The sequence below is a fragment of the Salvelinus alpinus genome, chromosome 8 (assembly GCF_045679555.1).
Source record: "Salvelinus alpinus chromosome 8, SLU_Salpinus.1, whole genome shotgun sequence".
Classification (NCBI taxonomy): Eukaryota; Metazoa; Chordata; class Actinopteri; order Salmoniformes; family Salmonidae; genus Salvelinus; species Salvelinus alpinus.
The window spans coordinates 43,190,224-43,245,317 of NC_092093.1; the positions used below are offsets into that span (position 1 = coordinate 43,190,224).

General features: G+C 43.1%; 1 protein-coding gene across 1 annotated transcript; it reads left to right on the forward strand.

Annotated features, from left to right (window-relative positions):
- Positions 1–890: 890 nt before the first annotated feature.
- LOC139583160 (rho-associated protein kinase 2-like) lies at positions 891–52,421 on the forward strand. The gene is made up of 25 exons (XM_071413959.1): positions 891–1,284; positions 7,910–8,069; positions 8,675–8,768; positions 15,534–15,613; positions 15,702–15,750; positions 15,837–15,972; positions 17,646–17,737; positions 18,247–18,493; positions 24,402–24,508; positions 25,705–25,864; positions 26,233–26,393; positions 26,671–26,855; positions 28,556–28,625; positions 28,916–29,019; positions 31,813–31,999; positions 32,186–32,279; positions 32,521–32,615; positions 35,342–35,533; positions 36,266–36,431; positions 37,695–37,762; positions 37,894–37,982; positions 38,080–38,158; positions 39,488–39,758; positions 40,157–40,427; positions 48,567–52,421. The coding sequence occupies exons 1-25, from the start codon at positions 1,242–1,244 to the stop codon at positions 48,577–48,579; spliced, it is 3,213 nt and encodes a 1,070-aa protein (XP_071270060.1). The 5' UTR covers positions 891–1,241; the 3' UTR covers positions 48,580–52,421.
- Positions 52,422–55,094: the final 2,673 nt, after the last annotated feature.

The following is a 55,094-nucleotide window of genomic DNA, read 5'->3' on the forward strand; positions in this document are numbered from 1 at the left end:
ATATCTGTATTCCCAGTCATGTGAAATCCATAGGTTAGGGCCTAATTAATTAATTTCAATTGACTGATTTCTTTACATGAACTGTAACTCAGTAAAATAAAAATTAATTGTTTCATGTTGCATTTATATTTCTGTTCAGTATATTTACACACTATGAGGTTCATCTGATGATGATAATGCCCTTTTAGTGTAAGAGCTGTTTGAAAAGACCACCCGGTTTGGTGAGAGGGAGTTTTGGCCTGCCTGGTGACATCACGCCTGCCTGGTGACAAATTAGCTGAAGGTAGACAGCATAGTGGGTCAATTTCCGCAAACAACTAAGAGCATTGAAGCGTAATGACCCAGCCCAGTCCCACCAGTCAGCCCCCAGGTGAAGCCCACTTCCTGTTGACATTAGCAGCCCTGCCCCCCCGGGGGCCACGTCAACAACTGGCCCTTTCTGCTGCCGCGCAACATCTGCTTTCTACTCCCCTTCCCCTCTGTTGATTTTTTTTTCTCTCTCACTTACTCCACTGTCATTCACACACACTCCCTACACACTGTCTCATGCGCTCATTTATTCACGCTCAGCATGTTGTTTACTGACTCACTCACCAACTCACTCACTCTCGCCCTCTCATTCATCGATGACTTAATCCAGTCACTCCCCATTTCCCTGTTTTGTCTCTCTCTCTCTCTGAGGGACAAGCTGTGTTTTTTTCCATGGTCTCATGTTTTCTAGTGGGACAGAAACACACCCCTCCCTTCTTCCCTTGCTCCCTCCCTTCCTCATGGCTGAGGCTGGAATGTCCCACACGTGGCAGCCCAAACTGCCACACCCCTCCAGCCCTGCACCCTGTGGCAGGGAGGGAGGGTGAGAGGAAGAGAGAGGCAGTAGTGTTGTTGACTTGTCTGGCCCAATTGCCTCACTACCCTATTGCCTCATTACCCTATTGTGCTGCTGTGTGGCTTTATCTATCTCCACATCAGCAACTTACTGGACCTATCTTCTCTCAGTATCACTACTCCTACTGGCTGCAGTTAGACTCTGGTTCTACTGAGTGCTGCAGTGGTCATGAGGCGGCCTAGCCTGGTCAGTCAGTGGACTGTGGTCAGTGCCTAGCGGTCACTCCAGCTGTGTGGAGGAAAGTGGTGCTTTGCATTGTGTTCAGGTTGCGGTCGAGTTGCACGTTTGAGTGAGTGACAACTCTCTGACCGCGCTGTCCCATTGGCTATGTACAGGGAGGAACGGCGTGGAGGAGATGAAGAGACATGGCCAGTGGACCTTCCACACCATCCGACAGAGTGAGTGAGTGTGTGTGTGTTCAGTCATACAGTGTGTGTGTGGGCATGCGTGCCAGTGCGCAACCATGCGTGTATCCCTGTCTATGTGTGCCTTTTGTATCTGCCTATGTAACCCAACTTCCCATTTTCCTGATTTTACACGACATACTACAGTTCATTCCCATGTATGGGGCCATGAAGCATCAGCCTCCTCTTTGCTCTCTTTGGTCTATCAGCAAAAATGTAGTGGAACAGTCGTATGGAGTGCTGATCTAGGATCAGGTCTTTCCCGCTCTCCATGTGATCGTATTTATTGTGATCTAAAAGGCAAAACTGATCCTAAATCAGCACTCCTGCTCTTGATACATACATTTATCAGAAGGCAGAGCTCGGCTGTGACTGAACTATTACTAATCAGTCATTAGACCATTGCCCTGCGTAAAGATGTACATATAGTAATGCTTTGTCAGTAGTATGTACTTGTTTGCCATTTTATTCGGCGATACAAGGAGGGATTGCATAACGTGGGCTCCTCCATCCTTCCATCCTCACTGATTTTGATATCATGTGACAGGAATCAACTGAAAGTACTTTGGCGGGATCACGTGCACACTTGCACACACACAGCGCAGGCACGCACACAACTGGTGGAAATGCTGCTTGCAGTTATCCACTGCTGCCAGGTCAGTAAAGTCACCAAGGAAATGAGGGGAAAAGGAAGGAAGAAGTTTCAGCTGGCTCTGATTAAGACCGAGACATACTGTAACTCCTTATCACAGCCCAGGGAGTCTGTAACACTAAACCGGAAAGAGTCATTACTGCACTACTGAAACCCCACTGTGTATGTGCGTGCTTGTGTGCATATGTGCGTGCGCGTGTGTGTGTCTTTCCTCCTTACCGAACCTCAGTGTGTCTCAACCTTTCCGAACCCCAGTATGTGTGCGTGTCTCATCTTTAAGTCTTCATTTACAACCCATCGTTGCAACATCCATAGCACACATCACAGTCAACAGTTCTCCTGTTGAGCTCCCCACTCTCTCTAGTTTGTGGCGCATCCCCATTCTGCACCCTTTTCCAGAGTTGTGCACTTGCACACTGTCCATTATGGGTTTAAAAGCAAATTATGGGTTTAAGCATTGGCTGGGGGGAGAAGGGTAGAGATTTGCAAGTGCACACTTCGGGAGAAGGGTAGAGATTTGGAACGCAGTCTCCCTCTCTCTAGTCTGCTCATTGGCTAGCAGATTAAAGCACCTCCCTTCCTGACCATTGCGTGACATAAAGCCATAAAGCTCTTAGATGTGGGACTCTGGGGCTGCGTCCCAAATGGCACCCTCTTCCCTACATAGTGTACTACTTTTGACCAGAGCCTTAGGGGCCCTGGTCAAAAGTACTGCACTATATAGGGAATGGGGTGCCATTTGGAACACAGCCTGGGTGCTAGCAAATCAAATCAAACTTTATTTGTCAAATGCGCCGAATACAACAAGTGTAGACTTTACCGTGAAATGCTTACTTTACAAGCCCTTAACCAACAGTGCAGTTCAAGAAGAGTTAAGAAAATATTTACCAAGTAGGCTATCACACTGCCATCCGTTTTGTCACCAAAGCCCCTTATACCACCCACCACTGCGACCTGTATGCTCTAGTCGGCTGGCCCTCGCTACATATTCGTCATTAATAAGTCTATACTAGGTAAAGCTCCGCCTTATCTCAGCTCACTGGTCACGATAACAATACCCACCCGTAGCACGCACTCCAGCAGGTATATCTCACTGGTCATCCCCAAAGCCAACACCTCCTTTGGCCACCTTTCCTTCCAGTTCTCTGCTGCCAATGACTGGAACGATTTGCAAAAATTGCTGATGCTGGAGACTTATATTTCCCTCACCAACTTTAAACATCAGCTATCTGAGCAGCTAACCGATCGCTGCAGCTGTACATAGCCCATCTGTAAAAAGCCCACCCAATCTACCTACCTCATCCCCATATTGTTTGTATTTACTTTTCTGCTCTTTTGCACACCAGTATTTCTACTTGCTCATCTATCACTCCAGTGTTCATTTGCTAAATTGTAATTACTTCGCTAATATGGCCTATTTATTGCTTTACCTCCTCACACCATTTGCACACACTGTATATAGACTTTCTTTTTTTTCTATTGTGTTATTGACTGTATGCTTGTTTATTTCACGTGTAACACTGTTTTGTTGTTTGTGTCGCACTGCTTTACTTTATCTTGGCCATCTCGCAGTTGTAAATGAGAACTTGTTCTCAACTAGCTTACCTGGTTAAATAAAGGTGAAATAAATACAATTAAAATAAAATAAAAAGTAATAATAAAAAGTAACACAATCAGAATAACAATAACGAGGCTTTGTACAGGGGGCACCGGCACCGAGTCAGTGTGCGGGGATACAGGTTGGTTGAGGTAATTTGTACATAAACAGCGAGCAGCAGCAGTGTACAAAAGGGAGGGTCAAATGTAAATTGTCCGGTGGCGATTTTATTAATTGTTCAGCAGTCTTATGTCTTGGTGGTTGAAGCTGTTGAGGAACCTTTTGGTCCTAAACTTGGCGCCCCGGTACCGCTTGCCGTGCGGTAGCAGAGAAAACGGTCTATAACTTGGGTGACTGGAGTCTTTTACAATTTTATGGGCTTTCCTCTGACATCGCCTATTGTATAGGTCCTGGATAGGACGCTTGGCCCCAGTGTACACTACCCTCTGTAGCACCTGACGGTCAAATGTCGAGCAGTTGCCATACTAGGCAGTGATGCAACCGGTCAGGATGCTCTCGATGGTGCAGCTGTAGAACCTTTTGAGGATCTGGGGACACATGCCAAATCTTTTAATTCTCATGGGGGGGGGGGGGGGGGCTTTTGTCGTGCCCTCTTCACAACTGTCTTGGTATGTTTGGACCATGATAGTTTGTTAGTGATGTGGACACCAAGGAACTTGAAATTCTCGACCCGCTCCACTACAGCCCTGTCGATGTTAACGGGGGCCTGTTCAGCTCGCCTTTTCCTGTAGTCCACGATCGGCTCCTTTGTCTTGTTCACATTGAGGGAGAGGTTGTTGTCCTGGCACCACATTGCCAGTTCTCTGACCTCCTCGCTATAGGCTGTCTTATCGTTGTCGGTGATCAGGCTGTTGTGTTGTCAGCAAACTTAATGATAGTGTTGGAATCGTGTTTGGCCACACAGTTGTGGGTGAACAGGGAATACAGGAAGGGACAAAGTACACACCCCTGAGGGGCCCCAGTGTTAAGGATCAGCATGGCAGACGTGTTGTTGCCTACTCTTACCACCTGGGGGCGGCCCGTCAGGAAGTCCAGGATCCAGTTGCAGAGGGAGGTGTTTAGTCCCAGAGTCCTTAGCTTAGTGATGAGCTTCATGGGCACTATTGTGTTGAACGCTGAGCTGTAGTCAATGAACAGCATTCTCACTTAGGTGTTCCTTTTGTCCAGGTGAGAAAGGGCAGTGTGGAGTGTGATTGAGATTGCGTCATCTGTGGATCTGTTGGGGTGGTATGCGAATTGGAGTGGGTCTAGGGTGTCCGGGGGGATGCTGTTGATGTGAGCCATGACCAGCCTTTCAAAGCACTTCATGGCTACCGACGTGAGTGCCAAGGGGCGGAAATCATTTAGGCATGTTACCTTCGCTTCCTTGAGCACAGGGACTATGGTGGTCTGTTTGAAACAGGTATTACAGACTCGGTCAAGGAGAGGGTGAAAATGTCCTTGAAGACACTTGACAGTTGGTCCGTGCATGCTTTGAGTACACGTCCTGGTAATCCGTCTGGCCCAGCGGCTTTGTGAATGTTGACAGTTTAAAGGTCTTGTTCACATCGGCTACAGAGAGCATTATCACAGTCATCCAGAACAGCTGGTGTTGCTTGCCTCGAAACAAGCACAAAAGGCATTTAGCTCGTCTGGTAGGCTCGTGTCACTGGGCAGCTCGCTTCTGGGTTTCCTTTTTGTAATCCGTAATAGTTTTCAAGCCCTGCCACATCCGACGAGCATCAGAGCCGGTGTAGTAGGATTCAATCTTAATCCTGTATTGACGCTTTGCTTGTTTGATGGTTCGTCAGAGAGCATAGCGCGATTTCTTATAAGCGTCCCGATTAGTCTCCTGCTCCTTTAAAGCGGCAGCTCTAGCCTTTAGCTCGATGCGGATGTTGCCTGTAATCCATGGCTTCTGGTTGGGATATGTACGTACAGTCACTGTGGGGACGACGTCGTGGATGCACTTATTAATGAAGCCAATGACTGAGGTGGTGTACTCCTCAATGCCATTGGATGAATCCCGGAACATATAGTAGTCTGTGCTAGCAAAACAGTCCTGCAGTGTAGCATCCGTGTCATCTGACCACTTCCGTATTGAGCGAGTCACTGGTACTTCCTGCTTTTGTTTTTGCTTGTAAGCAGGAATCAGGAGGATAGAATTATGGTCAGATTTGCCAAATGGAGGGCGAGGGAGAGCTTTATATGTATCTCTGTGTGTGGAGTAAAGGTGGTCTAGGATTTTTTTTTCTCTGGTTGCACATGTGACATGCTGGTAAAAATCTGGTAAAACGGATTTAAGTTTGCCTGCATTAAAGTCCCCGGCCACTAGGAGCGCTGCTTTTTGATGAGCATTTCCTTGTTTGCTTATGGCCTTATAGAGTTGGTTGAATGTGGTCTTAGTGCCAGCATAGGTCTGTGGTGGTAAATAGACGGCTACGAATAATATAGATGAGAACTCTCTTGGTAGATATTGTGGTCTACAGCTTATCATAAGGTACTCTACCTCAGGAGAGCAATACCTCGATACTTCTTTAATATTAGACATCGCGCACCAGCTGTTATTGACAAATAGACACACACCCCCACCCCTCGTTTTACCAGAGGTAGCATCTCTGTTCTGCCGGTGCATGGAAAATCCCGCTAGCTCTATATTGTCCGTATCGTCGTTCAGCCACGTCTCGGTGAAACATAAGATGTTACAGTTTTTGATGTCCCGTTGGTAGGATAATCTTAATCATAGGTCATCAATTTTATTTTCCAATGATTGTATATTAGCAAGAAGAACGGCTGGCAGTGGGAGTTTACTCGCTCGCCTACGAATTCTCAGAAGGCTGCCCGATCTGCGGCCCCTTTTCCCGCGTCTTTTCTTCACTCAAAAGACGTGGATCTGTGCCTGTTCCAGTGAAAGCAGGATATCCTTCTTGTCGAACTTGTTAAAGGAAAAAGTGTTTTCCTGTCCGCGGTGAGTAATCGCTGTTCTCATGTCCAGAAGTTATTTTCGGTCATAAGAGACAGTAGCAGCAACATTATAAAAACTACATTAAAAAAATAACAAAATAGCAGAATTGGTTGGGAGAATGTAAAACGTCAGCCATGTTCTTAGGCTGATGCACCCTGCCCTATGATTGCATGATTGAGGGGAGGTGGAGGGAGGGAATGGGTGGAGAGGGTATCGGTAGCCACTCTGGGGGCGGGCTGGGTTGGATAGGGGTAATGAGAGGGGATGCCCTAGAACCGCTGCACCAGGCCCCAGATCAGATTCGAGGTACGGTCGCTCCCTCCTCTCTCCACTCTCACTGTGGCCACAGCTGCCTGTCATTAGCCTACCCGCTATCAGAGAGCATGCTGGGTAAGCAGCGACGTAATTGGCCTCCGCAGAGCTAGAGCAGCATCTCTTTCTCCAGTCTCACCGCACAACTATTTGTTTCTCTTTCTTTCGTTCCCTCTCTTTTATCACTCACTCTCTGTATCCATATATCTTTCTCTCCTGTCTTTCATCCATCCATCTCTTGATCTCTCCCTACTGAGGGTCTGTCTTAAACTTGGTTATCTTTGCCTGGAGCCAGAACAGATCCTGTTGAAGAAAGAGGATTCAACAAGGCGGCTTAGTTTCCTGCAGAGCAGGCTTACTTTTTCAGCTTTCACCTCCTGGCCCTTATAATTTATTTCTGTCCGCCTGCTCTGCAGCCGGGGGCCTTTAAAAGAGCAGCAAAAGAAGGAGAGTTAGTTATATCTCTCCTGGAGTGTGTTTAGGCTGCATGTGTGAAAGGCAACAGTGTGTGTTGGGACACAAAGCGGGTACTGTAGGGGGAGAGAGGAGTGGCGGGTCTGCACCACGCCAGCTCGCTCTCTTCTACCTCCTATGCCCAGTTTCGTTTGGTGTACTACACACACACACACACACACACACACACACACACACACACACACACACACACACACACACACACACACACACACACACACACACACACACACACACACACACACACACACACACACACACACACACACACACACACACATTCTATACACACTTAGAAAATCACAAACTATACTGTGAAAATAACCACACACTGATTGAGAATCGGAGGAGCTGACGGTGAGCTCTGTGTTAGTGTATCTTGATTTACACCAATTTTAGCACGGAGCTGAGTTGGTTGATTTTAGACATATTTGAATCAACTATGTCTCCCTCTCCCTTCTCTACCCAAACCCACACTATGTCCACCCCTTTTCTGTCCTCTCTCGCTCACACACACACTCTGCTTCTTTATGACTCTGCATCTCTCTCTCTCTCTCACTCTGCCTCTCTCCCCCTCTTTGCTTCTCCCACTTCCTCCCTCTCGCTCTCCCTTCTTCAGCCGTGGCCCCAGTAGTACCAGAGCTGAGCAGTGACATAGACACCAGTAACTTTGACGAGATTAAGGATGACAAATGCGACGTGGAGACCTTTCCCACACCAAGGGCCTTTGTGGGCAACCAGCTGCCATTCGTGGGCTTCACCTACTTCAAGGAAGACCAGTAAGACTAATTGGTTTCTATCTATTCTAAGAGTTAAGTTTAGTGTCTATACAGTGTCTGTGTACATTCATGTTAGTGTTATATTTAGCTTCAGCAAGCGTGCCAATTATCTAGGAATCTGGTTTGGTTTTCTAAATTTACATTGGAATGAGTCTGCTGTATGTTTTTAAGGTTGTTTTTGTAAGACTCTCTGTACTGTGCAGACAATGTGCTTGAGGTCATGTCTGTGCCTGCAGCTATAGAGAGAGGAAATGAAAGAGGGAGAGAGTGAATCAAAAAGAGTTTTATGTTGAAACTAGTCGTACACGCTGCGTCTGTACTTTACACTGCCTCCTTGTTCCAATAGCCCTTTTCATAAAGCCACTAGGCTCATGATACAAGTCTGTTCTTATGATCATGATCATTGAATGGGAATTGTAGAGCTGGAGTCTGAGCTGGGTGGGTTCTTGGTTGGGCAGGACGTGTTATGGGGCGGGATACGGACTTGGGTACTCAGAGGGCGAGAAAGGTTGGCATGGAGGTTGGCATGGCTGGCAGGGCACCTCAGGTAAAGCCAGTTTAAAGACCTCTCCCCTCCCTCTCTCTTGCTTCTCCTTCTCTAACAGGCTGCTGAGAGTTGGGAATAAAGGGATATCTGTGGAGGACTCTAAAGACTGTAAGGATAGCTCTGAGGAAAAAGAGGACAGCATCAAAGGAGAGGTAGGTTGTTGCATTTCTGCGTACATACATGCATGCATTTGTGGGTTTGTTTGTTTTCAAAACAAAAAGGGAAGATGTGTGCTCAGAAGGGACAAGACTGACATTTGAGTACAAATTCAATATTGAAATGTTCGGTGCAACGTAGTAGCTCTCAAGACAGACCAATGGAATGGAACACTCAGATAGACAGACATAATTCTCAGACAGAGGGACTGAAAAGAACACTGAGACATACTGACTTCTCGGATGTCTCAAATACAACCAAGTTCACTCTAGCCTTTTGGGGGCCCGAAGCGAGATTTGGTTGCCCCTCCCTGCACTTTTTGCCATGGGGCGTAGAGAAAATGTTGCAATTTTCTAACACATTTCATGCAATTCTACTCATTTGGCAATGGGGCAGAGATATAAATATATATATATATTTTTTTTACAGCTAATTCCCTGTAATTCTACTCATTTTGCCATGAGGTGGAGAGACATTTTTTCAGTTTTAAAGCTAATTACCTGCAATTCTACACATTTTCTTATGCCATGTTAATGATATCTGAGTGCAAGTGACTAACAAATCAATGGGGGCCCCCTAGAGGTCAGGGCCCCTGGGCACGTGCCCTGAGTGACCGGTCGGTATTCGGTCATGATTACTACAAGTTTACATAGCTTGCGAGACTAACTTACCAATCAAAAAATAATTAGCTGACATGGCTAATTGAGTGACTGTCAGTGACTGACATAACAAAATAAAAATTCCTGATGCACAACCAACTTACAGCTTTGTGGGGCAAGCAGCCTGGAGCCCTAAGCGACCGCTTATGTCGCTTATCCCTGGAGCCGTTTCTGAGTTCACTAAACAGGTGCCTCACAAACGCAACAAAAATACAAGGCCTACCCTGATTCGATGATACTTTATGGCAAGTTATGAAGAAGAGATGCTGTTCTATAACCGTCTCTAAAATCTGCCCTAGATGTTATGTTTTAGTCATTGAGCAGATGCTCTTATCCAGAGCGACTTAAAGTAGTAAGTGCATACATGTCATACTTTTTTTTCTCTTCTCCGTACTCGTCCCCCGTGGGAATCGAATTCACAACCCTGGCGTTGCAAGCGCCATGTTCTCCCGACTGAGCCACACGGGACCATGTTGACAAACTAATCTATAAAGGACTGAGAAACAAAGTGACAATGAGTCTCAGGAAAGCCTATCATCAACGAAGCAAAAGGGAACAGCAAGGTAATATGGAAAAACATGAACAAACTCACTGGGAAAGATCATGCCGAGTCTACAACTGAAAGTCAATGGCTTCAGGACAACAGCTCAGTCATCGCACCCACCTTTAATGACTATTTCATTGACTCAGTCCTAGAGCTGGGCCAAAAGTTCACCCCAAGAGACCTGTCCATGATCCCCAGCAAAGAAAGCCATACCGTTTTTTTTTGGTCCACCAGTGAGGTAAAGGTCAAGAAAATCCTCTCCTCCCTCAAACTCTAAAGCAAAAGATGTGTTTGGTCTTGAAACTGTATTTCTAAAAAAGTACAGTGACAGCCTAACCACCCTAATTACCCAGATAGTCAAGTTATCAATGCAAGAAAGTTCATTCCCAAAAGCATGGAAGATAGCCATTTTGAACCCCTGTACATACAGTTGAAGTCGGATGTTTACATACACATTAGCCAAATACATTTAAACTCAGTTTTTCACAATTCCTGACATTTAATTCTAGTAAAAATTCCCTGTCTTAGGTCAGTTAGGATCACCACTTTATTTTAAGAATGTGAAATGTCAGAATAATAGTAGAGAGAATGATTTATTTCAGCTTTTATTTCTTTCATCACATTCCCAGTGGGTCAGAAGTTTACATACACTCAATTAGTATTTGGTAACATTGCCTTTAAATTGTTTAACTTGGGTCAAACATTTTGGGTAGCCTTCCACATGCTACCCACAATACGTTGGGTGAAATTTGGCCCACTCCTCCTCCTGTCAGATTTCTAGGCCTCCTTGCTTGCACACGCTTTTTAAATTCTGCCCACAAATTTTCTATAGGATTGAGGTCAGGGCTTTGTGATGGCCACTCCAATACCTTGACTTTGTTGTCCTTAAGCCATTTTGCCACATCTTTGGAAGTATGCTTGGGGTCATTGTTCATTTGGAAGACCCATTTGCAACCAAGCTTTAACTTCCTGACTGATGTCTTGAGATGTTTCTTCAATATATCCACATAATTTTCCATTCCTCATGAAGCCATCTATTTTGTTAAGTGCACCAGTCCCTCCTGTAGCAAAGCACCCCCACAACATGATGCTGCCACCCCCATGCTTCACGGTTGGGATGGTGTTCTTCCGCTTGCAAGCGTCACCATTTTTCCTCCAAACATAACAATGGTCATTATGGCCAAACAGTTCAATTTTTTTCAGCATCTACACAAGGTCCTTTGCTGTTGTTCTGGGATTGATTTGGACTTTTCGCACCAAAGTACGTTCATCTCTAGGAGACAGAACGCGTCTCCTTCCTGAGCGGTATGATGGCTGCGTGGTCCCATGGTGTTTATACTTGCGTACTATTGTTTGTACAGATGAACGTGGTACCTTCAGGCATTTGGAAATTGCTCCCAAGGATGAACCAGACTTGTGGAGGTCTACAATTTATTTTCTGAGGTCTTCTGATTTCTCTTGATTTTCCCATGATGTCAAGCAAAGAGGCACTGAGTTTCAATGTAGGCCTTGAAATACATCCACAGGTACACCTCCAATTGACTCAAATGTTGTCAATTAGCCTATCAGAAGCTTCTAAAGCTATGACATACTTTTCTAGAATTTTCCAAGCTGTTTAAAGGCACAGTCAACTTAGTGAATGTAAACTTCTGACCCACTGGAATTGTGACACAGTGAATTATAAGTGAAATAATCTGTCCGTAAACATTTTTGGGGAAAAATCCTTTGACATGCACACAGTAGATGTCTTGACCGACTTGCCAAAACTATAGTTTGTTAACAGGAAATTTGTGGAGTGGTTGAAAAATGAGTTTTAATGACTCCAACCGAAGTGTATGTAAACTTCCGACATCCGACTGTAAATCTGGAGACCAGCAGGAAGTGCGCAACAACCGGCCTATCAGTATACTCCCGTCATCTCAAAGGTTGTTTAAAAAGTTGTAGGAACAGCTCACTGCACACCTGAATACAGTGTCGGTCCCTCTTTACCCCATGCAGTTTGGGTTTAAGGTGAACCACTCAACAGAGGCAGCATGTTGTTAACGTCAACCGTAAAGTCCTTCTCTCAAATCTCTCCAGTTTCAACCTCTCCCAAAATGCTCTTGACTGTGGTTCAGGCTATATATCAATGATCTTCCTTCTGCATGCCAGGGAGTGGAGATCCAAATGTACGTTGACGACACGGTCATCTACATCCATGGAAAGAGTGCTGAGCAAGTGGCTGCCAAGTTGCCATCTGTTATGGAGCATGTTTCACGATGGCTCAATGACTCCTGTTTCACCCTAAATGTGGGGAAAACAGTGGCCATGTGTTTCTCTGTCAATCAAAAGCAGCAGGTCTACCCCGACATCCTCATACATGTCCAAAAAATCTAAACTGTTTCAGAATTCAATACCTTGGCATAATCCTTGAGCCCGCCCTCAACTTTAAAAAAAACCCATAAAGAAATGACCAACACAATCCAATATAGCCAAGCCAATTTCCAGTTAATCAGAAATGCTCTCTCCATCGAGGCTTCCAGAATATTCTTGTATGCTTTGGTTTTCTCCACATCTCTCCTACTGCATCACCAGCTGGTTACAAGCATGTGAGACATCCCTGAAACCAGGGGCTAAAGTACTTAAGTAAAAGTACTTTTTTGGGGAATCTGTACTTTACTATTTATATTTTTGAACTTTTAAAAGTGTTTTTGAACTTTTATTTCACTACATTCCTAAATAAAATATTGTACTTTTTACTCCATACATTTTCCCGGACACCCAAAAGTACTTATTACATTTTGAATCCTTAACAGGATGGGGAAATGGTCCAATTCACACACTTATCAAGAGAACATCCCTACTGCCTATGATCTGGCGGACTCACTAAACACAAATGTTTCATTTGTAAATTATGTCTGAGTGTTGGAGATAGCCCCTGCCTATCCATACATCTTAAAAACAATAATATGGTGCGTCTGGTTTGCTTATTAATAAGACATTTGAAGTTATTTATACTTTTACTTTTGATACTGAAGTGTATTTTAGCAATTACATGTACTTTTGATACTTAAGTACATTTCAAACTAAATAATTTTAGACTTTTACTCAAGTAATATTTTACTGGGTGACTTTCACATAACTGCACCACATATCACACTTTCACAAAAGGTGATATGCATGATGACATTGCTAAAGGTCAATCAGATTTGTGAACATAATCCCTAGCTGCGTATTGCCGCTTTCCATGTTGTCTGTTGTCTGTAGCTTGTGAGGTGTGGAAACACTTTGTTGCTTTAATGAATTTTGTCTTGCTGCTTTTTGTTCTATGTTGCTCTGTCTGTATGCTACGTCTTGCTTGTCCTATGTTGCTCTGTCTGTATGCTATGTCTTACTGGTCCTATGTTGCTCTGCGTGTGCTCACTGCTCAATGATTGTCTATATTGTAATTGTTTTTAATAACCTGCCCAGGGGCGGTTGAAAATTAGCCGGCTGGCTAAAACCGGCACTTTTACTGAAACGTTGATTAATGTGCACTGTCCCTGTAAAAATCAAATAAATAAACTCAAACACATACTTGAGTCATTTTCTGTTAAGGTATCTTTACTTTTACTCAAGTATGACAATTGGTTACTTTTTACACCACTGGGGTGTCTATCCAATAGCAATATGTTTCTATGCAATGTTTTGACTTCTGTGTTGAAACACGTCTCTATGTCCTGATTTCTGTGGGTTTACTGTATGATGTAAAATTCACCTATGTCTAGATGTTTTAAGGACTACAGATAGAAATGAGCTATTAGCTAAATCTGGTGCGACATGTTTTCTCAGTGCTGAGTCTTATTTTTTTGGTGTGCATTGTCCCTGCCAAATAAACATTATACTTTTTTTTATTAAAAGAAGAAATATAACTCCCAGATATACAAAATAGAACTTTCAGACACAAGAAATAGAACTGTCATACAAAATACAACTCTCAGAAATAACAAATGGAACTCTCAGATAAAATGAAACTCCTACAGATAGACAAAATAGAACTCTCAGGCAGACAGACAAACTAGAACTCTCAGGGCTCACCCACAAACCTAACGGAATGGTAAATAATAGCGATGGCGGTAGCACTATAGGTCCAGGGGTGTGTCAGAAATATTTTTGCAATTTTCACTGTGGGAATTATGGGCGCAGTAGCTGGTGGTGGCGCGAAAGGGCTGGGTTTTGATGAATAAATAAATTGGAGGCTTGACCCCTCACAGGCCGATCAGAACGTGCTCCATGGCTAAATATGTGGTTTCTCCAAACCATTCTCCAAACGGTCTTTTATGTATTATGTTGTTATCAACTCCAATTTGAATGTTAGTCCGTTATAGCCTAGTTTGTTAAATAGTCTACAGCAGTAATGGGCAACATTGATGTGGGTGGGGCCACAAAAATCTGAACCCATTATGAGGGGCTGCAGTGCCCTAAGAGAAATTTGGTTCCCAAATGTAATATTTTATAAACATAATGGAACCATCTAACAGATCGCATTCACACTTCTCCAAAGATAGGAGACGGCTCCTAAATTCCATTGCATGTGAACTAGACATTTTCATAAAGCCAGGATGGGGAATCATTCGAACAAGTTTTTTAAATATAAAAAAATAAAACGAAAAACAATCAATCGTTTTTTTTTTCAACAACAGTATATTTCTAAATAGCTTGGGGTCAGAAGCATGATATAATAAAACTGACGGGATAAGAAAGACACAAAGGATTGCTGTTAAACCAGCCTTAGTTATAGCCTATAGGCCTAGGGTACGGGGAGACTATGGAGGGCTTGGTTTTTAATCGTATGAAACAGAAAAGCAATTGTTACAGGAAAATAAGTTCTAAATACAAGGGTCACCAGCATCATCTCATCTCTCGTTTCATGATGGGCATATGGACACGGGTAGCCTACGTGGAACGGTTTTTACACACGTCCAAAACAGGAGCTGGCTAAAATAATGTAGGCCTTTACAATACAAAGAAAAAAAGGGGATGTCTGCTCACTGTTCTGCTGCTCCCAAACTTGATCTTTCAATAAAGCTTTGGTGATTTAAGATTTATTTCAAAGCAGTCTCACGAGTCAAATCCTTTATTGATAGACTTGGCTACTTGGTGAACGCATTGGGCAGGACATAAAAACAGAGAGGCTATTTGCTTGGTTTTTAACCAAATTAAACCAAATGGGAAAAAAACATGATTTTTTAAAATGTTTATTAATACGAGCGTTACCAGCACAAAAATCACATCTCCTCTTGTTCCATGGGCATTAGGGCTTTGTGCATCACAGCTGGATAGGTTGCGCTTCCTCTCACAAAATCCATGCCGTTACCAACCGCGTTACCGCTAAGTCCTTCTTTTCATTGTTCTTAAATGGTCACTTTTTGTCAGAAAGACAGACACAGTAGAACTATCTGACAGACAGACTAGAACTCTAATATATAATTATAATTCTGTCTGACAGACATATTGACACTTGAGTGTGCATCTGGTGAGCTCCATGTTAGTGTGTGTACTCATTAACTCTCCCCCCTCTCCTCTTTTATTCCGGTCAGCTACAAAATAAACTCCGTTGTCTGGAGGAGCAGCTCAACCATGAGATGCAGGCCAAAGACGACCTGGAGCACAAGTGCAAGTATGGCTCACCTCAGAACACACACACAAGCACACATGCCAAACACACACACACACTCACACACTCACACATGCTCCTCTCTCCCCAGGACTACCACCAGCCGTCTAGAGAATCTGGTCAAAGAGATCGACGAGGAGGTGAGACTAGCAATGTTCAATAGAGTTAATGGTCAGTAATGTTTTGACTATGCACATCACGCATGAACCCTTCCCTGTCCCTGTAGATGAACAGCAGGCAGAGAGTGGAGTCATCGCTGAGGCAGCTGGAGAGAGAGAGGGCCCTGCTGCAGCACCAGAGTGCTGAGAACCTCCGCAGGGTGGAGCTAGAGGCAGACAGGAAACGCAGCCTCGAGAATGAGCGTAAGCTAAGCCTAGTATACTGATTATAATGAGCTTGTAATGAGCTTATAATGCATTAAAAGACTTGTCATAAGCATATATGACTGGCTCTTGTTTTATTATCACTTTACAGTGATCCTGACTGTTACTTGCATTTGTGTAATTTTAACATTGCTTCACAGATACCATAACAAGGGCTTATAACAAATGTTATCTGTTAGCTTTAATGCCAGGCACCACACGCTAATAGTGATTTTTTAAAATCATATCACAATACATTTTTACCAGTTAAATGTAGACACAAATATAATACTTTTTGTATGCAATATGCAAATTAGGTGATATCACATATTATCACATATTTGCATATCACACAAATCAATTTTTCTGGATGAAGTCAGTCTAAATATTTTGGTTTCATTTTGTTTAGACACTCCAGGACTAGATTCATTCAGAAGAGATTATGGATAAATACTTTTTTCATCTTTCCATCTGTAAAATTCTCAAGCCATTTTTGTCAAATTGTTCTAAGGAAATGAATGTTATCAAGAATAAAAATGTGACAACATATTAACAATTCCCTCTGAGTAAATCTGGAGAATATATCTAAGGATAACTACACAAACTGTGGTGACTGTAGATTATTCTGAAATTGAGAAATCGATTTTAGCCTACCAATCGCCAAATGCCTTCAAAGTAAGTTACTTTATAGTCCAGTTTCTAACATTCTCTATGAAATGGGCTTGACAACAATGTGTGATTAAATGTAGTGAGCTTTTAAATGATAGATGTATGTCCATGTAAAAGTTGTTACACTTCATGAAATGTTGATTACGGTGGTATGATAAACTAAAGAATATATGCATTTACATGATGTTTGTTTACTTTTTGAAGGTACTCATTAAAGGACGTAAATACCAAAAACATCTCAAAATGGGTTAGTAAAGTTAGATGCAAAACTTACATTTTAGCATGTGGTGCCTGGCCATTAAAGATAGTTTTTGTTTTGTTTCCTTCTACTGTTCTGACCAGCAAAAGAAAGTTCTGAACCGATTCGAACCCTAAAAAAGTACCGGTTTATATTGTTATTTTCTGTTAGGTTTTTAAACTGTGAAATCAACCTTTAAAAAAAAATTACATTTAGCTAATTAAATTATTTCAACAATCAGTGCAGATAGAGCAGGCAAAGCTAGTTGTTTACATGCGTGACGGACAGACGAGATGCGACTGAAATGCTGCAGGTGGTGAGAGACGATTGAGGAGGAAGCGTGATGCGCTGGGCATCTTGTTATGACATGCGTTATATGAATTAGGTTCACATAATTATACTTAGGAGAGGCTTCTATGGAGGAACTTTGAATTTCCTTTGTGATAGCTAGCTAACAAGCTTGAGCTAGCTAGCCAACAAGCTTGTGTGTGAATTAAAAACACATCTTCAAATCAAAGTTTATTTGTCACGTGCGCCGAATACAACAGGTGTCACCTTACAGTGAAATGCTTACTTAGTGCAGCTTTTAAAGCTTTTAAAACAAACGTCACGAATGATAACTATGCTTATAGTAACCTTAACTAGCATTAAAAAGTGAATCCCCGGTGCACGTTTTGTTTTTTTCCCTAGCACTACACAGCTGATTCAAATAACCAACTCATCACCAAGCTTTGATTGTTTTAATCCATTCCATCACCATGTCTAGTAAACAGCCTGCGGGACCAGCTTGAAGAGCTGAAGAGGAGGAACCAGAACTCTCAGATCTCCAATGAGAAGAACATCCACCTGCAGAGACAGGTGAGGGAGAGCAAGCTTGTATGCATGTATTCCTTTAAATAAGTATGCTTCACTATCTTGTGATTTTCAGATCACAGAAATGTGTTTTTTGCTTTCTAAACCCAACCTCTTGAGAAACACACGCACATAAACTCCATGAGGGGATGTAAGCTTGGGTGCCTTGCTCAAGGACACAACTGACAGGAGATGGCTTCTAAAATACCAAGAATATATGATAGCCGGCCAGTAATGGACTGACTACTTTCACTTTATTGAATAAAAAAATGAAGAAATTAACATCATACAAATTGCACAGAAAATAGCATAAGAAAACACTTACTTAGGCACAATACGGAAATAAATAAATATTCAGCTCTTATTTATTTCTCGATTGGGAAACTATTGATAAAAATGTATCGTTATAAATGTTACTTTAAAAACATTTAAGAACTACAGTTATTGTACAGTCGGACAGCAGCGGTAGAGTGGCATTTCTCAGGCGGTTCCTTCTCTCGCTCTATATCTCTCAGCTGGAGGAGGCAAAAGCGGTGCTGGCCGAGGAGCAGGAGGCGGCGGGGCGGCTGCGGAGGAGCCAGTCAGAGGCCCAGAAGCAGGTCCAGGCCCTGGAGTTCAACCTCGGGGAGCTGGTGGACAACTGCACCCAGCTGGAGAATGCCAAGATGGGCCTGGAGCAGCAGCTGATGGGTCTGCAGGCCGACCTGGAGGCCGAGAGGCGGGACCGCAGCCTAGGGACAGAGATTATACTGGACCTGCAGGGTGAGACTGGGGATGAGGTTGGGGATGGGGCTGGAGCAAGGGTTGTCAGATCGGCAGAGTTTGCACTTTTACTTTACTTTAAAGTAAAAGTGCAAACTCTTTACTGACTTTATTATCTCCATGGGGAATTTTGTTTCAGTGTCATGTACACGTTTAAATACAAAACAAATTGACAATACAACTTTCATAACAGTTACATACCAATAAAAAAGACTAGCCTGCTGGCCTTACTGAGTCAATAGGAACATTAGCCTGCTGGCCTTACTGAGTCGATAGGAACATTAGCCTGCTGGCCTTACTGAGTGGATAGGAACATTAGCCTGCTGGCCTTACTGAGTGGATAGGAACATTAGCCTGCTGGCCTTACTGAGTCGATAGGAACATTAGCCTGCTGGCCTTACTGAGTGGATAGGAACATTAGCCTGCTGGCCTTACTGAGTCGATAGGAACATTAGCCTGCTGGCCTTACTGAGTGGATAGGAACATTAGCCTGCTGGCCTTACTGAGTCGATAGGAACATTAGCCTGCTGGCCTTACTGAGTGGATAGGAACATTAGCCTGCTGGCCTTACTGAGTGGATAGGAACATTAGCCTGCTAGCCTTACTGAGTCGATAGAAACATTAGCCTGCTGGCCTTCCTGAGTCGATAGAAACATTAGCCTGCTGGCCTTACTGAGTGGAATGGAACATTAGCCTGCTGGCCTTACTGAGTGGAATGGAACATTAGCCTGCTGGCCTTACTGAGTCGATAGGAACATTAGCCTGCTGGCCTTACTGAGTCGATAGGAACATTAGCCTGCTGGCCTTACTGAGTCGATAGGAACATTAGCCTGCTGGCCTTACTGAGTGGATAGGAACATTAGCCTGCTGGCCTTACTGAGTGGATAGGAACATTAGCCTGCTGGCCTTACTGAGTGGAATGGAACATTAGCCTGCTGGCCTTACTGAATCGATAGGAACATTAGCCTGCTGGCCTTACTGAGTCGATAGGAACATTAGCCTGCTGGCCTTACTGAGTCGATAGGAACATTAGACCGAGCTATTTAGGTAGGATATCACACCTGGCACAAATTATTGTCTAGTTGTGTTTTTTTCCTGCCGAGGGGTGCCCTATACCTGCGCCCAGAGGGGAGTAGTTCAAAGTCCGGGTACAGGGGGTGGCTCGGGTCTAAAATGATTTTGTGAGCCTTGCGGAGGGCCCTGACCTTAAAGATCTCATCCAGGCCTGTCTGTTTGACTCCAAGTACCTTGCTTGCTGTGGTGATAATCCTTCTCAGCATATTTCTCTGGCTGATAGTGGCATTGCCATACCAACAAATAATATAAAAAGTTCAAATACTCTCAATGAAAGGTTTGTAAAAACAGAGTCAGTATAGTACAGTCTACATTAAAAGAGCCCAGCTTTTTGAGAAAGTACAGTCTCTGTTGACTCTGTAGATCAGGTCTGTACATTTACTCCACTGAAGCTTATTGTCCAAGAGGACACCCAGATATTTGTATTCCTCTACAATTTCTATGTTCTGACCTCTGATAGATGTTGCAGAGGTAGAGTTGAAGTCGGAAGTTTACATACAGTTAGGTTGTAGTCATTAAAACTCATTTTTCAACAACTCCACAAATTTCTTGTTAAAACTTCTTAAGACTAGGGGGCGCAGTTTTCGCTTTTGGCTAAAAGGCGTACCCATTTGAAACTGCCTGTTTCTCAGCCCCCGAAACTAGAATATGCATATAATAGTCAGATTAGGATAGAAAACACTCTGAAGTTTCCAAAACTGTACAAATTTTGTCTGTGAGTTAAACAGAACTGATATTGCAGGCTAAAACCTGAGGAAAATCCAACCAGGAAGTGGCCCTGTTCTTGAGACCTCTCTGTTCCCATGCATCCCTATTGCCCATATAAAGGGATATCAACCAGACTTCTTTTTCTATGTCTTCCCTAAGGTGTCAACAGCCTTTAGACGTAGTTTCAGGCTTTTATTTTGAAGGATGAGCGTGAACGACCACATTGCGTAAGTGGATAGGTGGGGGCTCTCCGAGTGATTTTTTCGCAAAAGTGAAAGGCAGCCATTGTTTCTCTCGGTCCTAGTGAAAAGCCAACTGTCCCGGTTGATATATTATCGAATAGATATTTGAAAAACACCCTGAAGATGGATTATAAACAACGTTTGACATGTTTCTGTGGACATTATGGATATAATTTTGAATTTTTTCCGGCGTTGTCGCGAACGCTCTTTCCGGTGGATTCCTGGGCATAACGCAGCAAACAAACGGAGGTATTTGGATATAAAAAATATCTTTATGGAACAAAAGGAACATTTGCTGTCTAACTGGGAGTCTCGTGAGTGAAACCATCCGAAGATCATCAAAGGTAAACGTTTAATTTGATTGCTTTTCTGATTTTCGTGACCAAGTTACCTGACGCTAGGTGTTCTTATTGTTTTGTCGAGCGATCGATAAATTTACACAAATGCAAGTATTGCTTGCGCTGTAAAGCATAATTTCAAAATCTGAGACGACAGATGGATTAACAAAAGGCTAAGCTGTGTTTTGCAATATTGCACTTGTGATTTCATGAAATTATATTTTATTATATACCGTTCGCGCTAGGCTAGGCTATGCTAGTCAGTGTTTCTGATGACAAATATCCCGGATCCGGGATGGGGTCCAGATTAACAAACTATAGTTTTGGCAAGTTGGTAAGGACATCTACTTTGTGCATGACACAAGTAATTTTTTCAACAATTGTTTACACATAGATTATTTCACTTATAATACACTGTATCACAATTCCAGTGGGTCAGAAGTTTACATACACCAAGTTGACTGTGCCTTTAAACAGCTTGGAAAATTCTAGAAAATTACGTCATGGCTTTAGAAGCTTCTGATAGGCTAATTGATATCATTTGAGTCAATTGGAGGTGTACCTGTGGATGTATTTCAAGGCCTACTTTCAAACTCGGTGTCTCTTTGCTTGACATCATGGAAAAATCAAAAGAAATCAACTAAGATCTCAGAAAATAAATTGTAGACCTCCCCAAGTCTGGTTCATCCTTGGGAGCAATTTCCAAACGCCTGAAGGTACCACGTTCATCTGTACAAACAATAGTACGCAAGTATAAACACCATGGGGCCACATAGCTGTCATTCCGCTCAGGAAGGAGAGGAGTTCTGTCTCCTAGAGATTAACGTATTTTGGTGCGAAAAGTGCATATCAATCCCAGAACAACAGCAAAGGACCTTGTGTAGATGCTGGAGGAAACAGGTACAAAAGTATCTATACCCACAGTAAAACGAGTCCTATATCGACATAACCTGAAAAGCCGCTCAGCAAGGAAGAAGCCACTGCTCCAAAACCGCCATAAAAAAGCCAGACTACGGTTTGCAACTGCACATGGGGTCAAAGATCGTACTTTTTTTTAGAAATGTGCTCTGGTCTGATGAAATAAAAAAGAACTGTTTGCCCATGATGACTATTGTTATGTTTGGAGGAAAAGGGGGAGGCTTGCAAGCCGAAGAACACATTTACATTACATTTAAGTCATTTAGCACCATCCCAACCGGGGGTGGCAGCATCATGTTGTGGGGGTGGTTTGCTGCAGGAGGGACTGATGCACTTCACAAAATGGATGGCACCATGAGGTAGGAGAATTATGTGGATATATTGAAGCAACATCTCAAGACATCAGTCAGGAAGTTAAAGCTTGGTCGCAAATGGGTCTTCCAAATGGACATTGACCCCAAATATACTTCCAAAGTTGCGGCAAAATGGCTTAAGGACAACAAAGTCAAGGTGTTGGAGTGGCCATCACAAAGCCCTGACCTCAATCCTATAGAAAAGTGTGTGTGAGCAAGGAGGCCTACAAACCTGACTCAGTTACACCAGCTCTGTCAGGAGGAATGGGCCAAAATTCACAAACTTATTGTGGGAAGCTTGTGGAAGGCTACCCCAAAACATTTGACCCAAGTTAAACAATTTAAAGGCAATGCTACCAAATACTAATTGAGTGTATGTAAGCTTCTGACCCACTGGGAATGAAAGAAATAAAAGCTGAAATAAATAATTCTCTCTACTATTATTCTGACATTTCATATTCTTAAAATAAAGTGGTGATCTAACTGGCCTAAAACAGGGCATTTTTACTAGGATTAAATGTCAGGAATTGTGAAAAACCGAGTTTAAATATATTTGGCTACGGTGTATGTATACTTCCGACTTCAACTGTGGGTGTTGTATGCTTCCTGAAGTCTATGCACCTTCTCTTTGGTCTTGTTGGTATTGAGGACCAACTGTGATTCGTCACACCACTCTACAAAGTCATTTTGGACCGGTCCATGGTGTTCTTCGTCATCATACAACAGGGTGATCAAGGCAGTGTCATCAGCGAACTTAATGAGGTGTCTGTCAGGATGGGAACTAGTACAACTATTAGTGTACAATATGTACAGGAGTGGGGACAAAACACATCCCCGAGGAGAGCCTGTGTTGGTAGTGTGTATGTCTGACACGTGGGGACCCATCTTGACTCACTGTGACCTCTGGCTCAGGAAGTCCAACAGCTGCAAAACCAGCCCCCCATCTAAGGAGAAGTCCCGAATGAGTCTCTGTGGCAGAATGTAAGGCTGGATTGTGTTGAAGGCAGAAGAAAAGTCAACATTGGGATTTGGCACACTCTAGATGTCTATAGACCATGTTGAGAAGAGTAAGAATGGCATCATCCACTCCTCTGCTTGGCTGATAGGCAAACTGAAACGGGTCGAGGAGCTTCTGGGTGGCGCTGAGAACATGATTTTTCACAATTTTCTCAAGGCATTTCATTACTAAGGATGTCAAGGCGACAGGTTGGTAGTCATTCAGCACAGAGGGATTAGATGCTTTAGGAATTGGTATAATTATTGAGTTTTTCCACAATACTGGCACGTGTTGTTGGTCGAGCGAGGATTGGAAAATGTCTGTAAAAACACTGGCCAATTGTTCAGCACAGTGCTTTAACACATGTCCACTTATTTTGTCTGGGCCTGGGCTTTTGTGTGCGTTACATCCCCTGAACAACTTCAAAACATCATCCTGTTTCACAACAACCCTCTCAAACATTTGTAATGATGCTTCCATTTGTTCTACCTCTGACACAAAGTTGTCTGATTCAAATCTTGAGAAGAAAACATTCTGTTCATTAGCCATGTTCTGGCCCTCATGTCTCCCAAGGTCAGCACTGGGTTTCTCCCCTGTCTATGTGGGAGGCTTTAGCCATGGATTTAATCCCTTGCCAGGCCACCCTTGAGTTTTCTGAGGAGAGCGTCCTCTCCACCCTTTGCTTGTATGCCTCCTTGTCCACCGGTATCTGTCTTTTGATCTCACGTTGTACATCTCTTAAAGCCTGTCTATCACTCTCAGCATAAACCGCCTTCTTCCTATTAAGTAGTGATTTTAGATTTTTGTTGATACCCAAGGCTTATTGTTAGGAAAGATTTTACAGGTTTTAGTAGGCACACCTGACTCAACACAGAAGTTTACATAGTCTGATCAACAACTCAAATACCTCCCACATAGTACATTCAAAACACCCCTGGAGACAAGTGATACTGTTGTCGTTTTGGATCTGGATACGTTGAACAATTTGAAACAGGCCTATGTTGGCCTTCCGCATCTGCGACGGTTAGGTTACCAGATCAGAAAAAAACTATGGGCCCCAGAATAGTTTTTCCGCCACACCATTCTGGGACCTGTGGTGCCACCTCTGCCTCACAGATACCTCAAAACGATACTAATCTCTGTCTCTCTCACTCCCTTTCTCCCTATTTCTGTACTTGTGTTTCTCCATGTCATTTTCTCTCTCGCTTTCTCCACCTTTACTCTCGTCCCTACCTCCCTCACTCTCTCTCACTGTTCTTTATCTTCCCTCTCTCTCAGGGCATATCCAGGGTCTGGAGGAGGAGGTGAAGCATGTGAAGGGGTCTCTCTCCAATTCACAGATGGAGAAGAAGCAGCTACAGCATAGGCTCACTGACATGGAAAAGGTAAGAGGGTTGGGTCGTGAAACATTAGGCACCAAACGGAAGAAAACGAACTGAAACAGCGAGGGCCTACCTAAGAGCAAGATACAGTGCATTCAGAAAGTTACTTTTTCCACATTTTGTTTTGTTACAAAGTGGGATTAAAATGTTTTTAATTCATTTTTTTGTGTACATTATCCTGGAACATCCAATGTCGTCTTGGTAAGTAACTCCAAGGTATATTTGGCCTTGGGTTTTAGTTTATTGTCCTGCTGAAAGGTGAATTTGTCTCCCAGTGTCTGTTGGAAAGCAGACTGAACCAGGTTTTCCTCTGGCATTTTGCCTGTGCTTAGCTCTATTCCGTTTCTTTTTATCCTAAAAAACTCCCTAATCCTTGCCGATGACAAGCATACACATAATGATGATGAGAATGATGCAGCCACCACCATGCTTGAAAACATTTGTATAACAAAGGGCTTGAATAATTACAGACTCAAGACATTTCCGTTTATTGATAACTAGTTTCCCAAAAAATTCTTAAAAGATGATTACACTTTCACATTGTGGGGTATTGCAGGGTCCCCCAACTGGTGGCCCGTGGGACGAATTTGGTCTGCGGGTTTTTTTTTGTTGGCACCCCAAGTTTTCTGAGCAAAAAAAATTAAAAAATATGTATGTGTTTTGCGGGGGATTTTGATTGCTGGACATAAAAGACTGTAAAAACACCAGGAAATCAGCTACAAGTTTTTTTAAGAAATCTGTTCCCAGGCATTACCACGCATAATAGAGAGACACGTGATTGTATACAAATGTACGCAAGGTTTGAAATGATTATGTTTTAGTCAAACATTCTATCTGTTTGGGCTTCTTGCAGGCAATTTGCAGTCTACAAATGATTTGTAATTATGTTCCGGCCCCCCGACCATCTGCTCCAGATTAAATTGACCCATGGCTGAATCTAGTTGATGATCCCTGGGGTATTGGGTGTAGCTGTAACACAATAAAATGTGGAAAAGTCAAGGGGTGTGAATACTTTCTGAAGGCACTGTAGATCTATTGATTTATTAGATCTAATAATCTCCTCTTAGATCTCTCAGTGGCAATCAATTTGGTATTGGCCGGCTGTCCCCTCTTTATCCTGTGGCTGTACACAGATTACAGCCACACACACAGAGACACACATGCACAGCTGACCTTTGACTTCTGGTTGGGTCCATTAGGAGAAGAGCAACCAGGAGATTGACCTGGCGTTCAAGCACAAGTCACTGCAGCAGAGCTTTGACATGGAGCGGGCAGAGCACAAGGCCACCAAGACACGCCTGGCCGACAAGAAACAGATCTACGAGTCCATCGAAGAAGCTAAGTCTGAGGCCCTGAATGGTGAGAGCTGGGGCGAAAAGGTAGAGGTGTTTGGGAATTGATAGATACGTGAAATGGAGCATAAGAGAAAAATATGTTACAACAAGAAGCAGGGGGGAAATGTGCCCCACCTAGTGAGTATGTGTCACTGTCAACAATGACAATCTGGATAAAAGTGTTGGCTAAATCAGGACTTTTCAAACCTCTCCTCTGGGACCTCCAGCTGTTCCATCTATTCTAGCACATCTGAATCAACTTGTCAACTAAGTCCTTGAATAGGTGAATACTGTCAGCTAGTTCAGGTCTGCAGCAAAATTGGGAAACATCTGGCGGTCCATATTATACAATTGTCTATTATCATAACATTGTCTCCTCCTTATGTTTGTGAGGGACGGAGCGGACGCTGCAGGAGGAGCGGAGCTACAAGCTGCAGTTGGAGTCCAGATTGCTGCACCTGGAGAAGGAGTACTCCATGCTGGACTGTGACTACAAGCAGGCTGAGCACAAACTGGACGAGCTGCGCACGCACAAGGACAAACTCGCTGAGGAGGTGTGTGTGTGTGGGTGGGGAGGGGGACAAGTCTGTGCGTGTCTCTACATTCATTATGCGACTTTGTGTGAGAGAGGGTGTAAAGGTGTGTGCGTGTGTGTCTTTATTTGTGTGTTTCGTGAAGATTTCTCTCTTGTCTGTTCTATTACCTGCAAGAAAAGATCTTGGTGCTGTCTTTACCCTAAACTAACCTCACCATCACTCACTCACTCACTCACTCACTCACTCACTCACACTCACTCACTCTCACACACTGTCTCATTTCTCCTCACTCTAGGTGAAAACCCTGAGCCTGTGTATGGAGCAGGAGGAGCAAAAGCGCATGCTGAGCCAGAATGACCTGAATGCCCAGACCCAGCAGGTGACTGCCCTGTGCTCCTCAGAGAAGCAGCTGAAGCAGGAGCTCAACCACCTGCTAGACATGAAGCACAGCCTGGAGAAACAGAACCAGGAGCTACGCAGGTAGAGGGGATAACGCGAGCACACACACATGCTTTATAAACACATATGCGCAGTCTAGCTGGCTTGGACATACAGTGCCTTTGGAAAGGATTCAGACCCCTTGACTTTTTCCACATTTTGTTAGGGTACAGCCTTAGTCAAACATTTATTTAATTGTTTTTTTTCTTCATCAATCTTACACACAATAACTTATTTACGTAATGTTCAAACCCTTTGCTATGAGACTCGAAATTGAGCTCAGGTGATCATCCTTGAGATATTTCTACAACTTGATTGGAGTCCACCTGTGGTAAATTCAATTGATTGGACATGATTTGGAAAGGCACCTACCGGTCTATATAAGATCCCACAGTTGACAGTGCATGTCAGAGGAAAAACCAAGCCATTAAGTCGAAGGAATTGTCCGTAGAGCTCCAAGACAGGATTGACAGGAGGCACAGATCTGGGGAAGGGTACCAAACATTTCTGCAGCATTGAACGTCCCAAAAACAACACAGTGGCCTCCATCATTCTTAAATAGAAGAAGTTTGGAACCACCAAGACAGGGAGGTGACCAAGAACTCGATGGTCTCTCTGACAGAGCTCTAGAGTTCCTCTGTGGAGATGGGAGAACCTTCCAGAAGGACAACCATCTCTGCAGCACCCTACCAATCAGGCCTTTATGGTAGAGTTGCTAGACAGAAGCCACTCCTCAATAAAAGGCACATGACAGCCCACTTGGAGTTTGCCAAAAAGCACCTAAAGACTCTGACCATGAGAAACAAGATTCTCTGGTCTGATGAAACCAAGATTGAACTCTTTGGCCTGAATGCCAAGCATCACGTCTGGAGGAAACCTTGCGGCATCCCTACGGTGAAGCATGATGGTGGCAGCATCATGCTGTGGGATGTTTTTCAGCGGCAGGGACTGGGAGACTAGTCAGGATTCAGGCAAAGATGAACGGAGCAAAGTACACAGAGATCCTTGATGAAAACCTGCTCCAGAGCGCTCAGGACCTCTGACTGGGGCGAAGGTTCACCTTCCAACAGGACAACAACCCTAAGCACACATTCAAGACAACGCAGGAGTGGCTTCAGGACAAGTCTCTGAATGTCCTTGAGTGTCCCAGCCAGAGCCCGGACTTGAACCTGATCAAACATCTCTGGAGAGACCTGAAAATAGCTGTGCAGCAACACTCCCCATCCAACCTGACAGAGCTTGAGAGGATCTGCAGAGAGGAATAGGAGAAACTCCCCAAATACAGGTGTGCCAAGCTTGTAGTGTCATACCCAAGAGGACTTGAGGCTGTAATTGCTGCTAAAGGTGCTTCAACAAAGTATTGAGTCAAGTGTTTGAATAGTTATTAAATGTCATATTTCCTTCTTTTTTTTCAAATAAATTTGCAAACAATTACAAAAAATACGTTTTTTGCTTTGTCATTATGCGGTATTGTGTGTAGGTTGCTGAGGAGTTTTATATATTTAATCCATTTTAGAATAAGGCTGTAACGTAACTAAATGTGGGAAAAGTCCAGGGGTCTGAATACTTTCCGAAGGCACTGTATGTGTGTGTGAGAGAGGGGATGTGATGGCCAATAGATGTTACTCATCATTAGGTATCATTTCTGTCTTCCCCAGGCACTACATGTTGGGAGTTGTGTGTTGCTTGTTTTAGATTGATTTGACATGGCAGTGATTGACAGTCCTTTTCCCCAATCACAGGGAGAGACAGGAGACTGACGGACAGCTGAAGGAGATGAAGGACCAGCTGGAGGCAGAACAGTATTTCACGGTACTGTTGACTTCTAGTCACTCTCCCAATGTGTGGAAAGATTTCCCCCAAATTCCCAGGTTGACCAGACATCCAGGTTAGAATACTGCTGGGAATTTTTGCAACCCTAAGAAAGACTATATTTAGCAGTTTCTCAGTCTAGTAGTTCTGCTTTACAGTGTTTGTTATGTCCCAAATGGCACCCTGTCCCTATTGACCCTGGTCAAAAGTAGTGCACTACATAGGGAATAGGGTGCCATTTGGGACGCACAATAGTTGGTGTGTGTTGACTTGGCAGTCCTATGTGCCAGACCCTGTACAAGACCCAGATCCGGGAGCTGAAGGAGGAGTGTGACGAGAGGAACAAGCTGTATAAGGACATTCTGCAGAGACTGGAGGAGTACCAGGAGGAGAGGTACTGGAACAGGATCCTACCATAAACTGTGCCTTGACACTTGTAAGTTTTCCCAAAATGCAGTTTTTTTCTGGAAATCATCCAACCGTGATTTCTGGAAACCCTGGGAAAGTTACTGAATTTTTACAACCCTACCTGAAACTCAATTATATCTTTGTTCACACTACTGAGCCCAGCTGTACTGCACTTGCCTGGTTATACATCCACTGTAGTTGCTGGACCCATGCTGGAAAGAAGCACTTCTATCAAGCTCTTGGAGATTAGTGTCATTAGCACAAAGTTAATCTCTCATGGACAGACTACGTAAACATACATGGTACCACTTATGTTTAAGTAGTCTGTCCACAAGTGATTAGCTGTAGCCTCATGTAATAATGCGTTTCACCCTTATCATGGCGAAATGATAGCCTGACAATACTGCAGGTAATGTGATCAGAGCGTAACCTAACCTCTTGTGATGCCTAGTCTACAGGTGATAAGCCATCAATCACCATATCACAAACACAATGATCTTCGAGAATCTGACCAAATTACACAAGATGTTTGATTATTAGCACACACTGTAAAGTCACACAGACAGACTTTAAGCTCTACATTTTATCTCAATATCAAATCATTTCTGGGTAACAATTAAGGGGTGGCAGCGTAGCCTAGTGGTTAGAGCGTTGGACTAGTAACCGAAAGGTTGCAAGATCGAAGCACCGAGCTGACAAGGTACAAATCTGTCGTTCTGCCCCTGAACAAGGCAGTTAACCCACTGTTCCTAGGCCGTCATTGAAAATAAGAATTTGTTCTTAACTGACTTGCCTAGTTATATATATATATATATATATATTTTTAAAGTACCTTACTGTCATTGTTTTCAATTAAAATGGTGGGGAGGGGAAAACTGAAAACTAGCTGTTATTGGCAGAGAGGTTTGGAACTCTCTTATTTGTCTATTAACTAATTTACCGCCTGGTGATGTCACCAAAACTACATCCCACCAAAACAGGCTGACACTAAACAGCCCTTAGACTATTATACTAAAAGGGCATCATCATCATTTTCACAATTTCACAATATTATTCCAACCTCATTGTGTGGAAGTATATATAAAAGAGTAATATCACGTTTTTGACTTGACTGCACCTAAAATAGAAGTGAAAATGGAACTCATTGATATATATACTACCGTTCAAAAGTTTGGGGTCACTTAGAAATGTCCTTGTTTTTGAAGAAAAGCAACAAAGAAATGGTCCATTACAATAACATGAAATTGATGTTAGAAATATAGTGTAGACATTTGTTTAAAAATATAGTGTAGACATTGTTTAGAAATATAGTGTAGACATTGTTAATGTTGTAAATGACTATTGTAGCTGGAAACGGCAATTTTTTTAAAATGGAATATCTACATAAGCGTAAAGAGGCCCATTATCAGCAACCATCACTCCTGTGTTCCAATGGCACGTTGTGTTAGCTAATCCAGGTTTACCATTTTAAAAGTCTAATTGATCATTAGAAAACCCTTTTGCAATTATGTTACACAGCTGAAAACTGTTGTTCTGATTTAAGGAAGCAATAAAACTGGCCTTCTTTAGACTAGTTGAGTATCTGGAGCATCAGCATTTGTGGGTTTGGTTACAGGCTCAAAATGGCCTTTCTTCTAAAACTCGTCAGTCTATTCTTGTTCTGAGAAATTAAGGCTATTCCATGCAAGAAATTGCCAAGGAACTGAAGATCTCGTACTACTCTCTTCACAGAACAGCACAAACTGGCCCTAACCAGAATAGAAAGAGGAGTGGGAGGTTTGTCTAGTTTGAGAAACAGATGCCTCACAAGTCCTCAACTGGCAGATTCATTAAATAGTACACGTAAAACACCAGTCTCAGCATCAACAGTAAGAGGCGACTCCGGGATGCTGGCCTTCTAGGCAGAGTTCCTCTGTCCAGTGTCTGTGTTCTTTTGCCCGTCTTAATCTTTACTTTTTATTGGCCAGTCTGAGATATGGCTTTTTTTTTGCAACTCTGCCTAGAAGGCCAGCATTCCGGAGTCGTCTCTTTAATGTTGAAGTTGAGACTGGTGTTTTGCGGGTACTATTTAATGAATCTGCCAGTTGAGGACTTAAGGCATCTGTTTTTCAAACTAGACACTAATGTACTTGTCCTCTTGCTCAGTTGTGCACCCACTCCTCTTTCTATTTTGGTTAGAGCCAGTTTGCGCTGTTCTGGGAAGGGAGTAGTACACAGCCTTGTACGAGATCTTCAGTTTCTTGGCAATTTCTTGCATGGAATAGCCTTCATTTCTCGCCTCTGTATGCCTATGTAGATATTCCATTGAAAATCAGCCGTTTCCAGCTACACTAGTCATTTACAACATTAACAATGTCTACACTGTATTTCTGATCAATTTGATGTTATTTTAATGGTCAAAAATTTGTTTTCTTTAAAAAACAAGGACATTTCTAAGTGACCCCAAACTTTTGACCTGTAGTGTACTTAGGCCTAACCTCAGGCCAGCCTTCTCCTATTACAACGTTTGGCAATGCAAGATTAATGTATTCCTAGGTCAAGTGACCGTCCCGACATACAGTACAGGACACTGATGACATTAGCTTAATTTTCCCATATTATAGTGCACAGATTCCAACAAACCAGGATTCTCCTGGTATTCTGGGATTTCCTTTCTGGCCTTCCAGTGACTGCTCTGACATAAAGCACTGGACTAGATTCAGCCGTTTTCCCATACAGTAGTGTCAGTATTTCTCCAAATTCCCACATTCCCTGGTATTCCGGGTCTTCCTTCCCACAGGGATTCCCTGGCAGCACAGCTGGGGGTGAGCCTGACCAAGGTGGACTCTGAACAGCTAGCGCGCTCCATCGCCGAGGAGCAGTACTCCGATCTGGAAAAGGAGAAGATCATGAAAAAGCTGGAGATCAAGGACATGATGGCCCAACACAGGCAGGAGCTAGGGGACAAGGAGGCCACCATCGGCTCGGTGAGGGGGAAGGGTTGGAGAGAAAGAGAGTGGGGAGGAAGAGAGAGGGAGAGCGACTGAGGCTTGAGTTTAATCAGTCAAATAAGAATGTTGTCAAAGAGAGGGTGTCACTGAATACTTTTGAGACCCTTCTCCTACTGTACTTGGTGTCTGTAATGCTCAACTGTCATCTGTGGCCCCCTACAGTTGGAGGAGTCCAACCGCACCCTGACCGTGGACGTGGCCAACCTAGCCAATGAGAAAGAGGAGCTCAATAACCAACTGAAGGAGATGCAGCAACGTGAGTAGCCCCCCCCCCCCCCCCCCCACTCGCCCTTCCTACTTTGAGCCCAGGTTCACATTGTCCAGAATGTTCTAGAAATGTTGTGGGAATGTTTGTTCTTGGTTTGGTGATGGAGGATTCCATGTGCTCTCAAGGTTCTCACAGTATCCAGAATGTTATCAGATGTGGTGATGAGAATGTTTGTCCAGAATGTTCCAGGGATGTTGTCAGAAGGTTTGGTATTGGTTTTTGTTCACAGAGCTCCAGAAGGCCAGGGAGGAGGAGAGACATATGAACAGCGTGAAGATGTCCTTCGAGAAGAATCTGCAGACGGAGAGAACGCTTAAGATACAGGTGAGGGACTGTTTGGATGTGTATCACATATGAGCTAGCTGGCTAGAAAGCACTGGTTAGCGACAAATAGTGTCGCTGTAAAAGTAGTGTCGCCCTTTCCCAACCAAGACCACGTTATTGGTAGGGGTAATGGTTATTATAACACGTTAGCTACTGGAGTACAAAGTATCGGGGGTTCCTGGTCCTGAGATCAGCAGAACAGATACAAAACTAAAATGTTACATATAATGCAATATATAGAGTCAGTTTCCTAGAATCTCCATCAAAAGCGCTTTCTGTTCCAAGACTAGGCTGAATCGTGTGTCCGGGAAACCAGCCCATAAAGTATTTTTCATTGAGAATATACACTGAGTGTACAAAACACTGTTCTTTCCATGAATCCAGGTGAACGCTATGATCCCTTATTGATGTCACTTGTTAAATCCACTTCAATCAGTGTAGATGAAGGGGAGGAGACGGGTTTAACTTCTACCGCGTCAGAAACCCGGATCCGGGAGCACCCCCCACCAGTAAAAAAGCTGAATAGCATAGCTAGCATAGCGTCACAAGTAAATAGTAGCATCTAAATATCATTCAATCACAAGTCCAAGATACCAGATGAAAGATCCACTTCTTGTGAATCCAGCAGTCATTTCTGATTTTTAAAATGTTTTACAGGGAAGACACAATATGTAAATCTATTAGCTAACCACGTTAGCAAAAGACACCATTTTTCTTTGTCCACCATTTTTTCTCTCCACCAGTAGCTATCACCAATTCGGCCAAATAAAGATATTGATAGCCACTAACCAAGAAAAAACCTCATCAGATGACAGTCTGATAACATATTTATTGTATAGGATAGTTTTTGTTAGAAAAATGTGCATATTTCAGGTAGAAATCATAGTTTACAATTGCACCCACCATCACAACTCGACTAGAATAAATACAGAGAGCAACGTGTATTACCAATTTACTCATCATAAAACATTTCATAAAAATAGACAAAGCATAGCAATGGAAAGACACAGATCTTGTGAATTCAGACAATATTTCAGATTTTCTAAGCGTTTTACAGCGAAAACACAATAAATCGTTATATTAGCATACCACATGTGCAAACGTTACCCCAGCATGAATTCAAGGCAACGGGAGCGATAACGTTATGATCACCAAAATATATAAATTTTTTCACTAACCTTCTCAGAATTCTTCCGATGACACTCCTGTAACATCATATTACAACATACATATAGAGTTTGTTCGAAAATGTGCATATTTAGCCACAAAAAAACGTGGTTATACAATGAGAATAGTAGCAAAACTGGCCTGAAAATGTCGGGCGCTATCTTTGAGAGTGATCTAGTCTAATCGATAGCTAATCATAAACTTGACTAAAAAATACAGGGTTGACAGGAATCGAAAGACAAATTAGTTCTTAATGCAATCGCTGACTTACATTTCTAAAATTATCCTTACTGTGCAATACCGGGTCCGCCAAAGCGAAGCTACACATAACAAAATGGCGATATATGCGTTTAAAATCTTTCAACAGAACAGCGATTTATCATCATAAATAGTTCTTACTATGAGCTGTTCTTCCATCAGAATCTTGGGCAATGTATCCTTTCTCCGGTCTAATCGTCTTTTGGTCGAAAGATGTCCTCTTGTCCCGTCGAAATGGCCAATAACGTTCGGTATGTACAGGAAACGTGCCCAGCTCATGGAAGGGCGTCACAAATAAATGCCTCAAAATCGCACTAAACGGATATAAATTGCTATAAAACGGTTTAAATTAACTACCTTATGATGTTTTTAACACCTATAACAAGTAAAAACATGACCGGCGATATATTACTGGTTAAACCAAGGCTTGGAAAGGGGTCGGTCCGACGCCCTTCATGCGTCCAGCGCAGGATCCAAAAGAAAGCTACTTCCGGTCTTTTGTGTTTTATACAGGCCCTGATTGCGCAATCGACTCCATTCAAATTGTCACCACTTACTGACATCTAGAGGAAGGTGTAGGCAGTGTTTGTATCCTCATAGCATTCACAGGGACATTAAAACTGACCTGGGACCAGAGGCCAAGATTTCTGAAATCTCACTCCCTGTCAGGAAAAGTGCTGTAGATAGAGTTCTGTTCCACTCAGAGACATAATTCCAACGGTTATAGAAACTAGAGAGTGTTTTCTATCCAATAATAACAATAATATGCATATTGTACGAGCAAGAATTGACTACTAGGCAGTTTAATTTGGCAATGTCAAAAAAATAAAAGTGCTAACAGCACCCCCTATTGACAAATTAAGAAGGATTTTTAAGACAATTGAGACATGGATTGTGTGTGTGCCATTCAGAGGGTGATGGGCAAGACAAACGATTTAAGTGCCTTTGAACGGGTTATGGTAGAAGGTGCCAGATGTACCGGTTTGAGTGTGTCAGGAACTGCAACGCTGTTGGGTGTATCACGCTCTAATGTTTCCCGTGTATCAAGAATTGTCCACCACCCAAAGAACTTCCAAACAACTTGACACAACTGTGGGACGCATTGGAGTCAACATGGGCCAGCATCCCTGTGGAACGATTTTGACACCTTGTGGAGTCCGTGTCCCAACGAATTGAGGCTTGTCAAAGAGCAAATATTAGGAAGGTGTTCCTAATGTTTTGTACACTCAGTGTATATTGCGGTGTGCTGTCCATTTCCGTCCCCATAACATATTGTGTATATGTATGGCTGTATCCACCAGGCGGTCAACAAGCTGTCTGAAATCATGAACTGGAGGGAGTCGATGCGTACGGGTCACCGCCACGACGACACCCTGGACATGCGCAAGAAGGAGAAGGAGAACAGGATGCTACAGCTGGAGCTGAGGTCGGAGAAGGAGAAACTGAACAGCACCATCATCAAGTACCAAAGAGAGATAAACGATATGCAGGCGGTCAGTCTATAACATAACCACAACCTTACACTAACCATCACGCAGCCACTTAAACAGGTAGTCAGTCCAACCAAAACACAACGACAACCTTAAACTAACCATCACATAACCACAACCTTGTACTAGGTTGGGCTCCCGAGTGGCGCAGTGGTCTAAGGCACTGCATCTCAGTGCTAGAGGCGTCACAACAGACCCTGGTTAGATTCCAGGCTGTATCACAAACGGCCGTGATTGAGAGTCCCATAGGACGGCGCACAATTGGCCCAGCGTCGTAAGGGTTTGGCCGGGGTAGGCCGTCATTGTAAATAAGAAATTGTTCTTAACTGACTTGCCCAGTTAAATAAAGGTTAAATAAATAAAATGGTAACCATCACACAACTACTTGTTGCTATGAAAGTTTTACTATGAGAGCATTTCATTTTCTTATTACTAGGCAGTGCTGTGGGAACAAAGTGAGGCCAGTTGGCTGGAATGGCCTCCCAAAGTCACATCGATATATAGACACCAGTAAATACTACCTACTTGATGCTTCAGCTAAAAGTGTGTGCATGTGTGTTTCCATCAGTGGAGGCTGCTGAGGGGAGGACAGACTCGTGGTAATGGAATGGCATCAAACACATGGAAACCATGTGTTTGATACAATTCCACTTATTCCGCTCCAGCCGTTACCGCGAGCCTGTCCTCCCCATTTAAGGTGCCAGCATCCTCCTCTGATTTCCATCTGTACTGTAGGTGTTATCAGACGAGAGCCAGGTACGCATGGAGCTCCAGATGGCCTTGGACAGTAAGGACAGTGACATTGAGCAGCTGCGCTGTCAGCTGACCTCTCTGAGCATCCACTCTATGGACTCCACCAGCGTCAGCAGCAGTAACGACATGGATGACTGCGGTTACCCAGGTAAGACCGGCCTCTCACCCCTCACTTTAACACTGGCCACTTAACTCTTCAATTGGAAACCCTTAATAGGCAGGTGTTACCTTTATGTACTCAAATGTTCAGTGTTTTAACTTGAGCGTTAAATAATGAATATTTAACATTCAAGTCAAAGCACTGAACACTCCTCTCTATCAATCCCTCTATCCTTCCCTATCTCTCTGTCTCAACACTGTTTTCCTCACACCTTTTATTTTCCCACCTGTCACTCCTTTATTGACTTTCCCACGCCTTCTTTCACTATGCCTAAACATCTGCCTCGAATACACCTTTAATTCCTTATTCCTTCATGTCCCTTCAATATCACCTCCCACGCTCCCTCTCTCTGTCTGTTGTGATGGTGTAGTGTTCATCAGTCACTCCCAGACCTCCGAATATATGCCTTCCACTACCAGCGCAGGCAGAAATGTCAGCATTGCCACCCGGCCCTCCTTTAGAGTGGCTCACCTTTTCTTTGGCTCCGACTCTGAGAATGAGGAGTAGGAGGAAGAGAAAAGAGTATGACGTAAATGACGGGCGGTTAGAACATGGCCCGAGGACCTTTGGCCCTCACCTATGAGCAGCCGTCCCCAGAGCCTGACCGCAGCGGTGCAGGTGACCCCTCATGGTGGATCAAACGCAACGAAGCAAGTCTCCAAAATACGTACCCTCTCTATCCCGCCTCGGCAGTCTGTCAGTCTGTAACACTCCCGGCAGTGACTCTGCAGTGCAACTACAGTAATAGTGGTTGGTGTTTCACAGCTGTGTGCGGAAAGTCGCAGCCTAACATTGTGTGGCCCCTGTTAACCTTGAGTTGAGTCAACTCAAACTATGTGGACTTTCAAAACGTTTTCCCGATTTGGAATAGCTCGCGTGTAGGGATCCTGAGCTGCATCTCAAATGGCTCCCTATTCCTTGTATAGTGCACTACTTTGACCAGAAATGGTACCATTTTGGATAAGAAATAGGGTGCCATTTTTCTTTCAAGCACCATTAATAGATTAATTTAGCGAAATAAAAACCTTTGTTGGGAAGGCATGTAAATAACGTATAGGAGACAATAATTAGCTACATAGCATTACATGATGCACGCAACACGTTTCGACAACAATGGTTTAACTGGTTGAAACAACGAAGTGGGCCGTGTGGATTGGCTCCTGACCTCAGCTCTGCAGTATGTAACAGAGCTGTAATGAAGCTCTTATGAAGCAATATTAATGTACTTCCTGTTTCCTGTATGCAAAACAGATACCAGGCTGGAGGGCTGGCTATCACTTCCTGTGAAGAGCACCAAGAGATGTGGATGGGATAGAAGGGTATGGTGCCCCTTCTGCCTCTCTGACTATTCTGTACCTGATTATTGGTCTTTATTGATTATTCCACTGACACGTGAGTCCTACTGTGTGATTTTGTCTTTTTCCCTGCTCGCTCTCTCTCTCTCTCTCAGTACGTGGTGGTAAGCAGTAAGAAGATCTTGTTCTACAATAGTGAGATGGACCGAGAGCAGTCCAACCCCTACATGATCCTAGACATTGAGTGGGTCACAAAGCTTGTTTGTCTTCATTTGACCTTTTTTTCCCTCACTGCTTCTATTGAGATGCCTATCATTTTTTCCATTCTTTCCTCCATGCAGTAAGCTGTTCCACGTCCGACCAGTCACTCAAACAGATGTGTACCGTGCTGACACCAAAGAAATCCCCAGGATATTCCAGGTGACGACTCACATTCAATCAATCAATCAATTTTATTTTATATAGCCCTTCGTACATCAGCTAATATCTCGAAGTGCTGTACAGAAACCCAGCCTAAAACCCCAAACAGCTAGTAATGCAGGTGTAGAAGCACGGTGGCTAGGAAAAACTCCCTAGAAAGGCCAAAACCTAGGAAGAAACCTAGAGAGGAACCAGGCTATGAGGGGTGGCCAGTCCTCTTCTGGCTGTGCCGGGTGGAGATTATAACAGAATTATGCCAAGATGTTCAAAAATGTTCATAAGTGACAAGCATGGTCAAATAATAATCATTAATAATTTTCAGTTGGCTTTTCATAGCCGATCATCAAGAGTTGAAAAACAACAGGTCTGGGACAGGTGGCGGTTCCATAACCGCAGGCAGAACAGCTGAAACTGGAATAGCAGCAAGGCCAGGCGGACTGGGGACAGCAAGGAGTCACCATGGCCGGTAGTCCCGACGTATGGTCCTAGGGCTCAGGTCCTCCGAGAGAAAGAAAGAGAGAAGGAGAAAATTAGAGAGAGACAAGATTTTCAAAATGTTCATAAATGACAAGCATGGTCAAATAATAATCAGGAATAAATCTGTTGGCTTTTCATAGCCGATCATTAAGAGTTGAAAACAGCAGGTCTGGGACAGGTAGGGGTTCCGTAACCGCAGGCAGAACAGTTGAAACTGGAATAGCAGCAAGGCCAGGCGGACTGGGGACAGCAAGGTGTCATCATGCCCGGTAGTCCTGACGTATGGTCATAGGGCTCAGGTTCTCAGAGAGAAAGAGAGAACGAGAGAATTAGAGAGAGCATACTTAAATTCACACAGGACACTGGATAAGACAGGAGAAGTACTCCAGGTAACCAACTGACCCTAGCCCCCCGACACATAAACTACTGCAGCATAAATACTGGAGGCTGAGACAGGAGCGGTCAGGAGACACTGTGGCCCCATCCGAAGAAACCCCCGGACAGGGCCAAACAGGAAGGATATAACCCCACCCACTTTGCCAAAGCACAGCCCCCGCACCACTAGAGGGATATCCTCAACCACCAACTTACAATCCTGAGACAAGGCCGAGTATAGCCAACAAAGATCTCCACCACAGCACAAACCAAGGGGGGGCGCCAACCCAGACAGGAAGATCACGTCAGTAACTCAACCCACTCAAGTGACGCACCCCTCCTAGGGACGGCATGAAAGAGCACCAGCAAGCCAGTGACTCAATATCTTTTCTTCGAGACTTTCAACAGAATCCTCATTTACAGAAACGTAACATATGATCTGCTCCTTAATTCCTCTTCCATCTCTCCACCTCACAGATCCTTTACGCCAATGAGGGCGAGAGCAAGCGGGAGCAGGGATTTGCGGCGGAGCCGCTGGCGCTGGCGGGCGAGCGCTCGTCCTACGTCGTGCACAAGGGTCACGAGTTTATCCCCACTCTCTACCACCTGCCGTCGAGCTGCGAGGCGTGCACGCGGCCCCTGTGGAACGTGTTCAAGCCGCCGCCCGCGCTGGAGTGCCGCCGCTGCCACACCAAGTGCCACAAGGACCACTTAGACCGGAATGAGGAGGCCATCGCCCCCTGCAGGGGTCAGTAAGAGGGGAATGGTCACAATATGTAACCCTCCCTTGCCTCCCACATTCCTTAAAACTCTATAAACCCAGTGGTGTTCACCCATACAGTTCTAAAACCCAGAGGGACACTTTCCCGTCTAGGTTTTATATTTCTGTGGGTGAATGCCACTGGGTTCATAGGATTTTATGAGCATGTGGGCAAGCGAGGGTTAAATATTATTTATGAGTTTTCGAACAATGGGAATTACTGTTTAGAATGTTAGTCCCCCTTGAACATTGCCACTTTAGCGACTGTATTATTAAGACAGTGAAGTTAAAGCACATTTTAGTAGGCATACATATTAGTCCGTTTTCTTTAAATAAATTGTTTTCCTGTATTAGTGTATTCACTAACGTCAAACCTCCACCCTTAGTGAACTACGACATATCCACGGCCAAAGACCTACTCCTATTGGCCGGCTCTCAGGAGGAGCAGCAGCGATGGGTCAGCCGGCTAATCAGACGCATCCCGAGGAAACACCCTGGACCCGCCTCCGTGGCCCAAGCCCCCGAGCCACCTTCCCACTCCTCCCCCCGACTCTCCCCTGGCGCCTCCCCCCGCAACTCTCCAAGCCTGTCCCCCCACCGCGGAGCCATCAAGGTCCAGCCCAGTCGCCAGCAGACTCAGCCTGCAGGGAAGCCCAGGTAAGACTATTGATGGGTAAAGAGGGTGGCTTTCAGACCTGGGTTCAAATTGTTTTGGAAATCTTTCAAATAGTTTCAGTATTTGCTTGAGCCTGCCCGGAATGCCAGATCGGCGGTGTTTGCGCTTTTGGGGCTATTCCGTTGGTTGCACAAGACAAGCTCAATCAAGCAATATTAACCATTTACACTCGTGGGAATTGGCCTATATGGATAGGGCTAAATATAAATGTTTCTTACAGAAGAAATATGAAAACGCATATGCATAACCATGGTAAGCTATTAAATGGGAACAGTTTGGAAAATGATTAGACTAAAGGTGAGGACAAAACAGTTAGTCTGACAGAAGACTGAATCCAAACATTATACTGTAGATTTTATGTTCATTTTACATTAACTGTACTTTTTGATGCATTTGTTGATAATGAAATCAGAAAATACTCTGGTTAAATAAAGTACATACATTCAGTAGCATGAAATAACACATTTGAGGTAGGTGCAACATAAAACAAACAAATGACAAGGGTTTGAGTGAGAGGTCTAACAATTCATCCCTAAGGTGTGGGTTGAGGTCAGGGCTCGGTGCAGGCCAGTCAAGTTCTTCCACACCGATCTCAACAAGCCATTTCTGTATGGACCTCGATTTGTACACGGGGGCTTTGTCATGCTGAAACAGGAAAGGGCCTTCCCCAAACTGTTGCCACAAAGTTGGAAGCAGAGTGTTAAAACCTCTTTGAGCTAGGTGTCCCGCTAGCGTTCCACTACGACAACATCCGATGAAATTGCAGAGCGCGATATTCAAAATACAAAAATAGTTGTATGAAACATTCATGAAAATACAAGTGTCATACATCATTCTTTAGCTTAGAATCTTGGTAATCGAACCGCTTTGTTCGATTTACAATAGGCTTTACAGCGAAAGCATTTGATTATCTGAGGACAGCGCCCGCATACACCTGCATTAAAAACATTTTTCAAACCAGCAGAGGCTCCACAAAAATCAGAAATAGCGATAAAATAAAACACTTACCTTTGAAGATCTTCCTCTGTTTGCAATCCCAAGGGTCCCATCTACACAACAAATGGTTGTTTTGTTCGATAAAGTCCTTCTTTATATCCCAAAAAGGTCAGGTTTGTTGGTGCGTTTGATTTAGTAATCCACCCGTTCCACTCCTTCAACATGCAGACAAAGGAATCCCAAAAGTTATCGGTAAACTTCGTCCAAACAAGTCAAACAACGTTTCTAATCAATCCTCAGGTACCCTAATATGTAAATAAATGATCAAATTTAAGACTGAATGAAGTATGTTCAATACCGGAGATAAATAATGAAGTGCGCGCCCTCATTCACGCGCTCCACAAGACTAGAGTCCTAATGAGGGACACCTTGAAAAACTACAACTACTTGTTCATTTTTCAAAAAACAAGCCTGAAACCTTTTCTAAAGACTGTTAACATCCAGTGGAAGGCATAGGTACTGCAATCTGGGCACTTTTTGGTTGGAAATCCAATATGCCAACATAGGAATGGCCTGGGAGCTAAAAAAACATGTTTTCCAGATAGATTTTCCTCTGGTTTTCACCTGCCATATCAGTTCTGTTATACTCACAGACATTATTTTAACAGTTGTAGAAACTTCAGAGTGTTTTCTATGCTAACAATTATATGCATATTCTAGCTTCTGGGCCTGAGTAACAGGCAGTTTACTTTGGGCACGTCAGTCATCCAAACTTCCGAATACCCCCCTAGCCTTAAGAAGTTTAAGATTTCCCATCTCTAGAACTAAGGGGCCTAGGCCGAACCATGAAAAACAGCCCCAGACCATTATTCCTCCTCTACCAAACTTTACAGTTGGCACAATGCATTGGGGCAGGTAGCGTTCTCCTGGCATCCGCCAAACCCAGATTCGTCCATCGGACTGCCAGATGGTGAAGTGTGATTCATCACTCCAGAGAACGCATTTCCACTGCTCCAGAGTCCATTGGCGGCAAGCTTTACACCACTCCAGCTGATGCTTGGCATTGCTCATGGTGATCTTAGTCTTGTGTGCGGCTGCTCGGCCATGGAAACCCATTTCATGAAGCTCCCGACAAACAGTTCTTATGCTGACGTTGCTTCCAGAGGCAGTTTGGAGCTCGTAGTGAATGTTGCATCTGAGGATAGATTATTTTCACGGGCTACTACTATTATTTTTGTGGCCTACTACTTCATGGCTGAGCCACTGTTGCTTCGAGACGTTTCCACTTCACAATAACAGCACTTACGGTTGACCGGGGCCACTCTAGAGGGACAGAAATGTATTGACTTGGTCAATGCTTTTGATACGGTAGACCATTCCATTCTTGTGGGCTGGCTAAGGAGTATTGGTGTCTCTGAGGGGTCTTTGGCCTGGTTTGCAAACTACCTCTCTCAAAGAGTGCAGTTTATAAAGTCAGAACATCTTCTGTCTCAGCCACTGCCTGTCACCAAGGGAGTACCCCACGGCTCGATCCTAAGCCCCACGCTCTTCTCAATTTACATCAACAACATAGCTCAAGCAGTAGGAAGCTCTCTCTCATCCATTTATATGCAGATACAGTCTTATACTCAGCTGGCCCCTCCTCGGATTTTGTGTTAAACGCTCTACAACAAAGATTCTTAGTGTCCAAAAAGCTTTCTCTGCCCTTAACCTTGTTCTGAACACCTCCAAAACAAAGGCCATGTGGTTTGGTAAGAAGAATGCCCCTCTCCCCACCGCTGTGATTACTACCTCTGAGGGTTTAGAGCTTGAGGTAGTCACCCCATACAAGTACTTGGGAGTATGGATAGACTGTACACCTTCTGTCAGCACATATCAAAGCTGCAGGCTAAGGTTCAATCTACACTTGGTTTCCTCTATCGTAATCGCTTCTCTTTCACCCCAGCTTCCAAACTAACCCTGATTCAGATGACCATCCTACCCATGCTAGATTACGGAGACGTAATTTATAGATTGGCATGCAAGGGTGCTCTCGAGCGGCTAGATGTTCTTTACCATTTGGCCATCAGATTTGCCACAAATGCTCCTTTATAGGACACATCACTGCACTCTATACTCCTCTGGAAACTGGTCATCTCTATATACCCGTCGCAATGCTTATTTATAAAACCCTCTAAGGCCTCACTCCCCCCTTTCTCAGATACCTACTGCAGCCCTCATCCTCCACTTACAACACCCGTTCTGCCAGTTAATGGACCCCAATGGTCCCCAAAGCACACACATCCCTGGGTCGCTCCTCTTTTCAGTTCGCTGCAGCTAGCTCTGTTCTGCCATGGCCATCTCAGTCGCTGAATTAACATTGCTTTATTTTCTGAAATGTAAAATAAACAATTATTTACAGCAAAAGAAACAGCAATGTTTTGAACAAATCACTATTAAAGACTAATGTTGTGATGATGGAAATGTAAAACAAATTAAATAAACAATATTTTCCTGCAAAAGATAATACAGTGGTATAGAACAACACGGATGGGGCATGCAGGTAGGCTGCAAAAGGACTAACAGTTCTTAGCAGGTCTTCTGGAGAAAAATCAACATTTTTGTTTCACACTGTCCTGGTGTGGAGGACCTTCTGTTTCACACTGTCCTGGTATGGAGGACCTTCTGTTTCACACTGTCCTGGTGTGGAGGACCTTCTGTTTCACACTGTCCTGGTGTGGAGGACCTTCTGTTTCACACTGTCCTGGTGTGGAGGACCTTCTGTTTCACACTGCCCTGGTGTGGAGGACCTTCTGTTTTACACTGCCCTGGCTTGTGTAGTGCACTGTAACAGAGAGATAGTGGTCCTGACAGAGGCTGGTCCAGCCGTCTGATGTGATGGCCAGCTTTCGCACGTCCTTCAGCTCAGTGATCACATTGGCCTTTTCTACACCATACCAGGTAGGAATGAATGTGTCACTGAGGTAACTCCTGGAGGGAGGGGTATATTTGGGGTTGAGTTCCTTGCTCATCTCCCTACAGTAAAAAAAAAAAAAAGTTTTCATGTGTTGAATTATCATTATTGAATTATTGTGTTATGTATTGTATTGTGGAGTGATGGGACTAACATACAACCCTTTTATACTACTATATCCCAAAAATGAATACAACTCAATATATATGGACAGACTGTTCCCTAAAGCCCTTGGACTCCACTGTTGTAAAGGGCTGTAGGCCTTTCACTATGACCTTGGTCACGGCTAGGTGTCACTCATTCACCAACCTCCTCAGTCATCCTCCCACTAGATGCCAGTGTGAAGGGGCTTTGGGCTTGTCTTTGGCTTGGACCCACTCCTCCCTGTAATACCGCTGGTCCAAGCCAAAGACAAGCCCAAAGCCCCTTCACACTGGCAGCTAGTGGGAGGATGACTGGTTGGTTCATTGTAGCTGCAACTTTAACAAGTGTGGCGGATGAATCAGAATTAGTTGGGTAACATAGATAATATGCTTATGTGAGATACTTGTCATTAGAATGTATCCTTTTGGACTATAGTGTTGGCAGTTGCACTTTTCCCTAAGCCGGGGCTCAGTCACTTGGGGCCCAGAGAGGGGAGAGGTCAGGCTTGTCTTTCACATGTCCCTGGTGCTAACATTGTCTTCATATGTGAATGTGTCTTTACCTATTCTTAAACCATGTGAAGGAATGGCGTGATTAATGTGGAACCAATTACTTGTCGCCACAATGTCTGTGCGCCAGTCACTCCCTCCTTTTCCCATTGGGGGAGGTGTATGGCAGTGTCTGGAAACATTGTATGTCCTCTCTGATCTTACACTTATCCTGGGATAGTGTATGACCTAGAGGCTCACTCCCCTCAATGAGCTTGTCCAGGAGTGGGGTCAAGAGTGGGTTTACTTGAGAAGGGAGTATCTAGAGTTGATCATTGATATATGCCATTAGATGAGTTAGTGTTTTTGTACTATGAAGTACCAGGAACGAGATTAGAACCTCGTCTGAGGGACCAAACTGAACAATAATTTATAGCGAATGTTATCTGGCTAAGGGATACTCCTTTCTCAAGAAAAATTATTTATTTGTGAACAGTTCCTAAGATCTGTGGTTCGTCATGTAAGTTGAGAGGGGTGTATCTTGGCTATAAAATATCTTTGTATTTTTCTGTAGTCACTTCTCAACGGTTCATTAGAAATAGTGAATTGTTGAAAGTCACATGCTATTGCAAAGCTTATTATTATAAAAATATGGAGTTTAAGTATAACTCTGACTGGTGTGTAGTTCGTAACTCTCCTCATTTGGTAAAGCAGAAATATGCCACCACACAAGAAAGTTGCAAAATCTTTAAATGGGTTATTGAATTTATGAACGCACCCATAGCTTAACAATCAGCTGGCTAATGGTTCCTTTTTTATCATGAACCCATGTTCGCATAATTTAGTTAACTCCGTGTGTGGGCTCCAGGCTGCTAGCATACATACCTAACATAGATCGGACAACGAGAGATGAACTACAAGCTAGGCAGTCGAAAACTGCATTTCTCTGCCTGTACATGATCCACTTTCGATAGATGTTTGGACAGATTGCTTGTGTTTCCTCCCTTACAAGCAAAAGTCTTGTTGCACTTGTGGCAACGAGCACTGTCAGCATTGACTCTGGTGAAGTGTAACCACACTTTTGAACATTTAGTTCTCTCAGCCATGGTCACTAATTAAGAGCAGGGTGCTGTGTGTGCTGTAGCCCCAGAGATCTCTTTTCTGGATTGGGAATAGCCAAAATGCATCATAAAAAATGCATTTTATTGCAAATTAGAAACGGTTGGTGAGATCAAATGGGCAAGATAACGTTTATGTAGCAATAATAAATAGGAAATGTATTTTCTTAATTTCTCCAGTACCGAAAGCAGAACCGATAACATCGGAGTCCGTTTAATATCGAGATTTTGGTACCCATCCCTAATCTCACCCATGTTCATTGTTCATCTATCTCATCTTTATCTTGTTTATTTTTAACGTGTAGTATAAGAGTGCACTTGTCAGCATATTCATGCTGAGAACTCTCCACAGTAATCACATGATGATGATACTTTTCTTTCAGACCAGAGCTATCTCACTCAGCTCCATGTCTGTTCATGAGTTAATAAGTAATTTAGCTAATTTATTGTAGGAACTAATCTGCAATCTTGGCATAATGTTTTTGGAGCTACTTAAGTTTAATATGGACAGTACTTATCCCAAACTAGGTCACATAACCCTATGGGGTGGTTTCCCGGAAACAGGTTAAGCCTAGTCCTGGATTTAAACACAGTTTCATTGGAGATTCTCCATTGAGTTTACTTAGTTGGCAGATATTTTCTCAGTTCTGCTTTCAGCTTAACACTATTCAGGGCTTGACATTAACTTTTTTAGCCACTGCCCCTTTAAGGCTCTCCTGGAGGAAGGTTGGTCACTCTTAGTAGCCTATAAAACATTGCAATATTAGAATCACAACAAAATACTTTTTATGTCTTTAATAAAATAATTCCCTCCAGGGCTTGACATAAAGGGCGTTCCGTCGTCCAAAGGGATGATAGAAAAATAGGTATGCGGTTCATAACAGACTCTGGGACAGTTCTGGGTTGACATATCCAAAATTCATACAATCACTGCAAATACAAAAATCATTATCATTTTTAAAAAATGGAACAAATTAGACCGATTGGCATAAATTGTTGATAAAGTTTTATTTATTTATATTATAAGCTCAACAAAGTATGCATGGCTGTAGGCTACGCATGAATGTTCCAAAATACAATTAGCGGAAAACACCATTTTCAAAAGCGCACGGCTTGCAGAGCGGTTTCACGAGACGGATGAAAATATCCTTTAGAAACCTCTTAAGGATCTGACCCTTTTTAAACTTTTCTTCTAAAATGACATACACAATCTAACTGCCTGTAGCTCAGGACCTGAAGCAAGGATATGCATATTATTGATACCATTTGAAAGGAAACACTGAAGTTTGTGGAAATGTGAAATGAATGTAGGAGAATGACACATTAATCTGTAAAAGATAATAAAAAATTCAAAAAATAGTATTTTTTTCCCTTCATCTTTGTAATGCAAGATTGTAATGCCTAATGTATTATTCCAGTTTAGGCACAATTTAGATTTTGGCCACTAGATGGCAGCAGTGTATGTGCAAAGGTTTAGACTGATCCAATGAACCGTTGCATTTCTGTTCAAGTCTGCCCTAATGTGCCTAATTGGTTTATTGTTACATTTTCAAGTTCATAACTGAACTCTCCTCAAACAATAGCATGGTATTCTTTCACTGTAATAGCTACTGTAAATTGGACAGTGCAGTTAGATTATCAAGAATTTAAGCCTTCTGCCAATATCAGATGTGTCTATGTCCTTGGAAATGTTCTTGTTACTTACAACCTCATGCTAATCACATTAGCGCACATTAGCTCAACCGTCCCGCGGGGGACACACACCGATCCTGTAGAGCTTTTAAGAAAGACGGGAGATCTAAATATGCATGAACTAGCATGGGTACTAACATGACTCGGACTATGCCTTTGGCTGCTGGACAATAAAATAACTCGGAAAACCAATAGAACATGAGAGAAATTCTGATTTCAATAGCGTACTAAGTGTTAATAAAATAATTCCCTCAGCATTTCTGTGGTCGTATTTTGGCTAGGTTAGGCTACTTTGAAACAAGGTAAGACAGTCTTCATAAAATGACAATGTCCAGGTTTTAAACAATTAAATTCATGGTTAAATAGTTTCAAAATGCTGACCGCGTCCGCTCAGATTCAAGGTGAGTGATGTGCGGTGCGTAACAGGCACTTCACTCATCATTGACGTTTTGCTTCATTCATGTGACCGACCAATACTGGGTCATGCATGTAACAGACCAATACCTCACGAGGCGTCTTCTCTCGAAGCTGAGACCTTAAAACTGAGATTTCTTTCTCAAAACAAGGTTCTGGGCATACTGCCAAATTGCAGACACTGATAGTGAGGATTCGTTCAATCAGCCACTTGCATGAACACAAATTGGTTATTAGAAAAGCACAAACTTAATTATTTCCATACCACGCTGTTCTTGTGTGTGTTTGTGCGCGCACAATTATCTGAATAAATTGACTTAATCGAGCAAAATGCCATTATTCATTTGTACTTATTTTTCTCCTCTCTCTTTACAGCTTACCTCTATAATACAATGGTTTGGTGTATCCTCTCACATCATGTGGACTTTGACTGGAGCCTGGACACACAGTGGAACACACACCTACTTGCCTTGTTCTCAAATGGCACCCTATGGCTCTGGTCAAAAGTAGTGCACTATATAGGGAATAGGGTGCCATTTGAGACACACCCAAAGACTGCAAAACGCCAAGCATTTACAAATATTTTAAGGGAAGAGGGTAAAGGTTAATGTTGCATTTACAGTGCCTTCGGAAAGTACTCAGACCCTTGACTTTTTCCACATTTTGTTACATTACAGCCTTAGTCTAAAATCGATTAAATAAATAAAAAATCCTCAGCAATCTACACACAATACCCCAGAATGGGTACATTTTTGCAAATGTATTAAAGATAAAAAAACAGAAACCTTAATTACATAAATATTTAGACCCTTTGCTACGAGATTTGAAATTGAGCTCAGGTGCATCCTGTTTCCATTAATCACCCTTGATGTTTCTACAACTTTATTGTAATCCACCTGTGGTAAATTCAATTGATTGGACATGATTTGGAAAGGCACACACCTTTCTATATATAGGGCCCACAGTTGACAGTGCATGTCCGAGTAAAATCCAAGCCATGAGGTCGAAGGAATTGTCCGTAGAGCTCTGAGACAGGATTGCGTCGAGGCACAGATCTGGGGAAGGGTACGAAAACATTTCTGCAGCATTGAAGGTTGCCAAGAACACAGTGGCCTCCATTCTTAAATGGAAGAAGTTTGGAACCACCAAGACTCTTCCTAGACCTAGCTGCCCAGCCAAACTGAGCAATAGGGGGAGAAGGGCCTTGGTCAGGTAGGTGACCAAGAACTCGATGGTCACTCTGACAGAGCTCAAGAGTTCCTTTGTGGAGATGTGAGAACCTTGCAGAAGGACAACCATATCTGCAGCACTCCACCAATTAGGCCTTTATGGTAGAGTGGCCAGATTGAAGCCACTCCTCAGTAAAAAGCTCATGACAGCCTGCTTGGAGATTGCCAAAAAGCACATAAAGGACTCAGACCATGAGAAACAATATTTTCTTGTCTGATGAAACCAAGATTGAACTTTTTGGCCTGAATGCCAAGCGTCATGTCTGGAGGAAACCGGGCAGCATCATGCTGTGTGGATGTTTTTCAGCGACAGGGAATTAGAGACTAGTCAGGATCGTGGAAAAGATGAACAGATCAAAGTACAGAGATTCTTGATGAAAACCTGCTCCAGATTGCTTAGGACCTCAGACTGGGGCGAAGGTTCACCTTCCAACAGGACAATGACCCTAAGCACACAGCCAAGTCTCTGAATATCCTTGAGTGGCCCAGCCAGAGCCCGGACTTGAACACGATAGAACATCTCTGGAGAGACTTGAAAATACCTGACAGAGTTTGAGAGGATCTGCAGAGAAGAATGGGAGAAACTCCCCAAATACACGTGTGCCAAGCTTGTAGCGTCATACACAAGATGACTATGCTGTAATCCCTGCCAAAGGTGCTTCAACAAAGTACTGACTAAAGGGTCTGAATCCTTATGTAAATGTGATTTATTTTTTATATTTCTTACAAATTAGCAAACATGTCTAAACCTGTTTTTGCTTTGTCATTATGGGGTATTGTGTGTTGATGAGGGGAAAAACGATGTAATCCATTTTAGAATAAGGCTGTATCGTAACAAAAATGTGGAAAAAGTCAAGGGGTCTGAATACTTTTCGAAAGCACTGTATGTAAGCATTGCAGTCTGACTCACATCTGTCTCAGTAAACCAAATGGTTTCACATTTTGCCTTATACAGTGTAGTCTGGCCCCAGATCTCTTTGTGCTGTCCATTGCTGTGTCATTGTTACGCCAATGGCACAAACAGATCTGTGACCAGGCTTTATACAGTATTCATGTCATAGCAAATGTCTATTTCATGACTTCATGGATTGAGAAAAGCAAATACGTTGCAGGTCGCTCTAGAACTGCCTTATTTTATAAATGATTCCTGCCATGATGAAATACATAGACATACACTGAGTGTACAAAACATTAAGGACACCTTCCTAATATTGAGTTGCGCCCCCTTTTGCCATCAGAACAGCTTCAATTCGATGAGGCATGCTCTCTACAAAGTGTCAAGCGTTCCACAGGGATGCTGTCCATGTTGACTCCGATGCTTCCCGCAGGTGTGTCAAGTTGGCTGGTAGTGGATCTCTACTCCGAATAGCTTGTTTCATCTCATCCCACAGATGCTCAGTTGGATTGAGATTTGGTGACTGGGCAGGCCACTGCTGTAAACTGAATTTGTGTCAGCCTATTTTGTCCTCTTTCAGTTCTTGACACACTCAAACCGGTGCGCCTTGCACCTACTACCATACCGTGTTCAAAGGCACTGAAATCTTTTGTCTTTCTCGTTCACCTGCTGAATAGCACACATACGCAATCCATGTCTCAATTGTCTCAATGCTCAGAAATCCTTCTTTAACCTGTCTCTTCCCCTTCATCTACACTGATTGAAGTGGATTTAACAGGTGACATCAATAAGGGATCATAGATTTCACCTGGTCAGTCTATGTCATGGAAAGAGGTGTTCCTTATGTTTTGTACACTCAGTGTATATCTACCTGTCTTTAACATAGAAATAGAATGAATGGCCGCCAAACATTATGGCTTAATAGACCTGAATGGGGGCATCCGTTCTATTCATTCTAATTCTATGGTCTTTACATGCCTGGGTGATCCTCAGAAACTATATTATTGTTGTATATATTATTGGTGTTGTATTAAGTATGTTTGTGAGAGTGTATTGCCACATAAAGATATGTGACAATTGTATTTCCCTGTAATGTTACAAGATGGGCTATGTATGAAGAAAGAAATGGGCAAGATTGAAATCTGGGGTCAGTCCACAATTGATATTCAGATGAGTGCATTGCTTCATTCAAATCAGTAAGTGTGTTGTAGCCTGGTCCCAGGTCTGTTTGTGCTGTCTTGCCAACAATAACGACAATAGTAGCAAGACCGCACAAACATCTGGGTCCAGGCTAAAGTGTTTGTCTTTATGACAAAATAAGGTGAACCATGATGTACAATATGGGAATATTATTTCGCAGTCGCCCCAATCATATAGAGTAAAGTTGTCCCTAGATGCATTTCCCCCAATAATGGTTAAGGTAAAGGATTGTGGGAGGGAAAGCTGATCCTAGATCTGTACCTAGCAGAAACTTCACTCCGGAGCTTCTCGCTCCTCAGTTCACAGGCTTCTGTAAACTATGGTGACCCTCAGACAGAACTGTATCAATATAATTCTGTACTGTATTGTACCATATGACTGCCTGTCCACTACATAGCTTGTTTAACACAATTCTACTGTACTCTATAAGACATCAACAGGGAATATTTATTTATTGTGCATTTACTTGTATTGCCTATCATTTTGCTTTGGAAAAGTTAAGACACTTTTTTCCCGATCCGTTTTCCAAACACTATGTTCTGGGACCAAAATGTGTTATTAAGACAAAAGACCAGTGGATAAGACATTGTTAGTGGTTTCACAAGTCAGGGACATACTCATCAGGGCACGCAACAAAATACATTTTAAAGACATTTTCCAAATTAAGATGAGCGTTTCTTATTGGACAAGTACAGTTAGTCCCTCCATGTTTCAGTCCGTTTTCTGTCATTTGGTGCCTAAAGAACATGACCCAGGTGACTGACTCTCCTCTCCAAAGCTCATTCCACCTTTTTGACACCTCTTCTGTAGTGGAATATCATGGCCAGCACACATCCATTGAGCGATGACAAGACAGCAAACCGGGTAAGAACTGAGCGAATTAAAGAACCAAGCGTTACAAACTGATCACAGTATGAGCTCATTTCCTAATGTTTATAACCACAGAAAAGTATTTTCTATGTCTATTGCATAGATCAGACAAAGACATAGAGTTGGTTAGAGGATGCACTTGGTCCAAAGCATGCTTGAACAAAGGTATGAGATGAGCTCTCTAATTACTAGTCGAGCACATCTTTATGAACTAAGATCACATTGATTGCCATGTTTCTACAAAGCAGGCAGTAGATACTGACCTTATGTCTGTCGTCACGATTGTATTGAACATCTTTTCTAAAACATGATTTGAGTGTGAAAACGAACCTTCCAAACAGTCAGTAATCACGTTTCCATAACTGCCAATCTCATCATGTAGACTAGCCTAACCGCACAGCCTACCCACACTGTATCTGTGAGCTGTTGGCTAGAGAGCATGTACCAAGACCAGAGTAGGCACATTTACTATTTAACACAACAGTCTTTGTGACAAAATTATCAGTAGAGTTGAAAATGCGATGGAAACACATTGAACTTTAGATTTACATTCGGTACATGTAAACAAAAAAGTCAATTATATGTGCACTATGTCATCATGCACTGATTTGCATCTGCAATTTGTTGGTGGGGAAATGTGCATATTTTCTTTATGCAGATTCTAGAATATTTGCATGAAAATCTGTCACCAATTGGATGGAAACCTAGCTAGTGATACCTCTATTACTGTAATAAATTACGAAAGGGTGAACTATTCCTTTAAAGCTGGAATCCGTAGCAGTGAAACTCCCACTTCTGTTTGCGATATATTACAAAGCATTACTTAAAACAGCAAACACATTTTTTTCCCCCTCTGACATCATTGCATGCACGATGGTACATACTTTGCTGTTCTATGATAATAAAAAAAATTACCACAATACAGGATGCTCCTCTGCCCCGTTTCAAAAACAATAACAAATGTACCTGGGGGGACCAGTGTCGCTGTTTCACCTTATGCGAATCTCCGCTTTAAGTATTCAGACCCCACAATACCGAAGGACCAATGGAAGAGGCACGCTGTTCTAGTGCCAGACCTGTGGTCAGATTCCCTACCCTTAATCCTGAAGTGTACACCTGTTCACTCCCCCCTATGGATTTAAAAGCAGTGGAAAGGTATAAGTATTGAGTTTCCACCATTTCCTTCCACCAATCCATGGACCACAGCCCCTCTACTCCTCTCCCTTGGTGTGATACTCACCCAGGCAGGTGTAGAAGGATATGCTCCAAGCGAGGGCACTGACCCCGGATGAGTCCTTGGACTGATACAGGCACTGGGCGGAGGTAAACTTACTGCTGGCACTGATGAAGGTACAGGCGCTCTGATGGGGTCGAAACAGGACCAAGACCACAGACATCAATATTTAACACCTACTAGGTAAGAACTGAGGCAGACCAGTACTAACACACCTGATGGAACTAAGGGCTTCATAATCGGGTTGTGTTGGGCTGGAACAAAAGCCTGCAAACGCGCTGTGGGCCCGCAGAATCAGGATATAAGACCTATACAGATGCTTCACAAATCATTTTACAAGAAAAAATACCTAAGAGCTGAATGATTTGTGGAGCATCTATGTAGACCATTATAATGTGTTTATGATTTGTCCAATAAGCCTTAGTTGTTTTTTTTTAAGTGGGACCTAAAGTACTGTATTCACCATGGCCAGATCAATGATTCAATCTTATCGTGTGACAAGTTTCCATCCCCCTACAAATCTACAGTGGAACATTAAAGACTACAACAGTTGACAGTGAACAATGTTGGTAATTTCTCAGTGATTGGTTGGAGTTGTCATAATAATATAAAATTGTATCAGTGAAACAATGTAATTGGTCAGATCTGCCTGGGCATCTGCATTCTGATTGAGTGGAGGATACAGTGCAATGTAAATCATGCTGCGCTTGATGTTCCCATTGTAGTAAAGGATGAGCAAAAGCAGGACGGTGTCTAAAACAAAAATACAGTGTACATCAATTTCAAACTCTTACTTCATACTTTACAGTATTACCTTTGGAATTACCGGGATTTCTGCATAAATTGGTCATAAAATTTGATCTGATCTTCATCTAAGTCACAACAATAGACAGACGCACAGTGTGCTTAAACTAACTAATAACACACTAATTATTGTATTTTTCTTGTCTATATTGAATATATCATTTAAACATTCATAGTGTAGGTTGAAAAAAGTATGTGAACCCCTAGGCTAATGACTTCTCCAAAAGCCAATTGGAGTCAGGAATCCGCTAATGTGGAGTCCAATCAATAAGACGAGATTGGAGATGTTGGTTAGAGCTGCCTTGCCCTATAAAAAAACACTCCAAAAATTTTAGTTTTCTATTCACTAGAAGCATTGCCTGATGTGAACCATGCCTTGAACAAAAGAGATCTCAGAAGACCTAAGATTAGGAATTGTTGACTTGTATAAAGCTGTAAAAGGTTGCAAAAGTTTTTCTAAAAGCCTTGATGTTCATCAGTCCACGATAAGACAAATTGTCTATAAATGGAGAAAGTTCAGCACTGTTGCTACTCTACCTAGTAGTGTCTGTCCTGCAAAGATGACTGCAAGAGCACAGCACAGAATGCTCAATGAGGTTAAGAATAATCCTAGTGTCAGCTAAAGACTTACAGAAATCTCTGGAACATGCTAACATCTCTGTTGACAAGTC

Bases quoted from the DNA above. Each gene is read 5' to 3' on its own strand.
- LOC139583160 (XM_071413959.1), top strand. From the start codon at position 1,242: ATGAAGAGACATGGCCAGTGGACCTTCCACACCATCCGACAGA. The intron at 15,751-15,836 runs GTGAGACTAGCA...CTGTCCCTGTAG, and splicing joins TCAAAGAGATCGACGAGGAG to ATGAACAGCAGGCAGAGAGT. The intron at 26,856-28,555 runs GTAGAGGGGATA...CCCCAATCACAG, and splicing joins CAGAACCAGGAGCTACGCAG to GGAGAGACAGGAGACTGACG.